The 72,089-nt window shown below is 37.8% G+C and overlaps 1 protein-coding gene across 1 annotated transcript; it reads right to left on the bottom strand.

The window, feature by feature from the left end:
* Nucleotides 1–14,798: 14,798 nt before the first annotated feature.
* Nucleotides 14,799–62,719, bottom strand: LURAP1L (leucine rich adaptor protein 1 like). The gene is made up of 2 exons (XM_002924663.4): nt 61,646–62,719; nt 14,799–16,446 (listed from the first exon to the last, which is right to left on the bottom strand). The coding sequence occupies exons 1-2, from the start codon at nt 61,946–61,948 to the stop codon at nt 16,072–16,074; spliced, it is 678 nt and encodes a 225-aa protein (XP_002924709.1). The 5' UTR covers nt 61,949–62,719; the 3' UTR covers nt 14,799–16,071.
* Between the last annotated feature and the right edge of the window lie 9,370 nt (nt 62,720–72,089).

Genomic DNA, 72,089 nt, shown 5'->3' with positions numbered 1-72,089 from the left:
GTTACATTATTTATTAGGCATTTCTCTGAACTAGGTAGTATTTCAAGCACTTTCCAAATATTCGTTAATTCTTTAACAGTTCTACAAGGCAGGTTTTGTTACACCCATTTTACAAATGAGAAAACTGAGGCACCAAGAAATAAAGTTACTGATTTCAAGTTTATGCATCTACTAATTGGCAGAACAGAAACACTCTGAAACCGGTGACTTTACAGTTTATACCACCCTTCAATTATAGGTTAATGACTATGACATTTCACTTCTCAATGTCTTTCTTTTTCTTTTTTATATTACATTATTTATATTTTAGATGGAATTCATCATTTTGTTTGTTTTGCAACAATAAACTTGAGCTATTCACTCAAGATACAAGTGTGCATCAGATCATTTTCTGAAACATAATTTAGAAAGACAACTTGGCTGCATTTTCTATCATATAGACAAGTTGCCCAAGAATGTCTCACTTTTTCTTATTTGCAGAGTGATGGATTGTTCTATGTGTACTTTAGCAGATCTTGAAAACTTAATACTATATAATCTCTGAATTCAGAAAATTTAGATCTTTTAGGGTCCAGCACAGGCCATTTTTTATGGTGGACAAAATTTTCCAATTGCTTAAAAGAGTCATTGCTAATAAATTTGCAAAGAATCTTCAATAAAAAATGCAAAGATAATGCTTTGAGGAGAAGGCAAAATGACAAGAAGCTGGAATGCATCAACACTAAAGGAATAAGAAATATTATGACTTTTCACATATATTCCTTTGCATGAAAGGGAAAAAATGCAGAGCTGATAACGAGACCTATATTTGATTTATAGGTGGATTTGGCTGATGTAAAAATAATTGCAGTAAGTTACTCTGAGAATAATCTAAAATCATCAAGAATGCAGCATTTATCAGTACATGATCCCTCATTAGTAAAGAATGAAATAATGCAGGCTCTGACAATTCTTCCTCCCACATGAGACAAACAAGCCCTGTGCATGATGTTAATGACTTGAAAGAATGCCAACTTTGGGCAATGTTTGGAATTTAACTAGCACTCATAAATACAGGTAGATGTGATGTGATCTCAGCGCTGGCTCTGGCTTGACTCAACCAGACCTTGGGTTAAGCATGCTATGCAACAATAATCTGGAATGATAGGTGAGAAGACTTGAAAGAGTGTTGTTTGTGCTTAAAGGGAATGCTCTCCTAAACATTTAGACAATGATTGTAGTGATTACAAAGAAATAGTGTAAGATCGATGCTCTAGTCAATAACATCCAAATAGAAACTGTATCTTGCTGTGCAGGGAGTTCAAACTCTGTGCAAAACCAATTCTATCTACTTCCTTCTCTCTCCTTCTACCATACCTCCACTGTATCTCCACACTGGACCACTAGAAAAGTATGTTGGCTATAAATATGACTACATGCTGACAATGTTTCTCTTGGTTCATCTCAGGCCAAGAAAAGACACTTTGAGTTGAGTATAATATTTTTGTGCTATAATCTGCATGCTGTAAGAAGTTTTGGAGTCTGCAAAGCTTCAGTTAGAATCTGAAATCTGACATTACTGTTTGAATAAACTTGAGTAATTTACTTTGAAATTTATTAGGATAGAAATAGCATGGGTTTGCTACTATAGCCGAGGTCATCAGACTCCTCTAGCAGAATAGTGTTCTCAATTCCATGTAATGCAGTTTCTAGTATTCAGAATCTGGTACTAATCAAGGAAATAGGTATTTTTATTCATTTTTGTCCTTATATTGGTTGTGGTCAATAAATCCATCCTTTGGAATAGGTAACAAATAAGTGCTATCTTACCAAGGAATCTATTAACAAACTCTAAGTCATCAATTTATTAGCATTATCTTAAATAGTTCTCTCAGAAAATTGTTCCTGATTAGAACAAAAATCAATGGTGGTAGGATTTATGCAGAGATAATTTTCTTAAAGTATATATCTTAATAATTAAATAATTAATAAAATAAACCCCCTTAAGATATGGTTTTAGTATTTCCCAAGGATAGAGTTTACTGATTGTTGGAAGGTGAGGAGGACAATAAAGTATCCCTCAAACTGAGAAGGCAAATTGAGACCAGAAAGCAGAGCAGAAGACTCCATACAATTTAGAGAGTTTTATTCAAGATAACTGGCTGATGGAGGGGGCAGATGTGGGTCAAGCGGGAGATGATCCATGGCTTCTGCACGATTATTCTCCTTGGAGTCCAGAGCTTAGTCCACAGACTTTATAGAGCAAGGGCACACACAGAAGGGTACTGTAGTGACCTCAAAGGGCTTACATGCACCTCAGAGGGATTGCATGCACCTGACTGACAGCTAACCTTTAAGCAGATCTTGTGGGGGCACTGCCTCTGGATGGGGAAGGAGAAAGACTATGTTATCTCTAATAGATCCATGGGAGGCCAACACAAGCTTCCCTTCATTCTAGCCGGCATCCCTTAGTGGGCATTTCTGAAGTATGAATATTAATCTCCAAGCAGCCCAGAAACACATAAGCCTAAGAGAGATCTTGAGGGAGCACAAACAAGATGGGGGGCCAGAGATGGAGTCAGTAGTGGTTGCACTTGCACGGTGATTTTGCCATAATTCAGTGATACCTTGTTCCACATTAGACCATGCTTCTTATTCAGCAGCTATTATAATTCTCTTCATTCTTCCTTAGATTATAAGCTCCATATGGGCAAGAAATATGTCTCTTCAAAATAAATGACTAAAAATATTTTAGAAAATTTTTTATTTTTATTTTTTGCCTGTGGTACAGGTGGTATTTAAAAAAGAGAGAAAAGGAAGCTGTGTTACTGGTTAAAAATGCATTTTGTTGAAACTAATAACTAAAAGTTTTTTTTTTTTTTTTTTTTTTTTTGCTAATTTGAGAGAGAGAGAGTGCACGTGCTGGGTGGAGCAGGGGGAGATCATGACCTGAGCCAAAATCAAGAGTCATACATTTAACTGACTGAACCACCCAGGTGCCCCAATAAGTACTTTTCTAATATCCATTTTGACAACACAGAAAGTGTATATGAAGCTCAAAGGCTCCTCAAACAAATGACCGTCAAATGGTAAACACGTCAGGATGATGGATAACTCTGAATGAGCCATAAGAATCATTGAAGAAATAAGCAGATAAAAATGATGATCTTGTGGAAATTAAAATACCTAGTTTTAAAAGATGGCTGATCTCCCACTTAACCAGTGTGCTGGGGAGGAGGTTATAGAGCATACAACTGATCAGTCCATATAATACGATTCAACCCACCCTCCTAAGTGTTAGTGTGCTTCTCAGGAAGATAGGACTTTCAGGGCTTCCTTGCAGAGTGGAGGCCACTAGCGATGTCACTTTAGTTGTTAGGAACTCAGACATAGTTATAGTATTCAACATGTTTATTCATGAAGTCAGAAGGAATAGGAGTTCAGTCCCACATGAATTGTCTTAAGACATGATTTGTGAAAATTGTGGGCTGTTGGTCAAATCTTAATGTTCCGCTTTCTTATAATTTAGCCCAGAACTCCTTGCACAGATATCTACTTTCTCCTTTAGTAGTAACAAAAACACTTTCACCAGAACAGAGAAAGATTTAGGTAGAGGTGGTGTATTAGTGAGGTAACATAAGGTAATATAGTCACAGGTTTTAAACACCAGGAGGTATCTTTGATTAGGATGACTATCTTTGGGGGGACCATTGCACTGCATATCAAAGTTGACTCTGGCCCCCCATAATGAATATCCATTTTATATGCAAACTATGTTCATCCTATCCAATATCCCGGATGTCTTAAGAGACATCAACTCTAAATCCAAAATCTCATTTAAATCTCATCACTTCCAAAGTTCCACATTTCTTCATCTAAATAATCTAAATTAGGCAAGGGTGAGGCTCTGGGTATAATCCATTCTGAGACACAGTTTCTCTCCATGTTGAAATCTGTGAAACTCAAGAAACAGGTTATCTGCTCCCGAAATACAATGGTGGAACAAGCATTAAAAAAAAGGAATAGACATCTCAGTTCAAAAAGAGAGAAAGGGGAAGGAAAAAGGGTCAGAAGCCCAGGAAATTTCAAAATGCAGTTGAGACACCCACGTTAGGTTTCAAAGCCTGGGAATAGTCCTCTATAGCTTTCAGCTCTGCCCTCTGGGCTTACAATTCATTCCTCTGAAGTTAACTCTCCACCCTTGGAGTAATACCCCACCCCTTCTTGTTATCTTGATAGCATGTATTTGCAGCTGAATAGTTTTACCAGCCTGTCTTTTCACTATGGAATTTTGGGGGCCCTACAACCTTTTTTTCATTTTGATCTCTTTATCCCTTTTAGTCCAAATTGGCAGTGTTTCTGCTGGCACTAAGTCACTACAAACTTTATGAGTCTCCTATGTATATCAAAAGGACTCACTCCATTAAGAAGAAGCCCCTTCATAGGCCTTCCTTAGATAACCTCATCTCTATTTTTGGCTTCCACCAAAATGGTTGAGGGGATCCATGAGTCACAGGCTTAATCTCTTCAGAGACCTCTCTTTGTGACTGAATATGTTGACCTTTTGCCCCTTCTGAGGCATTAGAAGATGGTTGTCCAGTCACACTCTTGGCTGTCTTTCCAGAACACTCTTGACAGTGAATCCTGTGGTTTTAGAGCCTTCTGCAATCTGGGCAGCTGAGCATTTCTCATTTCATCAAGTCCAGGTTCCTTTTTGATTAAGTTGTTCCCCCTTCCTTATCTCTTTCCCCTTCCATTTTATTTTAAGAAGCAAGAAGAAACCAAGCCACATATTTAACACTTTGAGAATTTCCCCAGAAAAGTCCAAGTTCATCACTTCAAATTCTGTGTTCCATATAACTGTAGGACACAGTTTCACTAAACTTTCTGCCACTATATAACAAGAATTATCTTTCTTCCAGTTTCCAATATGTTTTTCATTTCCTTTTGAGCCCTTACCAGCAGTGCATTTACTATCCTTTCTACCATTAGTCAGCTTAATGATGATTTAAGTATTCTCTAAAACAATATAGGTTTTTTCTACCGTGTTCCTTACTTCCTTCTCAGTCCTTATGAGCAGAGTCATTAAAATCCATCTTTTTACTAAGTCTGTTCAAAGGAGTCTAGGCTTTTCCTATCATGCTTCTCAGGATGCTCCAGTGTCTACTCTTTACTCAATTCCAAAGCCACCTTCACATTTTTAGGCATTTGTTACAGGAACATTCCACTTCCAGTTACCAAGCTTTGTATTAATTCCCTATTGTTACTTTAATAAACTACTGTAAATGTGGTGGCTTAAAACATTGTTATCTTACAATTCTGAAGAGTAGACATTCAATATAGGTCTTACTTGGCTAAGATGTCAATAGGCCTCTAGGGAATATCTATTCTTTTGCCTTTTCCAGCTTCGAGAAGTGAAAGACTTCTTTTCTCATGGCTTTTCTACTGTCATAGCCAGAAGTATAACATACGCATAACTTTTCCTCTGACACTTCTGCCTCACACTAAGGACTCTTATAATTACATTGGGTCCGCCCAGATAATCTAGGGTCATCTTTCCATCTCAAGATGCTTAACTTAATCACATCTACAAAGCCCCTTTTACCATGTAAGGCATTCACAGGTTCCAAGGATGAGGACATGGACATCTTTAGGAGGGTGGGGCATTACTTTTCCTACCAGAGAAAGAAACTATAAAAATGAGTTCCTTGAGAACAGAGATCATACCTTCCTCCTTTCGGCATCATTAGAACCTAGCACAGTCATTGCCTGGCACCTAGAAGGCACACAGCAAACGTTTAATAATTGCTTTGATCAAGAAAAAAATGTACTTGGTATTTGCAATGTGACAGACACTCTTCTAGGTGCTGGGAGAAATGGCAGAGAACAAAATGCAGTTCTAGTTTTTACAGACCTTACATTCTAGTGTGGGGAAGCAGAAAGTACACACCAAAAATATGTATTAGGTGATGCTATGAAGAAAAATAATCCAGGATAGAGAGAGAATGTTCTAGGTGTGCTATGTAAGAAGTCCACTCAGACAAGGTGTCATTTGACTAAAGAGTAAAAAGAACTGAAGAACCAGGATTTATGAATATTTGGGAGAATAACATTTTGTAAAGATTAAATGATATGTGCAAAGATTCTGAGTTAGGAACATGCTTGGATTTTGAGATTTTTAAGGAATAGTAAGGATGCAAATGAAGTTTACAATGAAAGAGGGAGAGAATGGTATAAGATAAGTCAGACAGGTAGACAGATGACAGAATACATAGGATTTTATAGTCTGTGGTAAAGATTTGGATTACATTCAGAGGGAGATGGAAGTACATGATGGGGTTGGAACAGAGGCTGGCAAATATCCAACTTATATCTTAAAAGACTAGTATGGTTGCTATGTTGAATACTAACTGTGGGAAGGTTAATGGAGAAAACAAGAAGACAAGACAGGGTTATTGGAAAAGTCCCAGGGAGAAGTGATGGTGACCTGGATTAATTTGGTAGCAGCGGTAGTGGTAAGAATTTTTAGCTCATTCTGGACACATTTTTTTAATGTTTTTTTTTATTATATTATGTTAGTCACCATACACTACATCCCTGATTTTTTATGTAAAGTTCAATGATTCATTAGTTGCGTATAACACCCAATGCACCATGCAATACGTGCCCTCCTTAATACCCACNGGTATTTTGATTGGGATGGCACTGAAAGTGTAGATTGCTCTGGGTAGCATAGACATTTTAACTATGTTTATTTCTGATCTNTGGACATTTTAACTATGTTAATTCTTCCAATCCATGAGCATGGAATATTTTTCCATCTTTTTATGTCTTCCTCAATATCTTTCAAAAGTGATCTATAGTTTCTAGGATATAGGTCCTTTACGTCTCTGGTTAAGTTAATTCCAAGGTAACGTATGGTTTTTGGTGTTATTGTAAATGGGATGGATTCCCTAATTTCTCTTTCTTCAGTCTCGTTATTCGTGTATAGAAATGCAACTGATTTCTGGGCATTGATTTTGTATCCCGCCACATTATTGAATTGCTCTATAACTTCTAATAGTTTGGGAGTGGATTCTTTTGGGTTTTCCATTTGGAGTATCATGTCATCTGCAAAGAGAGACAGTTTGACTTCTTCTTTGCCGATTTGGATACCTTTGATCCCTTTTTGTCTTCTGATTGCTGTTGCAAGGACTTCTAGTACTATGTTGAATAATAGTGGCGAGAGTGGGCATCCTTGTCGTGTTCCTGATCTTAAGGGAAAGGCTTCCAGCTTTTCCCCATTGAGAATAATGCTTGCAGTAGGCTTTTCATAGATGGCTTTTATGAGATTGAGAAATGTACCCTCTATTCCTACACTCTGAAGGGTTTTAATCAGGAAAGGATGCTGTATTTTGTCAAATGCTTTTTCTGCATCTATTTAGAGAATCATATGATATTTGGCTTTTTCCTTCTGGATAAAATCTAAGACATTGATTGATTTGCGAGTGTTGAACCATGCTTGCATCCCAGGTATGAATCCCACTTGGTCATGATGGATAATCCTTTTAATGTACTGTTGGATTCTATTAGCAAGGATCTTGTTGAGGATTTTGGCATCCATATTCATTAGAGAAATCGGTCTGTAATTCTCCTTTTTGAGGGGGTCTTTGCCTGGTTTGGGGATCAAGGTAATATTGGCCTCATAGAATGAGTTTGGTAGCTTTCCTTCTGTTTCTATTTTTTTAAATAGCTTTAGGAGAGTAGGTATTATTTCTTCTTTGAATGTTTGGTAGAATTCCCCAGTAAAACTGTCCGGTCCTGGAGTTTTGTTTTTTGGAATGTTGTNTGAAGGGTTTTAATCAGGAAAGGATGCTGTATTTTGTCAAATGCTTTTTCTGCATCTATTTAGAGAATCATATGATATTTGGCTTTTTCCTTCTGGATAAAATCTAAGACCCCGATCGATCTGTGAATGTTGAACCACCCTTGCATCCCAGGAATGAATCCCACTTGGTCATGATGGATAATCCTTTTAATGTACTGTTGGATTCTATTAGCAAGGAACTTGTTGAGGATTTTGGCATCCATATTCATTAGGGAAATTGGTCTGTAATTCTCCTTTTTGTTGGGGTCTTTGCCTGGTTTGGGGATCAAGGTAATATTGGCCTCATAGAATGAGTTTGGTAGCTTTCCTTCTGTTTCTATTTTTTTAAATAGCTTTAGGAGAGTAGGTATTATTTCTTCTTTGAATGTTTGGTAGAATTCCCCAGTAAAACTGTCCGGTCCTGGAGTTTTGTTTTTTGGAATGTTGTTTATCACTGTTTCAATCTCTTCATAATTAATTGGCCTGTTTAGAAAATCAATTTCTTCCTGTTTCAGTCTTCGTAGTTTACAGGTTTCCAGGAAGGCCTTCATCTCTTCCAGATTGCTTAATTTATTGGCATAAAGCTGGTGATAAAAGTTTCTAATAATACTTCCAGTTTCATTGACGTTGGTTGTGACCTCTCCCTTTACATTCATAAGTTTGTTAAATGGGTCCTTTCTCTATTATTTTGGATAAGTCTTGCCCGTGGTATGTCAATTTTATTAATTCTTTCAAAGAACCAGCTTCTAGTTCTATTGATCTGCTCTACTGTACTCCTGGTTTCTAATTCATTGATTTCTGCTCTAATCTTGGTTACTCCTGGTTTCTAATTCATTGATTTCTGGTCCCTCTGTTGCTGTTCCATCTTCTTGAGGTGAGAATATAAAAACTGCATTTTAGATTTTTCTATTCTTTTGAGGAATTTTCCCCCTTAGGACTGCCTTTGCAGTATCCTATAGGTTTTGGGCTGTTGTGTTTTCATTCTTGTTGGTCTCCATAAATTGTTTCAATTGATTTTTTTTTTTTAAGATTTTATTTTATTTATTTGACAGAGATAGAGACAGCCAGCGAGAGAGGGAACACAAGCAGGGGGAGTGAGAGAGGAAGAAGTTTTAGATTTTTCTATTCTTTTGAGGAATTTTCCCCCTTAGGACTGCCTTTGCAGTATCCTATAGGTTTTGGGCTGTTGTGTTTTCATTCTTGTTGGTCTCCATAAATTGTTTCAATTGATTTTCTGGTTTATCGAGTCATTCCTGAGCAGGATGGTTCTTAGTCTCCAAGTGTTTGAGTTTCTTCCAATTTTTTCCTTGTGGTTGAGTCCCTGTTTCACAGCTTTGTGGTCTGAGAATATGCAGGGAATAATTTCATTCTCTTGGTATCTGTTGAGACCTATTTTGTGACCCAGAACATGGTCTATTCTTAAGAATGTTCCGTGGGCATTAGAACAGAATAGAATTTGGTTCTGGGGCGTAGTGTTCTATATATATCTATGAGGTCCAACTCGTCGAGTATGGCATTCAAAGCTCTTGTTTCTATGTTGTTTTTCTGCTCTGGTGCTCTGTCTGTTGCTGATAGTGGAGTGTTGAGGTCCCCTACTATTAACTTATTTTTATCTATGTGTCTCTTTATTCTGGTTAAGAGTTGGCTTGTGTATCTAGCTGCTCCCCTGGTGGGGGCATATATATTTATAATTGTCATATCCACTTGTTGGATACATCCTTTAAGAATGATATAGTGCCCTTCTGTGTCTCTAACTATAGTCTTTAGTTTAAAATCCAATCTGTCTGATATGAGAATTGCTACCCCAGCTTTCTTTTGAGGTCCATTAGAGTGAAAGATGGTATTCCATCCCTTTACTTTCAGTCTGAATGTATCTTTAGGTTCAAAATGAGTCTCTTGTAGACAGCAAATGGATGGGTCATGTCTTTTTATCCAATCTGCAACCCTGTTGCATTTTATGGGAGCATTTAGGCCATTTACATTGAGACTGATTATTGAGAGATATGATTTTAATGATGCCATGTTGCCAGTAAAGTGTTTGTTTCTATCGATTGTGACTTTCTGTTCTGTATCAGTCTTGGGGCCTTTTTACTTTTATAGAACCCCCCTTAATATCTCATGTAGGGTTGGTTTCGTGCTTACAAAATTGGTCAATGACTGGCGATTCTGGAAGGTCTTTATTCTCCATCAATTCTGAATGACAGCCTTGCTGGATAAAGGATCCTTGGCTGCATGTTTTTCTCTGAAAGAGCTTTAACCCCCCCAACCCTTTCTCTCATTCCAGGTCTGTGTAGACAGGTCTGACGTAATTCTGATACCTTTGCCTAGGTACGTGAGAAATTTCTTTGCCCTGGCCGCTTTCAATACTGTATCCTTGGATCTAATATTTGTGAATTGCACTATGACGTGACGTGGCGTAGGTTTGTCGTGGTTGAGCTTGGGAGGGGTCCTCTCTGCCTGTTGGACATGTTGGACACGAATGTTTGTTTCCCTTGCTAGATTAGGGAAGTTTTCAGCTACAATTTGTTCAAAGATCTCTTCTAGACCTCTGTTTTTCTCCACCTCCTCGGGGATACCAATGATTTTGACATTGGAACATTTCATTGAGTCAGTAATTTCCCATAACCTACATTCTTGAGAATGATTTTTTTGAGGCCAGATTCTATTTTAGCTTTCTCTTGTACTAACCCATCCTCCAATTCGCTGATACGTTCTTCTGCCTCATTCAGCATGGCCGTCAGAGCCTCTAGTTTTGACTGCATTTGGCTCATAGAATTTTTAATTTCTGCCAGATTCGCTCTCATTTCCTCCCTTAAGGAATTCTATATTCTCATTAACATTTTCGTTAATACTTTTTTCGAGTCTACACATCATCTTGACCCTTGTTACTCTGAATTCCATTTCTGATAATTGGTTATATCCATATCCATTAGTTCTGTGGCAGAGGCCACAGACTCGTTGTCTTTTCTTTGCTGGGGGGGGATTTCTCCTTCTCGTCATTCTGATGAGGAGAGGTTGTGGGGTTGTCCAAAGCCCAAATTATTGACCAGAACCCAGACCGTGCGCCCTTGTTTTATAGGGATCATAGGGATGTGGGCTTCTTGATTTTTTAGCCAGCCTTCTGGGGGAGGGGCCTGCCACACCGATACTCAGGAAACCCTGTTTGGGTAGAGTCTCCATGTCCCCTGCGAGGGGGGTTGGGGATGGGCACACTATGAGCCGATATTTCCAGGCTTTTGCTCTCTGGTGGCTTTCCCTGGTGGTTTGCTGTGCCTGTTCTGAGAGTCAGAGCAGCAGTAGCCAAATCTCAGCCTCTGTCTCAGAACAGAGGGATCGCGGACCGTTCTCCACTGATGTTCTGGCCACTTTAACTCTGTTTCTGTTGGTGCTGCTCAACCCTGCAGCATCCCGGGATGTGCGCCCCACACCTGGCATTCCAGCCCTCACTTCCAGGGCCTGCGCGTCTCTGTCCTTTGTGTTTCTAACACCGCCAGCCACCAGCCACCCCCGTGCACTCCAGAGCTCCCGGTCTCAGTCTGGTTCCAATGGGTGCACCAGAGCTCCGTTTCAGTCTGGTCATGCACGTTCCCCGGCTCACGGTCTCATTCTGCTCTCTCACAGGTGCCGGTCCGTGAGTCTGCCCGCTCCCCAGTGCAGGTGGCTACCGCTTCCCAGCGCCCGAATGCGGCGGCTTCCTCCCCCTTCTGTTTATCTTCTGATATCTGTGCATGGTTTCACGGCTCCCTGCTTCGTACCTCAATACTCAGCACTGGAGATGTATTTGTAGAGATCCAGATGTATCTTCCTGTGTCTCAGGCTGATTCCGTGGATGTTCAGGATGGTCTGGTACCTATCCGGCTCTACTCAGGGGACTGGCTGAAAAAGGGGTCCCCTACTCCTCTGCCATCTTAACTCCTCCCTCTGGACACATTTTTAAGATGGGACCAAAGATACAGATATAGTGAAAAGAAGGGCACATGCACCTCAACGTTCGTAACAGCAATGTCCACAACAGCCAAACTGTGGAAGGAGCCGAGATGTCCTTCAATAGATGAATGGATAAGGAGTATGTGGTTCATATATACAATGGAATATTACTCAGCCATCAAAAAGGATGAATACCTACCATATACATCGATGTGGGTGGAACTGGAGGGGATTATGTTAAGTGAAATAAGTCAAGCAGAGAAAGACAATTATCATATGGTTTCACTCATATATGGAACATAAAGAATATCACAGAGGACAACAGAGGAAGAGAGGGAAATTGAATGGGAAGAAATCAGAGAGGGAGACAAACCATTAGAGATTCTGGACTCTGGGAAACAACCTGAAGGTTACAGAAGGGAGGGGGTTAAGGGATGGGGTAACCAGGTGATGGGTATTAAGGAGGGCATGTGTTGTGATGCCCTGGGTGTTACAGGCAACTAATGTATCATTGAACACTTCATCAAAAAGTACTGATGTACTATATGTTGGCTAACAACATAATAAAGAAAAAGTTGGGGCTTGTATGATTTGCATGATGGTTTGGCTATGGTGTGAGAGAAAGAAAGCAATTATCTTTCTTGGATGAGGCTGAGCATCTGATGAGTGGAGGCACCATTTATTGAACTGGAGAAGATTACAAGACAAGGACAAAATTTCAGTTTTGTGTATGTTTAAATTGATGTTCACCAGACATTAAGTCAAAATGCTGTGGAGGCAGATAGACATGGGGAGACTGGAGTTCAAGGTAGAAACTGGGGCAAGATATGCTTTTGGGAATCAGCATGTGGATACCATGTAAAGCTGTAGAACTGGATGAAATCCCCAGGGGAGGCATTTTAGAAAAGAGGTGGTACCAGAATTGAGCAAAGGGGTATTCTTGTGTTTGGAGGTCAGGAATGTGAAGAGATACCAGCAACAGAGTGTACTAACAAGCAGGCAAGTGGAGAGTGATAGGATCCAAGACAGAGTGATGTCCTGGAAGCCAAATGAAGACAAATTTTCAAGAAAGGAGTAATCAAATGTGTCAGCTGCTATGGAGATGTCAGTAAGATGAGGACTTCAGAATAGCCATTTTTTGACATAATGGAGGTGATTGTGTTTTGATGGAGTTGGGGATACAAATGCCCAGTTGAGGTTATTCGTGGAGCTTCAAGTGCCTTTATATTCACACAACAGCAGAGAATCCTTATTGTACTTCTAAACATTGACAAATACTTAAAACTTCATGTTATGTGATTTGGGGCTGAATGGTAGTACAATTATTGGAGTTCTTTTAAGTTTAATTAAGATTTCTAAGTTGGTCAGGATGCCTGGCTGGCTCAGCCTGTAGAGCATGTGACTTTTGATCGTGGGATCATGAGTTTGACCCCCATGTTGGGTATAGAGGTCACTTAAAAAATTTTTTTAAAGGTTTCTGAGTTGGTCATCCAGCGTATCTTTATTTGCAATACCCTTAAAATGTATTAGCTTTAAACTTTCTAAATTGCTTGACTTGAATTTATCTCCTTTCCATTATAAGACTGATAAGTCCATAAAATGGAGAGATTTATGTAACTAGAACAATTTCCATTTTTCTGGGAGAGCAACAACAGAGTGCAGGCAGAATAGTTTGAAAGGCACTTTTGCTTTAACTTTTTATCCCATTTCCTCGTGGTGCTGACAGAGATCAAATATCAAATGCTCCAGGTCAGAGATTAGTTATGGGGATTCTTTAGTTGAAAGTGCATTCATTCTTTTGAGACCAATAAATATGTTAGTAATTAGTGTTGTCTAGCTGCATATTCCCCTCCTCTTAGTAAAATCAACTATCAAAACATTGTTGGTTTATTTATGACTCTAATATCTAAATAACAGACTGTATATTTGGTATATTTTGCAAAAAAAAAAGGTAAATAGGAATAACTGTAAAGCACATAAAATATTCAAACTCATAGAGCCAAAAAATTTCTCAAGTATCCTGCTAATATTCATTACAGGTTCCTTAAAATACAATGCATAAATCAAAACTATTCCACAGGCTTCTCCCATATTATACTTTGTTGTTTTTTTTAATCTCCTTCTTACAGGTGGGACAGCTATATTTGGCAAGGGATTGACAAATAGCAGGGAAAGCTTATTGGGAAAGGGAGAATGTGAAAGAAATTTGCCACATGGAATTTACAACCTACAACTGTGATCTGAGGACAGAAATCATCATTCATGTACTTGGCTTGTTCTAGGCAAATGTAGGGTTTTGATGGGGTGAGAATTTGCCCTTGATAACCTCTTATACTCTTGCTGTCTGCCCACTTTCCTTTTACTGAGGATGTTCTTCTTGCAGTGCTGTAGACATACGGTTACATATTTCATTATCCTCTGCTTAAAATTCATCAGTCTTGGTTCTTCAGATGTTTTCTCTGGTTGGTCATAATGCATACTCTTAGATTTTAATGTGGTAAACAATCTGTGCTAAAAATTGCTTGGCTTAATGCTAGATTAAAAGTGAACAAAATAGCCAACCAATCAGCCTTTACTAACTTGAAAGTAAAAGTAAGCAGAAAGGGGGAAATATATATTAGTGACTGTTGGCAAGTGGCCAATTCCCCAATTCATCTATAGGGACAAAACTGACTCTGGACATGTGAATTCAAGAAATGGCTTGGAAAGCTCAGTATTGGGAAATGTGGATTCTCACTCACTGGAAGGAAAATACTGGTCATTTGGGGGGGGGGATAATGGGCTTAAATTTCCTTTTTTACCTATAGTTTATTATTTAACTTCAATATGTACCAATGGGAATATTGAGTGTTATTATGGATAAGACCCAAATTTAAATCCCAGTTTTGACACTTACTGGGAGATTTGACGCACCTACATTCCGTGTGCCTCTCTTTCCTCAAACACAGAAGGGAGACAATACTCACATCATGAAATTGTTGTGATGAGGATTATAGCAAGCAATTCATGAAAAAAGACTAGTGTAAAATATAGACCCTGTATATTTTAATTGGAAATTGAATAACATATGTTCTGGAAACAAACAATACATTTGACAAGAGTATAACAGGTATATATTAACATAGGAAATATTGGGGAAACCATTTCTTGAGTGTGGACATTTTTGTTATAAATACGAAGACTTTTTGATTCATATTGTAAAGTGTTTAGTGCAGAAACATATATCAATTTCAAAGAACAGTTTGAAATCTCAATAGATTCACTCATTAGGAATCATCAAGGTAAAAGATATGTGGAGGATTAATAACATCACATCAAAATGAAATGTTTACTTATTATGAGTTATATTGTCAGACATAATTTCAGAAAACTAAGAGATTATTTATCTACCCCAGGATGAAAGGATATCATGTTAGACTTCATAAATGAATAGTGATTCTACTTTCCATTCCATCCATCCATCCATCCATCCATCCATCCATCCATCCATCCATCATCCATCCATTTGCCCATCCATTCATCCATCTGTATATATGCATTTATATGTTTATATGTCATATCAGAATTGTAAACATCTACAAATAAATATCAACAAAATCTCAAATTACAATTTAGGAGACCTTAACCTCTAATCACCTGTATATACTTAATCTCAATTATTCTTTAAAATTTTGGAGAATCATATATATTACCACACAACTAAGCCTATATAATTTGAGTTAGAATCACTAAAGACAACAGTACGATCTAAAGTATGACCTCAAAGTTGAAGTGAGCAGGATTGCATATAGTTGTGGCTCCCAAATAACTGTCGTGTAGAAGTGTGTGACTAACAGTATTGTTGACTTTACGCCCGGAAGTTTTTGCCTACTATACAAACCATAATAAACCTTAGTATCTTCTGGAAAGTGAAACTTTGAATCATTTAAGAATACAAACAACAAAATTAGCTATTATCAGACTTTGGTTTATTGTAAAATTTAGCAAAAAAATTTTTTGTAATCCCTGACCCCTTGCTCTGAAAACAAAAGCAAAAACATAATTATTGCTTATTCTTTTTCCCCCTACTTTATTTGTGCCACTGTAAAAGAAGGGAGAAAAATCATTGTAATAAATAAAAGTAGAGATGTAAGAGAGAAAGATAAATCAGTCCAGATGAGAAATATTGGGAGCAACAGAATTGCCATCAAGCAGTTTCAAAATAAGCTTCTTTTAAAAAGGTTGTCATATAAAAAAGAAAAATCACACCAAAAATATAGCAGCGGAGAAGGACAAATACAAGTTAATTGCACACCAATCCCATGCAAAAAACTGGGTCATTAGCCAAAGCAGTAGTATTCAGAATCCAATTTGGGGTGCTTGTACAGGGCTTGTGAATCCTCTGTTATGGAGCTGTCACTGAATTGGTCCAAGTCTGATGGGGTCTGATGGCCTGGGACATCATCTGCCAAAGTGTCCAGAAAGCTCCCCACGGAGATGCCATCCAGCCCATCGCTGCCATCATGTAAGCTGCTGTAGCTGCCATGTAAGGATGTGCTCTGACTCTCCAATAAACTGCACAGGCTGCCACTGAGACTGCTGCCTCGGCTGGTAATGGTGGCTTTCTCTTCAATCATCCACTTGATGGACTCAATGCTCTCATTGATAACAAGCAACTGGCGCATGAGCCTGACGTCTGTGGCTCTGAGGTTAACCTGTGGGGAAGGCAGAGAGAGCAAAGACATGACAGTTATTCTACATTTTTGAAAGACTCAAAATTCATTTGGGTTCTGTCTTCTGCAGGCCCTAACTTTGAATGCACAGAGTAAAATATAAATTCACTTGATCTCAGGATCTTTTGAAAACTGCTGGCCAATGGCAAAAGTCATAATCAAATGACTCATTTCCTGCCCAATGCATGAGGCTCCAAAGGAGACCATGAAACTCCCACTGCATCCCTGACCCTAACTCAGCAGCCTGGAAATACCATACTGAATGTCAAGTTCTCTGCTAAGAAGTGCATTCTCTCTTTGGCCAGATTAATAGTTTATTCGTATTTATTGGGAATATGTACGTAGATGCTATGAGGTGGGGAAAAGAGAAATGTGTAATAATTAAGGAATTATCATCATCACCACCATTGTAGCAGCTCCTAGTTTTGAGTGAGGATGTACCAGACATCATTATGCAAATTCCAGCCTTCATTATACAGTAGCAACCTTGGACCATGGGTATTATTTTATCCCCATTATACAGGTAAAGACAGCGAAATCTACAGAAAAGAGTCTAGAAGTGGTCTGCACTCTCTATGACTATATGGAAATACATCCAGTTTTAAATAATGCTTTTATTTTTAAGAACCAAATTGCTTTAAAATTCCTTGAATGCAAAAGGGTGCCATCACACTAGTCTGTTCCACTTTTCAAGATGAAGCATTCAGATGCCTTCTATGGATCTGATTATTTGCCTCAGATATGTCAGGGGAAGCCCCAATCGAATTTGGTATATAAAACTCTGAGAAAGTTCCAGAATTCCCTTAGATGGCTTCTAAGTGTGTAGTCCTTCTGATAGTTCTTAATTACTTCAAAGAAATCTGTCCTCACAGCACAAAGCAGAATTTCTCTGTAGGTCCTACAGTTAAGTGGTTGTGGTGGTTCTGTGGAAGGTGGAGAGAGGTAGGCTGTAATAACTCTCATGATTGCTCATGTTCTTGTTGTAAGTGAAGAGATGTGGCTCCTAAAAAGATTCTAGCACCTGGACTGGGAGTCAGGGATACATTTGGCCACCAGATATCACATTCATTATGGTTTGAAATGGATTTCCATTTTTTTTTTTTTAAGTTGGGGTCTTTAACCCAAAAGGCTGGGCCTTGCTAATTGTTTCTTTAAGATCCAAGGCTAATTCAGATTTGTGAGTTTCTAGAATTATTAAAGGCATTCAGTCATGAGTGACTCAAGCCTTAAGGGAGAAAGCAGTCTATTGTCTTCAAATGTATGCATTCATATTATAAAAATATTTCCTGGTTAGGAGTTAATCCATAACCAAAGGTGAACTTTGGGTTGAGTGAATGTGATGAACAAACATTAGGAGAAGATGGAATTTCTACCAATGACTTCAGAGATGTAAGATTACAGATCACATATGTATACATATTAAAAAAGCATAAGGTACGATTTTAAAACTCTTAATTTTGCTAGGCTATCACATAAAGTAACTTGAGTCACCTCCTTATCTTCTCTGAGAAAAGCACCAAAAACAAACTGTATACAAGGTAATTGTGAAAAATCATTTGTCTCTGAGGTGCCCGTGAACAGAAAAATGTTAACTTACTAAGCTTGGAGACGTTTTTCTGTTACACAGTGTCTCCGTGACACTGTTGTATCAATGACCTCACATGCAGTGATGTTGCACTGAGAAAGGAGGCTTTCTGGCAGTCTTTAGGTTCAAATTCACCCCCACACCCCATGAGCCATCAACATACTGTTCAGGTTACAAGTAATACAACAAATATTTATAAATCAACAATTTGTCTAGGTCCACTGAGGAGCCTAGAAAATCAATATGAGCCAAAGTCTTCCAAAATTCTTCTGTGAGGCATCTGTAGCTGATAAAACATGCTGTGCCCATTGTCGGCATGGTGCAATAGAAATGGGATCATTTCCCATCAGCCCCAAATGAACCACAGCTGCATTTGTTCACATCCCCACCCTGTTGCATGAAAATGTTCTGGTCCATGCCCAGCTGTGGGTGTGTTTGTTCACTTAGTCTCCTCACTTGAAATGCTTCCTTTCTCTTCAAATCCTCCCCATTCCTGAAGTCGTCTTCTTCTATCAAGCACTACTTGCTGATTCCAGCCTCCTCCGATGGCCCATGTAAGAAATGTCTTACAATTTTTTCATATCTTAAGGCCTGACCTAAGCATCGGGTTTTTTTTTTTTTGAAACTGGCATAATTTTAGATCTGTGAAAGTTCAGCTCTTAAGGCAGCAATAATGCACATTCCCAATAACGGTGTCACTCTGGGGTTAAAACATACTCAGGACAAGTTTTTTCCAGCAATTTTCATCTGAGTTACACAGTGGCTGCATCAAACACAAATTTTTTCAATCTTATTGAGCAATGCAAATCAGAGGAATAGACTATGGAGTAACAAAAGCTTCTTTTGACCATGAAATGATTTATTTAGAAAAAATCTTTTTCTTCTGAAGGCAAACATTCACAGGCCATTGAACCACTGCTGGGGGAAAAAATGACGAAAGCGAGTCAGTTAGAACGCGTCGATCCGGCTGATAATGATTACAGACTTGACTTCTCTGTCCTCCTCGGGAGAGAGTAAACAGCTGCCCACTGTGGGAGAGCGGGGCCAGCCCGTTCACACGGCTGCCTGTCCATTACCTGGCGCTCCAGGCTGCCTCACACCACTCTCTCCTGGAACTAAGGTGTGGTTACGCTGCTGCCAACGAACCTTGAAAGTCTGAGCAATCCGCCACAGAAGAAAATCACAATGTTGCTTCTGTCTCTGGGAGCTGCCCCACCTTTCCTCACTGTTATTCACGTCAGTGTTTATGAAGTAGGGCCATCTATTAAGGAGACAGTCGCCTACCCTGTTGGTAGGAAACTGGTTCTTCCACCTGAGGTCTTATAAGGTCCTGTGACTTTAAAGATATGGAGAGTTGGGAGGCCCTTGTCATGGTCTGAGTTTAAGTTTCCCTTCTTGGAGAACCCCTGCCTGAACGATCATGGTATCCAGTCTCCATGCCTAGTTTAATACTACATTTGTTTTTTTGTTCCCTTCACAGTATAATCTAATCTAATCATCCTGCTTATTGTTCATGTGTGTATTTCTTGTGTTCTGCAGGGGATTTGGTCCATTCTGTTCAGCACTCTGTGCCCAAGACGTGCAAGAGTGCTTGGCACATAGTAGATGCTCGATTTGTATTTCTTCAAGGGCTGAACAATTGTTTCGGATTACACATTGGCAAGAGCACCCCTCCCTTGGGTTTTGCTGTGGGTCAGCAATATGTGACTGGAGAGGAAGGAGAGAGGCGGCTCTGGAAAGAGCATTTCAGCAAGAAAGCATTGCCAGCATGCAACCCCATTCTGATTCATTCACAGGATTCAAACACAATATTCCTAGCTTAAATGTACAGATCATCGAGATAGTATCTCTGAAAGGAAATGGGCTTCGAGGTGTGAATCATACTCCAAACATTGTTCTGTTTGTTCCGAGGTGATAATTGGTCCTGGTCCTAGCACAGGCACAGGGTTCTGTAAACACTTGATGAAATGAGTTAAACAAAGGGAACAAACAAACAGGACATTTACAAAAAAGAAAAGGAAAGAGAAGGGAAGGAAAGAAAAGGGAAGGAAGGAAGAAAGAAAGGAAGAGAGGAAGAAAGAAAGGAAGAAACAGAGGAAGAAAAAAGGAAGAAAGAGAGAAAGGAAGGGAGGAAGGAAGAAAACATTTGCATCGATTAATCCAAAGAAATGTGAATGCCCTTCCCTCTTTCCCCCCACCACCCCCATCCCCCACTCTGGTCCTTGCAGTATTGCAATGTGGTTCACCTTCATATTTAACTGAGGTCTCTCATGCTTTAGGATTGTAACACAACAGGTGTCCAGACTGGGTGAATGCTGAAATTTCCTATCATTTTTGGACAAGTAGTGAACTGGGTCTGTGGCAGAACTTGAAACGAGGGATCCTGAAAGAGCAAGTATTCTTAATAATAAATTTTCCCAGATCTGTATTTTCTTCCTGGCTATCATTTTAATGATGAAAGAAGACAAACATTATAAATTAGCATAATGGAATCCAAGAAGGAGAGAAGGTGGTCAAATTTTCAATTCATCAGGGAGTTGCTGCACAAGTCAACTTCTTTCATGGTGCTCTCCGAGGAACATGGTACAGGGCTCTAGCCTGCCACTGTCACTGTCTACCTGTGTGACCTTTGGGCAAAGTGGCTTGGCACACAGGATCTCAGCCTCTGTATCCTTGAAAACAAATGATGAGGTTTTCTTCTCAGCTCCAGTGAGCCAAAGGTCTCAGTGGAGGTGGTAAAACTGTGAACAAAGGCTCATTTCTACCAGTATTGAAGATTTAATTCAACTGAGGAACCCCCTATCACTTGTCTGTTTTTCATATCGAGGACTTCCTTAAGATGTTATTTGATACAAAGAATCTGCCCATCAGATTGGCTCAGCATTTCCCTCCATTTTGACATAGTCTCGATTCTTTTGATGACTAAATTGTCTCTGCTCCGAGAAAACCCTGTGGGCTATGCAGGAGACAGACCAATCAACTTTGCTACACAACAGCTCCAGCCAAAGCTTCAGCTAGTAAAAACTCATGGCCAAAGCCAGCAGCTGGAGTTCTTTGTGAATTTTAATCTCCTTATCAGAAATTGTGTGGTAATGGTAATTTTTAATTTTGGCTCTTGCTCTTTGAGTTTAAATAAAAATCTTATTTGTGCTCTGCTCCAGGATAAATATACATATCTTTCATATGCCTATTTATTAACTGAAACGTGTACGTGAGCTCTGAAATGTATCTTCCAAATAGGGCAGTGTTCACTCTCTCTTGGCATACGGGAGCCATGTACTCCTGTCTCTCATAAACCTCTCCTTCACTATTTTTATCCTTTTGTTTAAGAGAACTGACTAGTCAGATAAAAGCAGCCCATCTCCTAGGCATTATGTACTTCTTATGTAAAATCCAGAATATCCATGACCTAAATCTCAAATGTCCAGCAAGCTGTAATATGAATTAGAAGGGAAAAAGACCACTTTATAAATTCATAATCATGTACATGAAGAAAGGAAAACAGATTAGATTTGCCTTTTATTTTTTTACTCATTTTTTTAAAGATTTTATTTATTTATTTGACAGAGAGAGAGAGCACAAGCAGGGGGAGCAGCAGGCAGAGGCAGAAGCAGGCTCCCTGCTGAGCAAGGAGCCCAATGCGGGACTCGATCCCAGGATCCTAGGATCATGACCTAAGCGGAAGGCAGACGCTTAACCAACTGAGCCCCCCAGGTGTCCCTAGATTTGCCTTTTAATGTGAAGCTCTAATCGTCATGTCTAATTCAGAGGAACAAATTTTTCAGATTTATAATTGATGGAAGGCCATTTTTTCTAGCCATATTTATTTCCAAATTTACAAAAAAATTATCAGGATCGTTATATACCTTATTAAAAGGCTGCTATAACAATGCTTGGAATATTGTTTTTCTGCAGTTCATCCCAGTTTATTTGTGTATTCCCTTGGCATAACCTAATCGTGTCCAAATCGGCTCCCTCTCTAAATACACCACATCCTCAATCTGATGATCACAGATTTTTCTGCCTACCCGTCCTTAAAATTTTGAGCAGTTTTATTAAGAACTGTATTTATAAAGCACTTCTCTAACTATATTCTCAGAGGATCCATAAGACTATTATTGTGTCTTTGCAGTCCGAGAAGACATCGTTCAACACATCCCCCCCTGCTCTTGGTTTCATGTGCTTCAGGAGAAAAGCCCACGTACCCTTCACAAGTGCTGTTCTGCCCAAGCTTGTCTCTGCTGCTTTCTCAGACGGTTCAAAATTTACAACAAAATTTCTTTCTAATTGGGCAACAGAGGATTCCATTTTTCTATCAGTCAGCTTTTGTCTTCCTACATTTGTGTTGTTTATATGTGGAACTGAACAATAACTAAAATAGTTCTCTCTTTTCTCAAAACTTTATAGATAGAAGAGTAATTTCCCCCAGGACCAAGCAAGCTCCATACATAAAAACACTGTCATCAGCACAGCTAACTGATGTTTTGATAAATTAGAAAGCTGCATCTGGTTTATTGGAAAGCAGCACAGGCAACTCCCCTGAATCTTAGCCATGAATTCCTGCCACCAGGCCTGCTCCTGAGTTCTGCACAGTTTCTGCTGCTGAATCCTCTGATCCCCGAAGTAAGACCAGGGAGCTTTTCAATCCCATCCCATCCGGTGCTAGTCCAGTCAGTACTCAGAGGCTGCTGATGTCCATTTCTTGTCCACACTCTAATATAGTGAAAATTGTTTCCCTGAGTGCTCTTGATATGTATATGTAAAGTGTCATTGGCTAATGAAAGATACTATAAATGACCTCAGTAGAAATTCATTTGGGAAGACTGAACAAAAACATGGACTTCAGACATTTGTAGCAAAGCAGCTCATGTGAATAGAACAAAGACCTGACAAGAAGAGTTTCCACTAAGTTATAATGAATATTCCTCCTGCATGTACATTTTTTCCAATTTAGAGATTAAAGTGGGATTTTTACATGGAAGATGAGGATATGATGATGGGCTCCTCTGTGATATGTAGTGGCTGTGCTTACACTGGGAAGGAAGGAGGATGTGGGGTGGCATTTTGATAAATTTTTAACAACTGGTTCCCTGGGAAAACTATACATACACACACACACACACACACACACACACACACACACACAATAGGAATCATGCTGATAGAACAGACGTGTAGCATACACTTTACAAATAATACTAAAGTATGTTGGGGCACCTGGGTGGCTCAGTCATTAAGCATCTGCCTTCGGCTCAGGGTGTGATCCCTGCGTTCTGGGATGGAGCCCCACATTGGGCTCCTCTGCTGGGAGCCTGCTTCTTTCTCTCCCACTCCCCCTGACTGTGTTCCCTCTCTTGCTGTCTCTCTCTCTGTCAAATAAATAAATAAAATCTTTAAAAAAAAAAAAAGTATGTTGCCTTTTATTATAAATTTTATATAACTCATTGATTCTCAGAGAATGCTTTTTGTTCATCTTTGCTGAATTCTTTTTTTTTAATAGATTTATTTATTTATTTGAGAGAGAGAGAGCACACACAGGGGGAAGGGGCAGAGGGAGAGAGAATCTCCCTCAACTTGGGGACTTATTCCCACCACCCTGAGATCACGACCTGAGCCAAAATCGAGAGTCAGACTCTTAACCGACTGAGTCACCCAGGGGCCCCATGACACATTTTAATTTATTTTTTATTTATTTATTTTTTAAAGATTTTATTTATTTATTTGACAGAAAGAGAGAGAGAGACAGCCAGTGAGAGAGGTAACACAAGCAGGGGGAGTGGGAGAGGAAGAAGCAGGCTCACAGCGGAGGAGCCTGATGTGGGGCTCGTTCCCATAACGCGGGGATCACGCCCTGAGTCGAAGGCAGACACTTAACCGCTGTGCCACCCAGGCGCCCCCCCATGACACATTTTTAAATTTAATCTGCAATATTAACATTTTCTCCATCAATATCTTAAGACAGTCAACAAAATAAAAATCAAGCTCTGATGTATAGTGTCTTCTAATTTCTGTGCTGTAAATACTGCTGTAATTACCATGAGTAATTTCAAGCTGCCAGTGGGATGCCATTAAACCTGAGGTTGAGAAGAAATGCTTAGGAGCACAGCGTGATGTAATGTTGTCACCCTAGAGATACGGTAAGTATTTTAAATAACCTCAAAAAAAATATTAATAGTAAAATAGAGTAAAATTATTAAAAAGTGATGAGTTTTGAACATTTATAACCTTCGTTTTTTTACATAACTTCTTCATTTGTAGGTTTCTATGCACAATTTAAGGTTTTCTTGAGATATGATTGACATATAACATTGTGTTAGTTTTAGGTATTCAACTTGATGATTGATCTGTACATATTGTAAAGTAACAATAAGTTTAGTTCTCATTCATCACCTTGCAGGTTACAGGGTTTTTTTTCTTGTGATGAGCACTTTTTTTTTTTTTAAGATTTTATTGTTAAACCCAACATGGGGCTAGAACTCACAACCCTGAGATCAAGAGTCACCTGCTCTACTGACTGGGCCAGCCAGGCACCCCGTGATGAGAACTTTTAAGGCCTATTCTCTTGGCAAATATACACTACAGCATTGTTAATTGTTAACTTCAGTCACCATGCTGTACGTGACATCCCCAGAACGTATTTATCTTGTAAATGGAAGTTTGTATCTTTTGGCCAGTTTCACCCATTGCACCTATCCCCCACCGTTCACCTCTGGCAACCACAAAATTGCTCTCCATATCTGTGATTTCACGTTTTTGTAGATTCCACATACCAGTGAGCTCATACATTATTTGTCTTTCTCTGTTTCACTTAGCATTATGCCCTCAAGGTTCATCCATGTTGTCGCAAATGGCAGAATTTCCTTCTTTTTATGGCTGAATAATATTCCATTGTGTATATATACAACACATCTTCTTCATCCATTCATCCAGCGATGGACACTTAGATTGTTTCCATGCCTTGGCTATTGTTAATAATGCTACAGTGAACATAGGAGTGTAGATATCTTTTAGACTTAGTGATTTTTTTTTCCTTCAGATATATACCCAGAAGTGAGAGTGCTGGATCGTATGGTAGTTTAATTTTTAATTTTTTAAGGAACCTTCATATTGTTTTCCAGAGTGGCTGCACCAGTTTGCATGCCCATCAGGAGTGCACAAGGGTTCCCTTTTCTCTATATCCTTGCCAACACTTATTTACTTTCTTTTTGATAATAGCCATCCTACCAGGTGTGAGGTGATATCTCATTATGGTTTTGATTTGCATTTCTCTTATGATTAGTGATATTGAGCATCTTTTCATATACTTCTGGACCATCTGTATATTTTCTTTGGAAAAATGGCTATTCCTCTGCCCATTTTAAAAATCAGATTGTTGGGGCGCCTGGGTGGCACAGCAGTTGGGCATCCGCCTTCGGCTCAGAGCATGATCCTGGCGTTATGTGATCGAGCCCCACATCAGGCTCCTCCGCTATGAGCCTGCTTCTTCCTCTCCCACTCCCCCTGCTTGTGTTCCCTCTCTCGCTGGCTGTCTCGCTCTCTGTCAAATAAATAAATAAAATCTTTTTAAAAAAATCAGATTGTTTTTTGTTACTGAATTGAAGGTACAGGAAGAGTAAGGGCTTTACATAACCTACTGCATTTTATAATAAGTAAATTAGAGAGTCACAGTCCCTATGCCCCATTTCTTCCTCAGGCTCCCGACTCTCTTTCCAATCTGTCTACGACACAGTAGTATTGCAGTAAACCTCACTTTTTCCCTCTTCCTGGGGAGGGGAGAACTGAGTTGTGAGGAAAACTGATCTTTGCACTCCTTGGGAAGAAGCAAGAGCGGGTAAGGAACTTTAAGTGAGGAAGCAGCCTCTGTGGCAGAAGAAAGCACGTGCCTTGCTCTCGAGCATAGTGCTTCTCAACCTTCACATATGTACAGATCACCTCTGAGTCTTGTTAAAATTCAGATTCTGTTCACTCATTCCATGATCCTGCATTTTGAATATGTCCCCCGCAGATGTCAGGGGAACCTGGCAGCCTCTCCGATACCTCCCAGGACCCCCTTCCTGGTGTCTACATCCCTATGTAGTTTCTGGCCCTTGAGTGTGCACTGGTTTCTATTCACTTGTTCTAAGGAACGGAATAGAGCAAACACAATGGGCTGTCTCTTCTGAGAAAAGGTTACAAAAAGGCTGTGGTTTCTATCTTGGGTGTACTCTCCTGCTCGCTCTGAGGAGGGCCACCTGCTAGGCTGTGAACTGTCCTAAAGTAAGACTGATGTGATAAGGAACTGATATCACTGGACATAAGCTAGCAAGGCCGAGGCCTGTCACCTGCTACTAGCTATACGAGTGGGGTTGGAAGCAGATTATCCCTGAATTGAGCTTCGAGATGATCGCATCCCCAGCCAACATTTGGTTGCAGACTTGTGAGGAAAGCCTGATCCAGAGACACTCAGTTAATCCGTGCCCAGGCTTCTGATTCACAGAAGCTGTGACATAAAACATGTCTGTTGTTTGCATTGCTAAGTTTTGGGGTATTTGTTATTCAGCATGAACAACTAATACACCAGTGCTGTTGGTATATGGACACTTTGAGTGCCAAGGGCCTACAAATCTTTCTACTTGTGGATGATTTTGGGTGATGCACGCCAGACCACAGTGTCCATGGAATGCTAACTCTACTGACTCATGGTTTTATAGTTTGAAAAAAATTTTAAAAAGCAGAGTAGTTAAATATTTATTGATGGAGACAGAAATGTTCAAGGAAGTTAAGGTCTTCAAGAGAGGGCCATCTGCATCTCCCACAGGACAATCTTTTTTCCCAAAAGAAAAGGTGGTTTATTACTTTGAAGGAGAAACAACATTTCATACTTCTGGTATCTGACACATGATGCTTTCAATGGAGGTCCCTTATAAATATATTCCCTATATCTTGAGGGTCATAAAAAGTAGGGTATACAAAGATAATCAACTAAACTTAGATAATAGCATTCAGATAGAATTGTAAGAGTTTAGAATACAGTAAGAGATTAACGAAGCTGACATCTCTGAATTTTCAGTACTGATTAATCTACCAAATTGTAATCTTACTTTTCATAATTCTCCATTTAAATTGAAGAATTTCCATTAATTTGGTCTCCCCAAGGGAAAGCAGGGAAGAGATTACGGTAGGGATTATAGTCACATTTATTCAGTGACTCCTATGAGCCAGATTTTTTTTTTTCCCCAAAAGTTAACCTTTTTTCTTTAGAAAGGGTCTTCTGGGGGCATCTGGGTGGCTCAGTCGGTTAAGGACCTGCCTTTGGCTCAGGTCATGATCTCAGGGTCCTGCGGTTGAGTCCTGTGTTGGGATCCCTGCTCAGTGGGGAGCCTGCTTCTCCCTTTCTTCCCCCCCCCCCATGCTCTCTTTTTCTTTCAAATAAATAAAATCTTTTTTAAAAAAAGGGTCTTCTGTAGAAAGGTCCTCTTGCATAGCAAACATAACTGAGGCACTGGCATTTTGCTGCAATCATTCAGTTTTACCTAATGTTGGTAATTTGGTAATGTTTGAAATGCTTCACTTCATGATGCTGAAGATCATTTTGTTTTGTATATGATGCCTAAACAATGACTATTTTCATTTGCGAAACTTTGGGTGGGGCTTTCCAGATGACACTAGTTAGAGCAGTGATCTCACATCCTGAAGAGTGGCCAGTGAGAAACACCTGTCACATTTCAACATTTGCTGATAATACATTGACTGTCTTATCTAGTGATTTATTTTGTCTCATTTGGTTCATTAGTTTTAAGAATTAGATACATCTGCCATTTACTGAATGCTTTCTATATGCCATGGCCTTACACCTTAATTTGTCTGATAAATTTAATGTCATTGTTATAACAAATACGTGATGAGGCTGATTATTATTTTCATTATGGTTCCAGTCTGACCTGTAAAGTGCTTAGAAATGATCACTCCTATTTTCACAATAAGGAAAAAGCTGAACAAACTGAAAATCAACAACTCTTCTTAGATTCTTCAGACAACTGAGGTTATGGGGCAAACTGCTGTCCCTGGGAGATATATACAGGTAGATAGAGCGACTCATGGCTTACTAAGATTGTAAGTCCAGAATCAGAAGGCTCCCAGTGGAGCTGATATCAGTAGAAACACTTTCATCCCTAACTGATGAATTGCTGGAGGTTCAGTGTAGTTAAAAACTCCAAAAGGCCCAGTTTCAGGGGGTCCCCTACGTGTTCATGAGTATCACCTCCAGGAGCCCCATCATGTTCTCACTGTTCCCTATGCTTCTGACAGGGAGAAGGGACAAGGTACCATTCTGAAATATGCCCAGAGCTTTCTGTTCCCCTTAACAAGGCCTGTCCTCAAGGGAAACTATTTTGCCAGGGCTTAATGTACTGGGGTTTAACCAGAGCCTAACCAACATGGGAGAAGGGAAACACCCAACTCAAGCTCATTAATTCTGGGACATAATCATGGACTATAGAAAGCTTCTTCTTCCCCACAACTTACCTCCATGTCATAGGCCTCCTGGGTACTAACAGGGGATTTTAGCTAAAAGTATCACAGGCCTCAGACTCTAGGAGTTTCTAGGAAAACCCAAAGATAACAGAATAGACAAAAACAAAAACACTAGAGGAAACTTTAGTCTCTGACACCTACTGCTACAGCAAACAATAAACAGTCTAACTCCTAGTCAAATAAATATAACACCTCACACTAAAGGCCTACCTATACCAGTTCCTTTACATTATATTCAGCTTTCAACAAGGCATGCTAAAAAGCAAAAACAAAATCTGAAGAGACAAAGAGAGTGTCAGAACCAGACTCAGATATGATACAGGTTTTGGAGTTATTAGACTGGGAATTTAAAATAACTATGATTAATATGTTAAGGGGTCTACTGGAAAAAGTGGACATCATGCAAGAACAGGTGGTTAATGTAAGCAGAGAAATGAAAACTTGAAGAATCAAAGGGAAATGCTGTAAATCAAAGACACTGCAATATAAGTAAAGAATGCCTTTGATCAATTTGTCAATAGACTGGACATAGCTAAGGAAAAAGTCGGTAAAGTTGAAGATATATAAAAACAGTTTGAATGGCTCTTCAAAGATATGCTGAATCATAGCCAAAGCATTATTTAATTATCTATGGGGATATACCTTGTGTGACCTGCCATTTACTACTACTTTGGCCCAGACTCATAAAGTTATTAGCTGACTTGCAGATTTGTGTCTAGAAGACATGAAAATGACTTCTTTCCACTTGAAAAAAAATTCAAAGGTTATGGTTTTATTGTCCTACTGGACATGAAACAATTTGTCTCTAACTTAACAAAATTATTTCATAAGCCTTTTCTGAGAAAATTGATGAACTATTCCCACAATTCTTTTGAGCCAGTATTATCATCTTGCTGGTTCTCATTAAATGAGCTAAGTAAATCTTCAACATGTGCTCCTTGTATGTTTATCTGAGAGTCATGTTTAAAATTCCTTGAAAAATTATACTTCAATAGATTTGGAGGCTGAGTGGCTTACCTGCTAGAACTAGTTAAATGAAGTTGCCCAGTTGATTCTAGGCTTCTGGAGTCAGTCACAAATGGCAACAGAACTTTACCTTTTCTGACTGTGTTTTCCTCTGATTTGGTACTTCCTGTTCTGGTTTGTTTGCTTTGTTGTTGCTGTTGTTTCAGATTCTTAGCCAATACTTACGTGTTTTGTTTAACTCACTGTTTAAGTCATGTCCATTTCTGCAACTGGATACTGAATCCTCATGTATAAAATGTGTGCAAACAGTCAATACAGGGACTGGTGGGTACTGAACCACTAGGTCAGTCAAGGTCACATAATCTCTAAGTTATTTCACATTTGGGGTGGCAATGGGCAATCTGATTTCATGATAGGATCACTGGGGGATCTCTATTAGGATGAGGTGAATCTATTCTCTGTCGGATGAGAGGCAGCACAGAACACGGTTAGTTGATTTACATTGTTTGTCTGTTAGTGTGCTCAAATCCACGTAGAAGATATTCCAAATTCCCCTGCATAGAAAGATAACCTTTGAGAACATGTGTTCTGTGTTTTCTAAAAAGTGCTCTGTGCCTGAGGTGGTAGAATTGAAGTTTCAATTCCTGTGGGAGGCTGTGCATTTAACTGAGAAAAAAACATTTTACTGATCATTGATAAGAAAATAATATATATTCCTATTTCTAGAGTATATGGATAATTTTAAAGTCCCTTAAGAAAAAGGAGAATTTTCTAAATGTAGAGGCTAATAAATCCTTGCAAAAACTTAATATTCCCAGAATTTCAGGGAAATAAAGAAATTGAACTCTGATACACTGAATGTACTGACCTTTCTAAGGGAGAAAAACAAACAAGAACATTTATCATAGATAATGCTAACTCAGATAATGCTAACTCAGAAGAAGGTTTATAGCAGAATCCAAGTGAATCTTTCGACATTAATTGGTTTGGTAATTTTAGGTTATAAATAGCTAAATGTCTTTTCCTTGCTTTTGTCAGTATGGAGAATAAACATATATAGTTTATCCCTGAACAATGCGGAGGTTTTGGGGTATAGACTCCTGCACAGTTGGAAATTCATGTATACATTTTGACTCCCCCCAAAAATAACTATGCATAGCCTACTATTGAGCAGAGGCCTTATCAATAACACAATTAACACAGATATTCTATATGTATTATACACTGTATTCTAACAATAAAGTCAGCTAGAGAAAAGAAAATGTCAATTAGGGAAGTCACAAGGAAGACAAAATACATTTACAGTACTATACTGTAAGAAATCTGCATATTAAATGGACCTCTGCAGTACAAACCTGTGTTAACGGTCAACTATAATTTTATTTTTTAAGATTTGAATTATTTGTAGTGAAAAAGAGTAAGTTAATATTAACTTCCTAAATCTGGTTTACTGGTTTATTGATGAGATAAGCTAATGTTTCTTCCATATTATTGTTTAAGATTTTAAAAAAATACTGTATATTTTCTATATTGAATTAGAACTCTTAATTTTTTTGAGAGAGAGAGAAAGAGAGTGAACACAATGGGGGAGGGAAGGGGCAGTGAAAGAGGGAGGCAGAGAATTAAGCAGGCTCCATGCCCAGCGTGGAATCAATGCAGAGATCATGACCTGAGCCAAAATCAAGGGTCGGCCATTTAACTGACTGAGCCACCCAGGCACTCCTAGAATTCTTAATATTTTTTAATTCAACTATAATTATGTTCCTTCTGTATCAGCTCGAACATAATTTGCAAGATATTTACTAATTTAAGAACTTAGACTAATGTTAAATTAAATTAATAAAAAATATTAATATCTATATATTTTGCAAGGAAGACAGAATATTGAAAGATGGGTCACCAATTGTTATGAATAGCACTTTTTATTTTAACAATAATAAAATGCCTATATTTTGGGGTCATTTTAATGAACATATTATTTTGCAATCTTACAAAGGTGTGAAAGGTTATATTTTTTGCTGGGGAGATTTTATAATGTAGTTGTGTAAGCTTTGCTGGTCTGCTACAATGCTTGTATATGGAAGGTAGTGATCACTCTCTTTCCAGTTTTTCTCTGAAAAATTAGTAAAATTTGACAAAAATTACAGCTTATAGGGATGGTTGAGACTACACTAGGAATAATTATGGCAAAGAGCTATAGCTAGAATGTGATTTTGTTTATCAAAGAGGGGAATATTTTTGTTGTCAAAACTGTTCCAGAATGTGAAAAAAGACTGTGAAGGATAGAACTTACCTTGATATAGAAAACTGATGTAAAATATAAAATAATAATAATAATAACCTCTTTATTTGCCCTGAATTATATCATGCAAAGAATGATTCTGAAAAGCAGTAAAAGGTGTAAAAATGTTGGAAACCTTGGCTGAGTTTTTAATGGATTTATTAGAAGATAAACTTTTGAAAGAGCTTGTGAATAAATTACTGCTAAACATATTAATGCAAAGCTAGGAATAATTTTGGGAGTTTTTTTCTCCTCTGTTAGAATGAAAAATTACTATGAAATAATTAGTTTGCTCTTACCAAGAAATAGTAGAAGGCTATTCTATGTAATCTGCCCAGACAGTAGAGATTCTTTATCTAACCTGAAAAATGTTTGTGCTTTGACTTTGGCACATCCTTGATCCAAAAAACAAGGGAGTTACTTAGAATTGTGTTGTATTCTTATTCCAAACTATAACCATTTATTGTTTCTAGGCACATATGATAGTGTTTTAATCAAATAACAATCTATTTTAATAAAACTTGAACCCTTTTAATTTTGCCTTCCCAAAAGAGGAACCTACATTCAAAGAGAAAAATTTGAGATGTCTTTTACACTCAAGCTATTCTTGGGGGTCTCTGCAGGGGCCTCCGGGCAATTGCCTTAGATGAAGCCTGCTGGACAGAGGGTTCCAAAGTTTTACAAAAACAGGCAAGCTGAATTTAGGGAGCAGGTGGTCAGGGTGCCAGTCTTACAGGTATTGAAAAAAAAAAAAAAGGACAATTCCTGGTAAATTTAACTCAGCATATCTTTCCTAATGGACTATTTGCCTTCTGCTCCTCTGTTTTTTTCTTTATCCACCTTTTCCATCTTGATGGTTCTCATCATTAAAGAGTTAAATAAATCTTTTCCATATGTTTGTTTTGAATTTGTGGAGTCTTTTTCTTCTTTCTTGTCTTTCTTTCTTTCTTTCTTTCTTTCTTTCTTTCTTTCTTTCTTTCTTTTTCTTTCTTTCTTGTCTTTCTTTCTTTCTTGTCTTTCTTTCTTTTTCTTTCTTTCTTGTCTTTCTTTCTTTTCCTTCCTTCCTTCCTTTTCTTTCTTTCTTTCTTTCTTTCTTTCTTTCTTTTTCTTTCTTTCTTGTCTTTCTTTCTTGTCTTTCTTTCTTTCTTTTTCTTTCTTTCTTGTCTGTCTTTCTTTTCCTTCCTTCCTTCCTTTTCTTTCTCTTTCTTTCTTTCTTTCTTTCTTTCTTTCTTTCTTTCTCTCTTTCTTTCTTTCTTGTCTTTCTTTCTTTTCCCTTCCTTCCTTCCTTCCTTCCTTCCTTCCTTCCTTCCTTCCTTCCTTCCTTCCTTTTCTTTCTTTCTTTTTTTCCTAAAAAATGTACTTGGAAAGAATCAAATAACAGGGCCACAGAGAGAAATCTTGTTAGAACTAACATCCATGCAGATGGGCCCAAAACCGTATAATGCAGATAAATGCAAAGGAACTTAAAAATGTGACACTGCTGGGGCGCCTGGGTGGCACAGCAGTTAAGCGTCTGCCTTCGGCTCAGGGCGTGATCCCGGCATTATGGGTTCGAGCCCCACATCAGGCTCCTCTGCTATGAGCCTGGTTCTTCCTCTCCCACTCCCCCTGCTTGTGTTCCCTCTCTTGCTGGCTGTCTCTATCTCTGTCAAATAAATAAATAAAATCTTTAAAAAAAAATGTGACACTGCTGTGAGAAAGTTTCTGTTAAATATCCATCCCTAGGTTTTCAACTCCTCTTTACTTTTATTTAATCACTTATCTCCTATTTATTGGGGAAAAAATTACCCTTATTGCATAAGACAACACTCATACCCTGAATTTAATACTTCAAATTAGACTAAATAATCTTTGTCTTTTCAGTGTGAACCAAGGTGAATTTCATGAGGAAGGAATGGATTTGCTCTTTATTTCCAATAGATTTATCTCTCTTTGATTCAGATTATCTTTGATTCAGCATATACCAAGTATTGTGATGATTTAATGCTCATAATCTTACTGACCTGCTTACATTTTGTTTTCTACAATTAGTTTAATGATATCTCTGGCACAGCAGATTACCAGTAACTAAATTTATGTATTTCTAACTGTAGTCTTTCAGAAATTATAGGATTTAAACTGTCCCTTTGCATGATACCACTCCGAAAAATTGTTTCATTTATTTTAAATGAGATTAGTTACAGTCATTGAAATAATGTTGTCTAAAATGTCGTGTTCATTTTTCCAGTACAGTTTCTCCTACAATTTTACTCTAATTAGTGTGGATGATTTTACCTGGATATGTGATATTATTTGTCATGTTTATATCTACACTGATCCATTTCCAGCAAAAATAATATATAAAAAAATTTAAAAGAGAGGTGATGGCTGATTTTTTTTTTTTATTCACACCTATGATGCCCTCTGACCCAACTTCCCATTGACAGCATGTGTTAGTGAGAATGGCAAGGATGCCTAAAACTTCTGTTCAAGTCTTGGTCGCCTTATTAACCTGTGGTTTGTAACAAGTCATCTAACCTTCCCATGTCTTCATTTTCCTGTCTGTTAGATGAGAATATTGGAGACTATCTTTAAAATTCCCTCAGGACCCTGAGACCAACACCTGAGCTGAAATCAAGAGTGTTAACCAGCTGAGCCACCCAGATGCCCCTCATAGTGTATGATGAGTATACAGTTTGAAGGAAAGGTGAAGGCTCCTCCATGTGCCCAATGGAGAACTGTTGGGATGATCTCAGAGTTTGACTCTGGGAGATGGCTGCATTGATAGAGTTTACACATCAACAAGTAGATTTCTCAAGATAGAGAATTTTTCAAAGTATGGGAGAAACAAACACATCCGTGACAACAGAACACAAAGAGAAATGACAAAGAAGTGGTAAGCATGAACTCCTCCAGCACAGTGGGTCTACCTTGCCCATTAATCCTAATTTCTAACTGCTTATCAGTATATGGCAAATCAATACACACGTTGAACGGGAAAATTTATGAAAGGGAAAAAACAGGGACATGTATATGATAATGTAGCAGAGAATAAGTATGGATTAATTTGCTTTTGGGAAGACACGCCAGTTAAATAACAAAAAAAAGAAGGCAGTTTGGATATGGAGAGATGGGTATGGGTGGACTATACCAAGAAGGATGGTACAATCTGAGCCTGCGATGGGAAAAAATAAGGAAAGATCTGGAGACGTAGAAGTTCATTTCATGCTGAAGAAGTGCAAACCAACCAGAAGGGCTGAGGATTTACAACGTGGTGGGAGGTGAAGGTGGAGAGGTAATTTGGAGGCATAGCGTGTCTGGAATGTTGAGCAAGGATAAGTCTGAGAAATGCTGTGACAGTCCATTCCATAGACAATCTCACTGCATTGTATTAAACAGAAGCTCGTTGAGACTGTTGCCTCACTGCTTTGCTGTGGGTACTGACTTTGAGCTGCCCTCCAAAGAGCTTTAAGGGGTTTCATTAGCATCTTGGGCCTGTTCTTTAGTGTGGACAAAATTATACTAATTGCAACAGCAAAGAGTATTAAAGAAAAAATAATTTGGCTGTACAGTGAATTTAGATAAGGACTGCAGGTTCTTGACCGCAGACCAAATTCATGTACAGCTCTTTCTGGAATGGATTAATTTGGCTAAAGTACTAACTCATTCTCCTGAATCCAAAGTGATAGATTCAGTTTTAGGGGGAATCAGGCTGAGAATTCAGAGTTCATCTGTACATGTGAAGCAAGGCTGCTTTGCATTTTTTTTTTTTCAATAAGAAGCAAGAATGGGGTAAAGTGCTTTTCAAGGATATGCTTTTTAAGTACATGACATAGAAAGCCCCAGAGGTCTTGACTCAAAATTCTGCTTCTGATCTCTCATTTCCACCCATAAACTCAGTCTTATTGTTTTTAAAATTCTCATGACAAATATGTTTTTCCTCTCTAGTTTTGACTTGTTCTCCCTATCCGGTGACATACTTAAGTTTTTCTCAAGTGTGTGTTTATTCTGCTTTTTTTAATTGGACACAAAGGAAATTTGTTACATCCCTTTCCAGTGCAATAACATTAAATGTTCCTAACTTAATTACTGAACACACTTTGTTTTAAGTGAGTCCATTTAAACATGTTCTTAAAGCAGGATTTCCTTTTTAAATTATACCCTTATAGCAGTTTAATGAAGTTAATGTAGTAAAAATTTCTTAAAATGATAATTTGAGAATCTCATGTTTCCTTTTAGAGAAAAAAAAAAGTAGCCTGCTGTTCCATTCTAAGGAACAAGAATACAGATTTCTAAGAAATACTTCCAATAGCTCCTAATTCACTTCACCAGGAGCATTTGGCTAGCAGCATTAGCAAAAAGTAATATACTAAACCACCTTTAAAGTAACATCCTGATGCTACTTCAGAGAGATGTAGCTAAACTCAATTAGTTATAGACTGCGGAGTGATTAGATGTTCTTGGATCAAAGATATTCTTGGATGAAAGGTGCTATGTGGGACTACCGTGTGATTATTATAATTAGGACATCACATCCCAGCTTATGCAACTCCTAGGGAGAATATTTTGTACCAAGAATAAGAATGTGATTCTTATTATGTAAAAGTCCCAAATATTTTCAGTTCCTTTCACCCCTTAAGTATCTCAATTAATTTTATGCCTAATCTAAATGAAAATTAGTGGTACCAGTTTCTGTTTTAGCTTGTGAAGAGAGACACTATTTCTTTTCCATTGTAAAAATTACAAAGAACTAGCCATTCAGATGATTTTAACAGCTTGTTGGTCACATGTTGATGATACCACTTTATAGAAAGATTTTACCTACATGCTTTCTCTAAAATCAATGAAGGGACAATAGATTTTGTTTTATTTTGTATATTTTGTATATATTTTTTTCCTTTGGACATGTTTGGGAATTTATTTGCTATATCCTTATGAAGTTCCAAATGACACTGTAGGAAATGGTCTTCCAGACAGATTGGTAGCTTAGAAAGAACATGGGTTTGATCTTGAAAGACAAGGGATAAAATATAGTTCTTCCCTTAATTAACTATTGTATTTTGATCAGTTGGACATATAACTTAATATTTTCTCTACATCAATTTTTGAATCCATAAAATAGTGTTTATTACCTACTCAATTAGTAGGGTAGTATGATTGGAAGAACTATATGAGGTAAAGTATATACATGTAGCATAAAGCCTGGTTCAATAAAGCCCAATAAAATTCAGTTTACCCCTAAAGTTTATAAGCTGTCAAAATACCCACATCAGAAAAGGAAAAAGGATTTCAAATCAAAAACCTAATTTTATACCTCAAGGAACTAGAAAAAGAAAAATCAAAAGTTAGCAGAAAAGAAGGCATTTGAAAAAAGATTAGAACAGAAATATATGAAATAGAGAATAGAAAATAAAATCAATGAAACTAATAGTCGGTTTTCTGAAAAGATCAAAAAAAGATAACAAACCCCTTTATAAAGAAAAAAAAGAAAAAAATAACAAAAATCAGAAATTAAAGAGGAGACATTACAACTTGTGCCACAGAAATATAAAGGATTATAAGAGATACTGTGAATAATTACATGCCAACAAAGTGGTTAATCTACATGGAAAGGGTAAATTTCTACAAACACAAAACCCACCAAGGCTGGATCATAAAGAAATAAAAAATGTGAACAGACCTATGATGGCATTTAGGACAGGCTACCCCCCAACCTTGGTATATTGAGTATGTTAAGCTGAAGGAGTTAGTTTGAGGAAATAGCAGAAGCAGGAAGGTCACTGTTCACCTTCCTTCATTCTTCTCCTCAAACAGGTCATAAACTTTCATGTGAGAGGTGCCCTCCCTGTCTCTAGAGGAAAACACTCTTATCTCCAAAAACAAGGGAACGTTGAGAAGAATCTGAGCAAACAGGCCTCATTAAATTTCCCCAGTTTATTACACTTAGGTCACACCCTTTGACCTGTCATATTTCTCCGTGACTGTCCACTCTTCATCAAACCTAACATAAAAATACTCAGATTTAGCCATTTGTTTAGCTCTTCCCATTTTTTTATGTAGGTTCCCATGTCATGCAAAGCTTATCCTAAATAAATTTGTATGCTTTACTCCCGGAAATATGTTTTTGTCTATATAATTTTCAGACACAGCTGGGGATCCTAAGAGTGTGGAGGAAAACTTTTTCTTTCCCTATACCTAGAACTATTAGAAAAATTCAATCAGCAATCAGAAACCTCCCCAAAACAAGAAAGTCCAGAATTAAATGGCTTCACTGAAGAATTATCCCAAACGTTTAAAAAAGAATTAACACCAATCCAATAAAAAACAGAAAGACTAAATGAAACTAAAAACCTGCACAGCAAAAGAAGACATCAACAAAGACAATCTATGGAGTGGGAAAAAATATTTGCAAACTATGTATCTGATAAGGGGTTAGTATACAAAACATATAAAGAACTCATACAACTCATTAGCAAATAAAAAAAAAAAACCCAATTAAAAAAATGGACAAAGGATCTGAATAGACATTTCTCCAAAAAAGAAATATGAAAGTGCAACAAACACATGAAAAGATGCTAAACATCACTAGTCATTATGGAAAGGCAAATTAAAATTACAATGAGATATCATTTCACATCTGGCCATCTAGAAAGGCCATTATCAAAAAGACGAGAGATAACAAATGCTGGTGTGGATGTAGAGGAAAAGGACACTTGTGCACTATTGGTGGGAATGCAAATTAGTACAGCCACTATGGAAAACAGTATGGAGGATCCTTGAAGAATTAAAAATAGAACTATCATATGATCCAGCAATTCCACCTTTGGAAATATAATGAATACACTAACTCAAAAGATATTTGACCCCCATGTTCACAGCAGTATTACTTACAACAGTCAAGACTTGGAAACAACGTAAGTATCCATTGATGGATGAGTGGGTAAAGAAGTTGTGGTGTGTGTATATATATATATATCATCAATATACACTATAATATATTATATATATATCTATTATGTATAGATATATCTCTATATAATAGAATATCATTCAGCGATAAAAAAACAAGAAAATCTTGCTATTTGCAACAACGTGGATGGACCTTGAAGGAATTTGCTAAGTGAAATAAATCAGAGAAAGATAAATATTGTATGATTTTACTTTGTTGTGGAATCTTAAACAAACAAACAAACAAAACCCCCAAACTCACAGAAAAAGAGATCAGAGTTATGGTTACCAGAGTTGGAGGGTGGTGGGAGGGGTAACTGGAGGAAGGTGGCCAAAAGGTGGTACAAACTTCCAGTCATAAGATAAATAAATACTAGGGATACAATGTATAAGCTGATGACAATAGTGAATGCTGCTGTATAATATACAAGAAGTTATTAGAGTAAATCCTAAGAGTTATGATCACAAGGAGAAAATGTTTTTCCTTTTTTCCTTCCTCCTTTCTTTTCTTTTTTATTGTATCTATATGAGAAGATGGTTATTAGCTGAACCCATGGCAGTAATCGTTTCGTAATATATTATGTGAATCAAACAAGCAGGCTGTATGCCTTATACTGTGATGTATGTCAATTATTTCTCAATAATAACAAAATACAAAGTAAAAATAAATAAATAAATAAAAACTTAAATTAAAAAAAGAAAAAACAAAAAACGCCTGCCACATTAGATGGTTCTGAAATTCAATGTAATTAAGCAGGCCAATGAAACTGACTGAATTGGTTTCTAATAAGTCTGGTTGTTCCCTTGTTCAAAAAGATTATTTATATGTTGATTCCACTTAGAAAACCTGCACAATACACATTAAGTCATTTTTATTTTCATCTTTTCTTTCTTTCATTTTTTTTTTTAAGAGAGAGCATGAGTGGTGGTGGAGGGTGGTTGCTGGGGAGAGACAGAGGGAAAGGGAGAAAGAATCCTAAGCAGGCTCTGTGCTGGGTATGGCTCGATCTCATGACTCTGAGATCGTGATCTGAACCAAAATCAAGAGTTGGATGCTTAACTAACTGAGCCACCCAGCCGACTCATTTGTTTTCATCTTTTAAAGACAATGCTATTTTAATCCAAATATCTAATATCATTGACATCCTATCTACTGCATTCAGAATTAAATGTATACATGAAAAACTAGATTGAGGAATTCATTTTTGATTAATTCCATTAAAAAAAAAATATATGCCCTAAAGACGGGCATAAAAGTCTCATATTGTTAGTGCTAAAAGATACCATAGTTAATAATTGAGTCAGGTGACCATTCTATGAGACATGCAGACTCAGGATTGATGACTTGCCCCAAATTTATCCCTAGTTAGTGGAAGAAAGAGGACTGACACCTTGATTGTCTGATTCCAATTCACTGATATTTCCACAAAACTAAAGAATTGAGAAATATTACGTTATTATTTGATCAGTGTGGTATCAGCCTTTAATATTACATCACCACTTTCTGATGATAGTTTAGGACTGGATAAAAATAAATCACCTTTAAAACAGAAGAAAAAGAATTCAACAACTTGGATTAAACAGGCACTGACATGAATAAGCATCCATGAACAATTCTAACCTGTGATATCTGATGTCATATTTTCTCTGATGTAAATTCAATACATATTTTATAACCAAGGATCACTCCTCACATTTTTATTAAAGAAATGGAGCTCTAGAGATATTACAATTACCTTAAAGTTATACACCTATTCAAAAAGGTAGCTGGGAATAAATATACATTGCTGATTCCTATTTTTATCTTCTTGTATTCACTTACATGTGAAAAGCACTGCTGCCCGATTAAATAGTTTGCAAATAAGCTGCTCTCTTGTAGTAAAAATTAGCATAAATTCAAAGTTAATTCATTACTTCGAGCACTGAAGGACCACAAATGAGGGTGATAAAAGCAGATGCCTAGCATATGGCAACAGATGGGTCACAACATTTAAAAAGAGCTACTGGGAATAGGATGGTTCACTTTTCTCAATTCTTACAACATAAGATAAAAAGGATGGAGAAGGAAATAATCAAAACAATATAGACTTAATTAGGTCCCAATTTTCCTATGGTTTTTAAGTGTCCTGTTAAAATACAGGACTTGCAGTTTGCTAGTAAGTTTCATGTCATAGTATTGTCTATAATAACCACATAGAAAAATCCATAACAGAAAGAGTCAAGCAAATATAGTAGGGACTTACAATACCCACTGGCAAAATATGGCTGCTAGTGGCAAGAATTATTGGAGCAGATGGTACATGATGAATTCATCAGGATATGTCCTGACACTTAGTTTCAAAATCATACCAGGTTTTTTTTTTTTACTATTTTTTGCTCACATGACACTTTATCCTAACATTACACTAAAAATTTCACCTGTGAAGAATTTACAATTTCATAATTATGCATGCTTTTCATTATAAATTAGAAATAAGAATGATGCTTATGATAAAACTTTGATATTCCTTTATCCTTTTGGAGTTGGTTTCATAAATACAATTCTTGAACTCCAATGATAAAAATGAAAAAAAGTATATTCGTGCAGGTTATACCAAATAATAGATGGATTTTAATGGATGTAGCTGTTTGCCATATAAGTAGCAAAGATGATGCCAAGTCATATTTTCCCTTGAGTGTGAATTTTCCAAATAAGGCTATGTTTGTATTGGGTTTGAAATCTATTAAAGAAATATATATAGTTCTCATTCAAATAAAATCCCTAAGGAATTTTCTGAAATTAATATAAAACTCAAGATCTCATCCTAAATTGTTATACAGAAAAAAAGACAAGGTTACTACAATAAAAACGTAAGCTTTCACTCAAACTATCATAAGAGTTTGAGATTATTTTCTACTAATTAAAATCCTCATGGATGGAGCTTAAAGATATAATCTATGTTGTACCTAGGCTCCTCTAAAAGTTGTGAGAAAAAGGGCTGTTCTTCTTCCCCACTGTCTATCTCCTCATTCAGAAACGTAATTTTTGCAGTCAACTAAAACTTGGCATGGGTCCCTCCTAACACTCTGTAGGTGCTGCTTTTATAAATTATCAGAGTGTGATTCCCATTGCCACTCTTCGGTAGCTATAGCATGTTTTTAGGCTAGTTTTGCAATTACCAGAATTCACTGCTCAGGAAGTAGGATAAAGAGTAGGTGGAGGTGGTATGTTGAATTCTGGGAAATAAGCATAATGCCCCTAAGTAAAGCCCTCTGGTTGAAGGCAGAAATAGGAAGAGTCTTGGGAGCAAATGTAGTTTCATGGTAGTGTAGGTTTTTGTTGTTGATAACGCATTTGCTGTTTTGAATATTTTCTTATTATTTTTGTAATTCCACATAGAGATTTAAACCCGTTAACTTGTTAACTTCCATAGTGACAGCAAAGAATACCAACAATAATGATAACACAAATGATAAAAGCTAGCCTTTAATAAAGCATCTCACAATTAGAAAGTGATGGAGCTGGAACTCAGATTTAGATCTCTCTGGCTCTGAAGCCCACGTGCTTACCTGCTTCCTTTTCCCTATGCAAGGGCTCAAAAACCCAGCATTCATTCACCTATTTAAAAAAATCAAACTACTAAATATTCAGTGTGACAAAGGAAAAAGAAATCAAGAGTTGGAAAATCAAAAGGGAAGACATTTATTCCCCCTATTATTAAGGAAATAACCTTAAATACTATAACATCCAAAAAAAGAGAAACAAGTTATCCAATATTAAGGAAATGTGCATAAAAGGGAATATTTCTCATGCAGTGCAAATTAGGTTTAGAAAAATCATATAGGAAAAGATTTATGATACAATGTCAAGCAAAAAGATACTATGAAAAGATACAAGGTATATATTATAACTTCAACAATGCAAAGGAAAAATTACAGAAAAAAATACTAGAATAAAATAAGACAAAAATGTTAATAATAGCCTCAAAGTAATGTAATCATGTCTTTTGTCCCCCCCTTTTCTTATATTTTATATACTTTTTAAAATATAATTCAGGAGTGTATATTACATTTTAATTAGAAAAAACATTGATTATAAAATAAATCAGACAGTTATAAACAGAATTATATAAATAGCCAATCATGGATAATGTCATTTGGATGATTAAAACATTTCATTTTTTTTATTTAGAAAATGTCATCATACTAATAAAGGCAACTTAAATTTATTGAAGGCATATTTTGTAATCAATTATATCTGTGTAATTATGGAATTATATCTGATAGGAACAAACATTTTTGAAATATATTTTGTACAAGTATAATCTCTCATTCCTTGTTCCAAAAATATTTTTATAATTTTTATTTTATTGCAAATTTTCATTCCTTGTCAATCAGTGAGCTTTCAGTGAGCTTTCTTGTTTATAAGTATTTTAAAAGTACAACATTCTTCAAGGATCCCATAATATAAAACACATGGAAACTGTTTAGTTCTCAAGAACTGTAAGGGGAAAAAAATATTTTAAGTGTACAAAAATATAACAGCTTTCATTAACTTCCCTAAAATAATAACTACAATTGGTCTTATTGCCTATCAAACCATACTCAAATTTCTTAGCTTAGTATTCTGATTAATTGGGATTATTTTACCTTTTCAATCTTATTTTCATTAACTCCAACATAACCCTCCATCTACTTCAATCATTCTCATTATGGTTTCCTAGGCAGTAAGTGCCTATAGTACCCCCAAATTTGCTCAACCTATTATCTCTACCTACTGTTCCCGCCCCCATCACTTCTTTGAAGGTCATTTCCTAGATAGCTTTATTAATTTATTCCTCCAATACTGAGCTCTTACACTCTGCTAAATTCTAGAGAGGATATATGTTGGACATGATTCTATCTAGGGGAGAACATTATAGCCTAGTGAGGGAGGGGGGTAAGCAGAAGGGGGAATGAAGCACAAGAGACTATGGACTCTGGGAAACAAACTGAGGGCTTCAAAGGGGAGGGGGTGGGGGAATGGGATAGGCTGGTGGTGGGTAGTAAGGAGGGCACGTATTGCATGGAGCACTGGGTGTTATACACAAACAATGAATCGTGGAACATTACATCAAAAACTAATGATGTACTGTATGGTGACTATCATAACATAATAAAAAAATTTTTTAAAAGAATAAACAATAAAAAATGAAAATAAAATATTGTGTTATCAAGGGATGACTTGAAGGCTATCAAGGTAGAGCTAACTGATGAGATACGAAGCATGGGAGTGGAAGGAAGAAAGATACAGGCAAAAGGAGTAGCATGTATAAATGCTGAGAGTCAATAACATATACAAGACACATCGGAAGTGGGGCTGGGTTTCTACATCAAGATATAGATGACCAGTTCCTAGGCACAGTATTAAATGCTTATGATATAATGTGTTTCTTACACAAATTACATTTTATTAAGTCTGTGGACCTTTGGGATTAAACTACAATTTTCAGTACCATGGATGTTAAATATTACTGTTTTAGGAGTAACCTCATGCCTTACTCACCTGATGGATTTGACAATAACCTGAAATCCATGTCTTTATTTGTATTTCTTCTGGAGCTTATACAGGAATGGGATATAGATAATTCTTAAAATTATGTGTTGCATTTATTCGATTCCTTTGAAAGAAGTATTTCTTTCTTTCACAGGAAAAAGGAAAGACAGTGTTTTGGGGGCTCTGTCCAGGGTGGATATTTACACAGTCAAACACTGTGCAGCTGAGAGTTTCCATCTGTCTGTAAGGCCCAACAAGGAGGGAGGATTTGGAAATGCTTATATTTATTCATCATCAGTGTTTAATTCAAGCAACCAAGATTTTTGACAGGGCAAATTTAATTTCAGGTGTAAGGTCAAGAGATGGCAAATAGATTCGTGTTAGACTCATTTTCAAGTGTGTGAATCAAAGTGACATTCTTAATGTATACTTATTTTATTTGTTCTCAGAAGAGTTAGAACATTTGAGAAGCACTGAATTATGCTTACAAAAAGGCATTGGGTTATTTCCATGTAGAGGATAAGTTTTTTAAGTTATTGATCCTATTGCACGAAATCAACTCAATGATGTTAAAAAAAAAAAAAAGAAGAAAAGTAAAAGTGTTTTTCTCCTTAAAGAATTTTGGGTGAAATCCAAATAGAATCAATTTGTCTTAAGACTAAAAGCAAACAAAAATAACCTAACACTTAATGTTATGAAATCGGTGAGCATTCTCAGTAATGATGTCTGGACTTCTAAAGTTTGGAATTAAAGTTTAACTGGAAATGCATTTCTCCTTTTTATAGTGGCCGCTCCATGGTATCCTGAACAACCAGTATGGAAAGTAGGAAATCTGGCCTTGGCTTGATCTACTGTAAATCACTCAATCTCTGTATCTGCATTTCCAACTCAGTGCTGTGAGCATTTGATAGTGCTCCTAGGAGACCTAATTAATGGTTAGAGTTTTGAATAAAACAGTATACAGACTTCAGCAATAATTGCTTCAACCCAATTTCTTACTAATGCCGATAAGGTAAGATGGTTATGCTAGGATTACTTAAAAGGCTCCAACATAGAAAGAGGTATCCATTTATGAGTTCAGCCTTGTTATTTATTTACCGATGGCTAAGAACCATCTTCTGAACTTATTTTATTTATTAATTAAGTCAAAATGTTTGGGCAGTCTTGTGCTGGTGCTGCCTTTCAAAGCATGTTGATTTTCCATGTCTGGTGACAAGTAAAGATATGGTTCACTAAAAAAGATGGCTTTGTATCATGACTGGAAGGAACACTGCTTGAAGAATCTTTTTCCTCATGTCTTTTATACTGCCCTTTAAAGTTTATTGTATATATCAATAGACTACATGACAACCATTAAGATCTCAAAATTCTTGATCTTATCATATATGAATCCATTTAAGATTTCAATTTCAACAGAGTGGAAGTAGTCAGTTGCTTCAGCTCCCCATCTTCTATAAAATTAATCTCTAAATCCCACTTCTAAATGTTAATAATAACACGGTTGGAAAAGGAGGGAAATTAAAAAGTACTGTCATTGAGTAACCAAACAAGTTCAAAAAGACAGGATATTCATCAGTCTAACTCCCCTCCCAAGTAAGGACCAAGGTCATAGACAGCAAATACGTATGCTGATAAAAATCAACTTGATTGACAACCCAAAGAAATGATACCAAAACGGACATCTAAGAAAGTAGTTTCATTTTGTATTAAGCATACTGTGTGGAGAATCCAGATTTTATTTCCCCATAGTACCAGACTAACCTTCTAGCAGGATGCATGTTGGACACACAGTGGTAATTTATATTATTTCCTAGGCTACTGGGGATGGTGATAGGAGGAAGGGGAACTAAAGTGGGGTAAATTTCAAGATCCATTTCTAAGTCCTTAACTCTGTTCCTTATTAAAATAACATGTAATCTGGATTCATCATCATGGGTCCAATGTATACCAAAATAATCCTTGTCACATTCTAGTTCGTTTTCCCCCTCTAACAAAAACACACATATAGAGAAGACCATAAATCTCTTAGTTATCCTGACTTTCTTTTGCCATATTTATTCTGGCATTTACAAACTAATTTTTGAAACTTCCAAATAAGGAATAATTGAAACAAGTATTACATTACAAAGAAAACACAAAAATGAATTTTTAAAATGAAGTAAATAAACTCAAAGTTAAGAGGCAGAATAGGAAAGTTAAAATTCTATTTCATTTCATCAGGGTTATCCGGGCCATAGTTCCTGGCAAATTCTGAACATGGCCAGACTAAAGGAAAAGAAGTGATATATTTCAAGAGTGAATTCAACATATGGATTTTACTATTAAATATAATCCCCAAAAGGAGTTTGTCTGAGTTTTTTAAACTAAATTTAATATAGCTCATGGTAATAGTATAGCTTGATTCATTACTTCTTTGACCGAGTAACTATAATATAGGCAAGAGGCTATTATTAATAGTCACATTTATTGGGCAAATTCTATATTCTAGCAAATATTACTATAAACACTGTATTGAAACATATATAGCCAATGCTATATTCATGTGTTATCACTGTAACCCCATGACCCCAGGACTGAGGATAGCATATATGCAAATGCTTTGTAAACGATGGTGTACAGTACAAGATAATGACTCACAGGAGAAATATCTTCTTAGACAAAAATGCCCAAATATTATTTCCTTCTCCTGTGTCCTTATCTCTCTTTCTCCTTACTTAAAAAAAAAAAAAAAAAAGCTGGCTCTCAAATCCTTACTTGCATACAGTTTAAATAGGAGGCAATAGTGTTGTAACTGTATCCAATGCTTAAAATATATTTACTGAATACCACCTATAGTCCCAAATCTTCCACTTATTATTTCATATTTTCATATGGATCTGGAGCTCTGGCTGAAAGACAATATTGTGACAATAGAATTTCTAGCATTGAGTCAACAGGAAAGTGAGAAATTGAGGGCATGTTTTTCTAATTGCTCCTACTATGATTCAGGGAGAGCTACTTCTATGATCTAACTGAGTGCTAGCCTCAGGCAGGTTTCTGACTGATGCGGAGTGGCCATTTACAGTGCTCTGCTGAAAAATATTCTTAGGACAGGTCTGAACTCAGCCGTGATGTAAGTTATTATGACTGCACTGCATACAGGAGGGAGCCAGCCCCACAACTATTCGTGATTTTGAGACATGGTCACTGAAGTATTTAGAAGTAAAGTAATATCATTTCTGCAACTTTTAAATTAAGAATGTTTAAGAATATGTGTGTGGAGAGAGAGCAGGGAGGGGAGGGGAAGGAGGAGGAGGTGGGAGGAAAAGAGTGAATGAAAAGACATGTAAAATATTAACATGTGGGAGAATCTGAGTGAGGGGTATATAGTGATTTTTGTAGCTTTTATGCAACATCTATATTTAAAATAAAAAGGTTTTAAGAAATGCCACATATTTGGAACTCCTGCTGTGGATGATATAAATAAGAAAGACCAAGCTTAAAAGCAGCGAAAGCCCATATAGTGTAGCTTCTTGGAAGGTAGTAAAATGAATACCTTTGGGGAGAGTATTTTTTTTAATTTTTTTAAAGATTTTACTTATTTGAGAGAGAAAGTGAGTGAGAGAGAGAGAGCCCAAGCCAGGCATAGAGGTAGAGGAAGAGGGAGAAGGGAGCCCGCCTGGGGCTGGATCCCAGGACCCTGAGATCATGGCCTGAGGGGAAGGCATGTGCTTAACCAACTGAACCAAGGGGAGAGTATTTTTAAAAGTTCTTGTAAAGATGCAAAGATCCTGAAGGAAACCCATTCAGTTGCTGATTTAGTAGTAATGCCAGAACATTTGGTGACCATTTCTTATCTTTTGATTCTAGTTCCAATTTAAAAACAGAAAAATGGGTTGGTTCGTTAAAATTCCTTTCAATTCTAGAATCTTAGAAGGATACTCAGGAAACCTAGCCTTCTTCATTCTGTCCATCCAGTTTACCCATCTGGACAGTACCAATCTGAACAACTATCTTAAACACCTCAGATACAAGTCACATTGTACTCATAAGTTTTCAAGTCTATACCAAGGGCTGTGCCAAGGATAGACAGTTAATGCCCTCGTGATTAATGCTACCCATGTACTAAGTTAGGCTGTCAAATTCAAAGATTATTATTTTCAACCAAAACCACATAGGACCATACCATATATCAATACAGTATGCATACAACACTATACTAAAATGTTACAATAATGTTTTTCTTTTTTAAGTTCTTTCTTTTCACTCTGAAACTTCAAAATCTCACTCCAGAGCAGGAAAAGAGGATGACAAAACCTAAAATGTGTACATTCTTCATTAACTTATCAGAGAAGAAAAACAACTCTTTTTAGTTTTATGTTCTGCCAGCACTCCTGGGAACAATGTTTCCTGAGACTATGTCTAAGGATAGAGCAGGTCATGCAACCAAGAAGAAATTTTGCTGTCCCACCACTAAGCAGGCAGAAAGTTCATTCTTTTTCTTTCTCTTTCTTTCTTTCTTTCTTTCTTTCTTTCTTTCTTTCTTTCTTTCTTTCTTTCTTTCTTTCCTTTCTTCCTTTTCTTTCTTCCTTTCTTTCCTTTCTTTCTTTTTTTTTGTCAAGTATCACAGTAACAGATTGGAGAAAAGTACTTTAGTCTTTTTTTAACCAAGAACCTACATTCCATGTGACTGGGTTTCGTTGGTGGGATGCAGAGGAGGGATTGAGGTTCTATGTTCCAGTCCAAAAAGGAAATGTTGCTAGTGCATTCCAAACACAAAAATCAGAAGCAGGATTAAAGTGTACTTTAATTCACACATTTAACGAGTAGGGGTCCCTAAATAATTGGATGGGCATTAGGGAAATACAAGCATTGATTAGTCATAGCCTCTGTTCACATGGTGATTATAGTGGGGTGGGGGGAAAGACAGTGAACAATAGTATTAACTGAGTTGAAATACACAGCCTAAAGTTTAGGAAAGTGACAAATGAAGTCATATGTATAGAATTTTGTCAAGACTTTCACCCTTGGAAATCTTTAGCCCCAGAGACTTACAAATACATTTTATTTTTTATAAATCTATTTTAAATAATAGTGTGCTTTCACTACAGAAAGGTTTTTGTCAGGGGCGCCTGGGTGGCTCAGTTGTTAAGCGTCTGCCTTTGGCTCAGGTCATGATCCCAGGGTCCCAGGACTGAGCCCTGCATCAGGCTTCTGCTCCCTCTTCCACTCCTCCTGCTTGTGTTCTCTCTCTCTCACTATATCTCTCTCTGTCAAATAAATAAAAAAAAAAGAAAAAAGAAAAAAAAGAAAGGTTTTTGTCAATGCACAATATTTAGTCTACCATTAAATCATTCAATTTCATAGTGTGCCTAGCCTAAAGTCCCTGAAATAAGTGATTAAGTTATACTTGGTGGCTCCTTGTGTATTATTTCCTTACAATTTTATCATCAGATTTTTAAATGGTAGAAGACTAGAGTACGGTTTCAGGTTCTTGCCTGTGGCTCCTGTGAAATCCAAAAAAGCTCTTTGTCTGTAATCAATTATCTCTCATCCTTTTCTGCATCCCGGGCAAGGACTAATTTGCTCTTGGAAAACCTATGTGAACATTTCTCTGATTGCTAATATATTCTACCTACCTATTTCTGGCAAGAAGCATAAAGTTCCTGTAAGCTCATATGAAGAGACTGTGGAATGCTTTGCAAATATCTCTGAAAGGAGCTGTCAGTTCCAGTACCTTCTTAATGTGGACTCGTCCATGATTACCATCAGCTACTAGGACTAAAATCCTGAGGAGCCAGTTGGTTACTAATTCACCTTACTCTGCAGCAAGGATGTTCCAGAGTTTGAAGTGGCCAGTTCTTACGTGGGCGCTAATCATTCTGGGTATTATTTCTGTGCAGGGATGACTAATGCCAAATTTAGCAACTCAGATGTAGTACGTGCAAGATAAGAAGCTATTTTACATATTGCCATGTTCCTTCTTCTCTGAAATAGAATAAAAGGAAGAAAATGAAAGATGAACAATAGGAAAAAATCTAGTCTCATCCTTTCCTAAAAGTGTCAAAGAGTTAAGTCATTAATCAAATGGAAGAACAAAAAGAATCCATGTTTAATAAGTGCCTACAATTAAGCAGGCAGAATCCCAGCCAGTTTACATATATTAAACTCAGTATGTGCTTAAAGACACATAGCTGGTTAAAGGAAGATCTGTGATCCCTTGAATTCAGCTCTACCTTATTCTAAAGCCTATATCCTGACTTTTAGTTTTTAAAAAGTTCTATCTACATATAATTTTTTTCTTATCAAAATACAGTATATACTTTGTGCAGAGAAATAGGGTAAAGAAAAGATCTCAACAGAGAAACAGAAAAAGCCGCCATAACCCTACTACCATCATACAATACCACTGTTAACACTGTAAGGTCTTTTATTTCAGCCTTTTGTTGTCTATGTGACTATATCCATAACCATTTTGTCTCTTCCATAAATATTTTTGCAACATAATTTTAATAGCTACATCAAGTTCTATCACTTGCACATAAAAAACCTGCCATTATTTGTCATCAGATTATTCCATTTTTTCAGTCATACATAATATCAAATGTATAAACTTAAATTATATTTTTATACAAATTCATTATTGTTTCCTTGGGGTAGATTTCTATATTTATCCTAAGTATTCTCGGCATCAGAACTGCTATGTCAAGAAGAATCTTTTTTCTTCTTCTTCTTTTAATATGGCATCAAGTTTACCTCTAAAGGTTCCTTCAACATCCCCTTCCAGCTGCAGTGCAGGAGAATGCCCATTCCTCTCCAGCCTCACCAATGCTCTGCTTTGCTGTTCTTTTTTCATTTTGCAAGAAAGGCATGAAAGCCTTTTATGTTAGCCACATAAGTACAAACCTATGAGAAATCCATTGACCTTTTGTTGTACTGCAGACCTGATGGAGTTTTCATCTTAAATTATAAACGCATGGCTCATAGGCACACATGCTGGAGCATTTCTCTCCACAGTGAATGATTACAGAGTGTGTCTTTTGATGAACAACTGGAATTAACAGATATAAATGAATAGATGTGTCTGAAAACAGAATGGTCTGCCTTGGGATCCAGTGAAGGATGTACCACTGAAGAAATTTCAGCAAAGGAGGCGTGATCAACTAGCTAGGAAGACACTTGGAATTGGTCTAGATGACCTCTGAATTTTCTTCCCACCCTAGGATTCTATGATGCTCTTGTCTATCTCTAGAGCCTATTGACTTTGTCTCTACCTCATCAACAGCCATATTTTTATACAAATAGAGTGAATCTAACTTCTGTCTTCGCCAGTAATCTGTCCAAAGTGGCAGCACTGTGAATTGTGCTTTGAAGCAGTGTGCGTGTGCATGTGTGTGTGTGTGTGTATCAACGCTGTATCTAGAAAACTAGCTGCAACATGAGATCCTAAGAGTCTCAATTTTAAGATTATACAAACATATACCTTTCCAAATATATGTGTATAATTATAGCTAAAGGTAGAAAAGAAACTATAGGTATGGTTGCACATGTTCAGAAAAATTTTAGGATACATAAAATTTAGGGAGTGAAAATTGGCAAGAGGGGGTAGATCTCTGAATTTAGCAGCCTTGAAAGTTGAACTTCATCACCATGAGGAGAGAAATTTCCTTCCCAACTTTGATCTCAAGCTTTGTTTAGTTAACACTAACACAACAATGGTGTAGACAAGTTCTGCAACAGGAAAAAATCAGGGGACCTGTTAGAAGAACAGCCTGTGCCAGAAATCAGAGTTGTAACAGGCATAGCCCACTGTTTGGGATGCTGGTATTACAACATTTTGTGAATTTACTGGTGGTGAGTATTAACACAGCAACAATTTTATTCTGCTCATCAAATAGAAAGTCAAAAACTTAATTCTAGCTCACTTCAGGTGCCCTAATTTAAAATACAAAGGAAGAAAAGAGCGTTCCATAATTTTAATTACAAGTAGATAATGCTAATAATTTTTTAGTTCACAAATAAGCAAGCCATATTATCTACAAAAATTTTTTAATTAAAAATTATTCTAGAAAAGCCATGCTATGCTGACGGTAGAGGGGTGGGGACATGCCTGTGACTGTGACATGCCACCTAGAACTTAGAAATGAGGGAAATGATTATCCTCTGAAAATCTGAAGTCAACGATAAGATATCAGAGGTCCAGCTGAGAACTTATTCCAATATGACTATCTCTTGATAGGAATAACATTTTGAATAAAATGTATCAGAATATAGGCTGAATTGCGATGGTCATGCTGGCTGACCCAACCAAGGCAGTTAAGAGATGGTGCTGTCCCCAAGCTGCTAAATGAAGTGCTGGGTCCCTCTGAGCCAGGACACAATCAAATTCCCATGTCACTCCTGCCCTGATTCCTTGCTTCCCCAATCTTCTAGCTTTCCACTGCCAAGGGCCTGCAGGGAGAGGGCTTATTAGTCAGTGATATAGTATAGTTCTAGTTTATACATCACTTTCTTGTAAGAGTTGATATGAAAGATACTGATTATTTCTTTAATTGAAAGCTCAGACGTTCTGATTATGTCTCATCTCTAGGAAAAGAAGCTGTTTTGTTATCATGAGCTTTCCATAATCTGAGAAAAAAAAAAAAAAAACTAAGATGTTTTTGAGCCATGAAGACTGAAGGCACACTAAATCCTCGGGATGCCATTCTGCCTTCTCCACGTGGCATAGATCACCTTGCACCATGTTAGCCTTTTGGTCCAACTTTCAGTTTTTATTTATATTGTTACCAGAAAAAAACTCAATAAGAAGATTATGTTAAAGTGGTACGTGATTGGGGAGAAGCATACTCCAATTTGAAGATTTAGTTATTTCTTGAATTAAAGAATGGTCTGATTAAGTCTGATATCTATGAAAAGAATTTACTTTCTAAAAGAACAGTTAAAAGTTGGACAATCTCGGGGCGCCTGGGTGGCACAGCGGTTGAGCGTCTGCCTTCGGCTCAGGGCGTGATCCCGGCGTTATGGGATCGAGCCCCCACATCAGGCTCCTCTGCTATGAGCCTGCTTCTTCCTCTCCCACTCCCCCTGCTTGTGATCCCTCTCTCGCTGGCTGTCTCTATCTCTGTCGAATAAAGAAATAAAATCTTTAAAAAAAAAAAAAGTTGGACAATCTCTTATTATTAAAAGTGAAGTAATTACTTTTTCTTTTTAATTAGTAACTCATTAGGCTGCATATAGGTGAAGTGACGGAATAAGATAAAAATTGACTAGTAAACATTTCTGAAGATACATCAGGAATCTGTTTATATGACCCAATATCCCATAGTGCCTATGTCATAAGTGAGCGGAGAGGGAGAAAGAAATAATACATGAAAGACCTGACAGGATTCACAACAAACTGTCAGCAAATGATTCCTTTGGGGTAGGGAGTAATATGGAGCAGATGTGGTGTCAGGGGCAGGTGAAGCAGGACTTTTGTTTTTCTTTTTATAATGTGTCTACATTTCTGGAAGTTATATAATGAGAAAGCATATGTTTAACTTCTAAAAAGAAAACAATAATGTTTTTAAAGGAATACCAAAAGGTCCATTGGTAGGTATAATGAAATTACTGCAAAAATGTCCATTCGTAATAACTGGGCATGCTCCATGGTATGTCCATATAGTACAGTTTAGGAGTAAATTGGATCCAGCATATAGCCAGGCTCACAGAAGTCGTTGTTTGAATGAATGGTTGAGAAACAACCTACAGTGACTTAGTCAAATTAGGTAACCCCTATAAGCCATAGTTTTCTTATCCATAAAATGAACACAATAATAGCTATGTATAAAAATCTAGCTCAATGTTTAATCCCTTTAAAAAATGAATTATTCGGATTATATTTTTAATGCTTAGACTGAGATGTTTGAAATGTATGTCTGAAAATTTAACCTTTCTTTGTGAATTCTATAAGTACAATTTACATTGGGCTCAATTTGGATCAATGTGTTTCAAGCACGCAATTTGGGAAGTCCCCGGACAGTGCTGTGCAACTGGTATCACTACTAAAAAATAGGGTAATAGAGTTCCTGTTAGAAGAACAGACTTGAAGGTGCTGTTCAAATGGACACAAGATGGTGTCAGATTCCCAGTGTTCTAGTTCTATGAGTTATCCAAGATCCAAGCTTATCCCGAACAGAATTTCTCAGGGAATAAAATGCTACCAGTTGCAAGCTTGTAAAACTCTGGATCATGAACACTACTGAGCTCCACTACTGAGGTCTGAGCCTTGAGCTGGTCTGGGAGAGAATCCGTCACCAGCAGCTTTTGTGGAGTGGGAAGAAGTATTTATGAAGATCTTGAAGACAGTAGCAAAAAAAAAAGGGTAGACTTTTGGGTATGTTCATCCACATCTTGAGTGTTCCTAAGACAGAGATTTTCTTTAGATCCTTTTCCTCCTGGAGGGCTTGTAGGAAATAAACATACAGTGTACCATGTTTAACGTTCTGACAATCTGGAGGAGCAGATATGTACGTTTAATCTTGGGGGTCGAGATGTACATCAAGATATTCTAAAGCATGAGAAGTAATCATACAGTCATAGTTTAAAGCTCAGATTCTGACTTCAGCCTCGCTCCCCCTCACTGTGGAGGTAGTCTTGGGCATTCACAATAATCTGCAATGCTTTATCTATAAAGGAGATACTAAAATTATATTTACTTAAGATTATTATAAGGTTTCAGTAGGATAATGCATATCAAATGTTTAACTAACATAGTGCTTTTCCCATAGAAAGCTTTCATTGTAAAAAAAACTAAATACTAGTCTCAGTTTGCAGACTTCCTAGGCTAAACCAAAAATTTGGTTCCACAGTTCTTTAATCTAGGCTACTATACGCTGCAGAGTGCTTGGCTCACAGTATCTGCTTCATAAATGCAAAGTCTGAAATCAAAATCAAGATTTCTAGTTGTACTGAAGCTAGGCAAAGCCCACGAATTTTTTTTTTTTTTTTTTTTGCGCTTTTGTATAGAAACATAGTCTCCCATGTGATGACACAGGAGGTTTTATGACAGTCAAGTAGAGGAAATGCTTAAATTTGCATCAGTCCCAAAACCACATTGCCCATCTGTGGCTACTTGTGTAAGATCAACAGAACAGCCGTGCCATGGACATAATACCACTTATTGTCATTGTCCTTACACTTTCTGAATGCCTCTGTAGTAGTTGATTTTCTTATATTATTTCACTGAATTTTTACAATGCCTTAATAGAGATACTTTCATCCCTATGTTAACAAGAAAGCTGAGTCCTAGAGTGGTCACATAACTTGCTCAATGCCAAACACCAAGGAGTGAAAGAGCCAAGTTTGGAAAGAGGGCCACTGAGAGCCAGGCAGGCTCTGGTCAGGGAAGGGGGGCTAAGAGTCTCCATAGGGAGGGGGTCCAGGGCCCTGGCAGCCTGCTGGGCCCTGCTGGTTTGTATCTTGACTTGCTCTAGACTTGACCGGAATCTCAGCTTGTCTAGCTCCAAACCCATGAAGGGTCCACCAAACCAGAAGCCCAACCCCTTAAGTAGTGAAGAATAACCATTAAAGAAGAACAAAAGGAACATCCTTCAAAGAAAAACCACAAAAACTAACAAGTTATCAGGGACCCCAGAGACTCTAGCCATAAATGCTGGTTTCAGAAGTAGTATTTGAAAACAAACAAACTCTAAAGTCTTAACATATGACAAATTCTTGTTTAATTGTGATTTATTAATTACAAAATGGAAGGTTAAAGATATGGTTTTTTTTGTGCTGCCATGGAAATGAACATAATCAGTCTAAAAAAAACCTCACAATATTTGTGGTCTCTCAAGATCAAGCCAGCATGGTTGTGCAACTTGACTGGAATGGAAAGGAATTCTTTTTGGTCAGGAAGTGTTCTTTAAGTATGTACCAATAATTCAACAGACATTCCTAGGTACAGGGCAGGGCTCCTCAGATTTGGAAATGTCACTGTTTTCAAATTAGGTGTAAATTCTCTAAATCGTGTCTCTGTGTTTCTAGCAAAATGACATTACTACCTTTGTGTGCACTGCTGTCAGTTCTTGAGCCACGGTGTAAGGAAACCTGTTTCAACAAGTTTTTTGTCAGATTTAAGTAAGCATAGTTAACGCTCCATGTGCGTAATAACAGAAGAAGCCATTATTAGGGATCAGTTTCCTCATCTCCTTGATGTCTTTATCCCTAATATTAAGCCCTTCCTTTGCATCATTATCAGCACTTTTGAGTCCTTGTCCAGGGCACTGTCAAAAATTTCCTCAGCTTTACCTGTGCATCTCAACACTGATGTCTGATCTCTGCTATGGCATTGTGCACCTGCTGACATGTTAGTTTGCAATCTTTCTCTGGCCAAATTATATTCCCATTTTATCTTTTCCACTATCCTGTGAACTCATCAAGAAAGTTACTTTCCACTTTACAGCTTCTCAATTATATACCTAAGGGTTTTCTTAGATTTTTATCCAACTTAAAAAAAATTCATTAAATGATAAAATAGTAAAAACATTATTGAAACTAACTAGCTATGAAAAATGACTGAATGATAGAACAAGGGATAGAAACCTCCTAGCCTACTCAGAAACATATCCAAAGCAATTGTGAAGTTAATTTAATGAAAATATTTTTTGAGGGAATATAAAAAAACTTTCTTTTTTTTTTAAGATTTTTTTATTTATTCATTTGACAGAGAGAGACAGCCATTGAGAGAGGGAACACAAGCAGGGGGAGTGGGAGAGGAAGAAGCAGGCTCTCAACAGAGGAGCCTGATGCGGGGCTCGATCCCAGAATGCCAGGATCACACCCTGAGCCAAAGGCAGACACTTAACGACTGAGCCACCCAGGCGCCCCCAAAAAACTTTCATTTTTATTACAAAGTCAGCAAGCCATTTAACATGGGGGCAAAATATAGAAGAGATCAATAAGAGAAAGTACCAAAAACCAAGTATAAATCTACCACTCATAAAAACTGTGACATTTTGATTTATGTTCTGCTAGTATCATATGCTAGTATTTGTCTGAGGGTATGTGTGTTTGGGAATTGCCTAGAACAATTTATTAAAGCAAGAGTGGAGGAACTGGGTGGGATATTTGAATGCTTTAATAGTAAGAAAGGATAAGTAACTAGCTTGAGATTGTTTATTCTATTAGATATGCTACATAGCTGCTGTGCAAACAATTGCCAAAAATATGGAAATCAGAACATAGTGCTTCCATAGTAGTTTTCATAATGGCGTTGTATTACTAAAGATTAGTAATCATCCCGACATAATACAGAACTGATTGGAACCAGAATGTGGCATCAACAGGTAGTATATACTTCATGCCAAACTACTCTTTGATTCTCTGAACAGTAATTATCTGGGAAGGCAAACTAGGAAGGGTACATTAGACCCCTGCCAATTCCAGATTTTGATTCTTTAGTGATTGCCTTTTTCTTAGGCAAATTTGAAATTTCCTTCAGAGAAAAACTAATGAAAATAATTTTCACAGATATATTGATATAACAGTAAAACTCTTTGAACATCTTACAAAAGTGTAATGTAAAATTATTACTAAATGATAAAACCCAGGTTTTGACAGAGGTTATTTATATTTATCAGAAAAATATTTTGGATATCATGAGATCCTAGAAAACTTAGAGTAGTATTTCATAAGTAATGCTGAAAGTCCCATTCTTAAGAACATTTGTAAAAGGTTTCTTTGCATGGATGAAAACAATTGGGAATGTGGAATAAAAAAATCGACTTTTTAAAGCAGCCATTTTGTTGTATATTACCAAGATCTGGAGACAGATTAGGCACATAGTAGGCACTCAATAAATCATTGATTATTGAATGAACCTGTATCTGGAGCAACCCCTCCCGTGCATCCTGAGAACTCCTCTTCTTCACCCCTTAGTGGGTTCCTAACACCCTCTAGGGGTTGCTGAGCTATCACAGACCTACATGCAGATTGGATGAGGGGGAAAGCACAGTACACAGAGTCAGGTAAGAGTTCGGGTTGTGATTCTATTCACTAATTAGCTGTGTGACCTTGGCCTGTTAAGCCACAATGATCTCACTTGCAAAATGTGGATGAAAATGCTTCCTCTTTCCCTGTACAACTTTAGACTCAAATGATGACAAATATTAAAACGCTCTGAAAGGAAAAGTAATGAACATATATTGGGCAGACGTTACACAAGAAGCCTGACATCTCTTTCCAATTTCATTAAAAGTTTCCTATGTATATCTCTGCATTTGTTTATTGTGTTATCAAATGTCCTTATCTCTAAATTCAAAATAAAAATGCTTACATACTAGAAAATCTGCTTCCTCCCCCAAACATCCTGATCATTACCTTAAATTGGCCTCCTGTGCCAAATGCAAACCTGCAGATTTTCTTTTCTAATATTTTCCCTCCCGCAAGCTTTATTATGTATGGCGCTATTTATGTTGTCAATAAGAGTTTCGCCATTAAGAAGTCTGGCAACAGAGTTTCTTCCCCCTCTTCAATCTCCTCCAAGTTGCCTTTATTACAACTGCATCTCTCAGACCTCTAAGAGCATTGACTATAACATCACAAATAAGAGTGAAGGGAATTCTCCATGAAGCCATTAAGGAGATGAGAGACAATGATGAAATCATGTGTATGTAAAGAAGTTTGTGTTAAGACTGCCTCCCTGCAAGTCTATGCAATATTGTGTCAATAGTATACATATCCGGGGCGCCTAGGTGGCTCAGTCTTTAAGCGTCTGCCTTTGGCTCAGGCCATGATCCCAGAGTCCTGGGATCGAGCCCCACATCAGGCTCCTCCACTGGGAGCCTGCTTCTTCCTCTCATACTCCCCCTGCTTGTGTTTCCTCTCTCACTGGCTGGCTGTTTCTCTGTCAAGTAAATAAATAAAATCTTAAAAAAAAAAAAATAGTATACACATCCAACTAATAAGAAAAGAAGGGAGGCTTAATTCCTGGAAGTCTCCAGAAAGGTTTGTGCCTGGCTCAGGTGTTTCTTAAGAAGGAGTTCCGAGGGCAGGCCCCAAAACTGGTAATTCCAGACAATCCAGAAAAACAATGTGTGGACAACTAAAAGTAATAAACGTGAAATGTGGGCTCATGCATAATACAGAGCAGCTTAACTCAGTGCCCATAGCACAGGGCGGAAAGGAACAGAAAGATCACAATGCAGAGGTCATATTCCACTCTGGTTCCCTAACTTCTCTACATGGGGATCCGAGGAGGAGACAGGAAGAACTGCAAAACTGCATCTGTTCAGTGTTTATAACAAAACTGCCACGTCTACATACAAACAAATCTGTTGCTTCCCAGTCATGCTGAAGCTGGGGTTTCTAGCACCCAAAGGAGTTGTGTAAAATGGGGTAAATGAGTCTCACTAGCAGGGGAATATACCTGTCTCGATCTTCTCTCTAAAGTCTCATGGCTAATGTTTTTATTTTCTTCCTGGAGACCTTCAGTGGAGCACAAAGTTTAACACAAAACATCTGTTCTGGCATAAATTCTCCTGCAGCTACTGATGCTTCACCTAGACGATATAACAAACAGTCAGTTTAACAATTTGCTGCTGCTGTTGTTGGGGTTTCTGTTTGCTTTTTAAAAATGTATTTATTAATATAGCCTCATCACACACGGCAAGATCTGGCTGGGAGAGACAGACTTTTACTACGTCTATGATATTTTCATTAAGAAAAACAGGTAAGTCTAGAAAGTGTCCTTAGTTGAAAATAACCAAATTCCCCCTCCCCTTGGAGTTCTTCAACACTCTTGATTTAATTTACTACAAATAATAAATGGCAAATGAGTGCAAGAGATTTGAGAGCCCTAAACAGACAAGCTCCTTGACTTTTTCATTTTGTATTTTCAGCACCCATAGTAAATGCTTAGTTGGTACTTTTTGAACAACTGAGATATAGCACCTGTGTGTATTTAGACAGTGAAACATGAATACAATAAACTAGTTTGCATTATACACGCTGAATGCATACACACAGATGCCCATGTGCACACATATGTATAGACCTATACATGTAGAGGTGTATGTGTGTATAATTTGCTTTCAACATCTGGACGTTCCAAGTAGGAAGAAAATAGATCCTTGAGATATAAAACCAAAGTCCTTAGGTATACCAACTTTAAAGATCTAGGTTTTTTTAGAATGATATCCTGGGACCTTTATGTAAATAACACAGTGAAAATTCTGAACACAGGACATGATTTCTGAAGACTGGCTTTTTACACTTATCTATTTGCCAAGATTACTTTATGCTGTGGAATTTATTACCTCCTGAGTGTTCCAAATGCAGAAAGAGAGGAACGAGGGAAACACCGCTGGTTACTCCTTTATAATGCAAAGCCCTAGTAGACAGGATCTTTTATGTAGAAAATCCTCACCATCCCCTGGGCTGACTGAGACCACTGTTGCAACTTTCCTCCACTCTAGGCCAGAAGAAAATGCTGTTGCTTTGTGGTTAGTTTCTTCAAAGGATTTAGGAAGGAATTATTTCCTCCCACCAGTTTATTTTACAAATAAACTGGGGTTCACAGAGGCCAAGTGACTCGCCCCAGAACTTATGGCCAGTAAATAAGTTTTTTTCCGTTTAAGTATATCCGGAATAACAAGGATTCTCAGACCCTGTACTAGTCTCATTGTCCTAATCTTAAAGTAATGTTTACTAGCGACACAGAAAACAATTGCAGATTGAGGACTGAGGGGGGAAGGATAGGAAGTGGTCATTAGCAAATCCGTGGGCCTGGAGATCACCTGCTTACTAGGATCAAAACAGTGAAACAAGCTATTCCTAAGGCCATCAAGGACGAATGGGCCATTGTTTTCAGAGCCAGCTGTGGAGAATCAGTTTAACAGTGGCCGTGGAACAGCTGCGGCTGCTGCACCAAGGGGAGGGGGGGCGGGGTAGAGGTGGAAGAGTGAGCTAGGAAGGATCGCTGGCAGGGACCCTGCCTCGCCACCTCTCGGCAAACCAGGAAGTATTTTTGCTTAAGTGCAAAGGACTGAGCCACCTTTTGAACCGAAAGTGTGAACAGCACACAGCAGGCCCCAGATGGGCTTAGCGACTGCAAACCCCGGCGGGCAGGGTACCCGGGAGGCTGCGGATTGGCAGCTAAATGGTCAGAGTCTGAAGCACCGAGTCGGCGCTATCACAAAGTACACGGAGCAAAACAGGCTCTCCGAAGACAAAAAACAGGAAAACCCTGACCCAGCAAAGTCCGGGGTAAACAAGCCTCCAGACGCGCGCCCCCTGCGCGCTTCCCTACCCCGCATTCCCACGCGCCTTGCACTCAGCTCTGCAGCCTCAGCCGCCCTCTCTCTGCGGGCCCATCTTCCGACCGCCCCACCTTTCGGCCGGGCCCTCATTGCCACAGCTGGTGCACCGCACTCACCATCTCTTGCCTGAGGAAGTGCAGCTTGGTTTCCAGCCTCTCCAGGGCGCTGCAGTGGCTACGACGTGGGGAGCCAGAGGTTGGAGAGGACGAAGAAGAGGACGACAAGGAGGGAGGGAAACTGCAGCTGCTGCTGCTGCTACTGCAGCCGCCGCCACCGCCGCCGCTCCCCCCGCAGGGGTCCCTGTCCCTTTCCTGGGGAACCGGCTCCTCCCCACGGAGCGAGCGCACTAGGCTCTCGGGTACTTTGCGCCCCAGCTTCAGCTCGATGTCTCTGAGGTCTGGCAACGGGCCGTCTTCCATGACTTTTCCAGACGAGGATAATGGTAATGAAACGCGGCTGATGAGAGGCAGCAGCGGCCTCCAAGGCTGAGGCGAAATGAGCGGACCCCTCCCGGCGTCTGGGTCTCTACCCTCGGAGGATGGAGTGCACCGTCCGCTCCATAACCGCTTGCGCGTTCTCAACCCTGAAATCCGCACAGGACCAGGCGGGTCGCAGCCGCAGTTTCCTGGGTGCTGTGGCTCCTCAGACACTTACTAAGATTTTAGGGATCGCTTCATCCTCTTCCTTTTTTGGCTACCCCACTGCCAAACTGATTTAATTGATATTGCAGAAAGGAGAAAATCCAAGTATTATAAACCAAAAGAAAAGAGAGGGAAATGAAGTCTGTTTTGGCTTTATGGGGGGAAAATTCACATTATAAAACTGTCCGTTCACATCTCTGCATCATTCACTGATTGCCCATCTGGTACCACGCGACACAGAGTAATGATGTGGCCACACTCCAGGGTCGTTTCATTTTCCAGCCATATGTCTCCAAGCTTTCGGAATATCCTGGATTGTCAGAAATAATCCCTGGTCAGTGATAGAGGAGGTCGGTCGTGTGCATGGACGCATAAAAGAGATGGTTAGCTTAGCAGGAGTTTAACGGCTTCCTTGTTGTAGCAGGAATGCCCTTCTTCTCATTTAGGCAGTGTGATCCAAGTCATTGTGTTCCTCCGAGCCTTGGAAACTTTAAACTCCGCTGGCAGGTGGACCAAACCAGGGCCAACCCTTGTACCGTATATCACAGGAAAGAAGAGCAACGGAAATTTTCCCACCCTGTTGTTAGCAGCAGTTTCCATGAACTGCTTTTAGTTGGAAGTACCTAATATGGGTGTTAGAGTTTCCGTTTCCCGGACGAAATTGCCGGATAGCCACAACCTTTAAACAGTTAATAGAAGTTGCAGGAAGAATATTGACTTTAAATGTAGTGTCATTCCCCACCCCCTATCTTCCTATTCAGCAAAAGTTTAGCTTTAGAAGCCTTTCCTACTTTTACACTAGTAAAAAAATGAAACTATCTCACAAAAATTTCAGTAGGAACGTACAGCCAGAAAGAATTATCTTACCAAATGTTACAGTATTTCACTGCAAGAAGTGAAGAATTATATACCCAGAATATTTATATGACTACTGAGGTAGGAGTGGATTTTAAAGGAGGGAAGTTGCTGAGCTACTTTTAATTACGAAGAGAAAATATTGAACAGAGCTAGTGAAAAAGTTCTCTTTGATATTTTTCCATATATATATATATATTAATCATTTAGAAGAGACTCAAAGGATACAATCTATTTACGAGATACTTCTACCAAGTAAGTTACTATGAGCTACACAGATTATAGGTTTGACTCAATGTTGAGTTTGTGTTAATAATCTTCAAGTAGAAGATACTGTTTTCAATTCAGTAAACTCTAATTTTGGGGTTCCATTGGAATGTTCGAAAATATGGGCTCCTCTATTTTTGGACAAATAAATATTTGTGTTCTTGTTCCTTCATGAGCTCCATTCCCAAAAGTCACTCAGGTTTCATACTCAGCACGTGGGCAGATACATCTCAGAGTCTGTTCTTAGTATGGCATCATCTAGGAATTATAAAGATAGGGAACACAGGCCTTCAGAATGAAATATTTCATGTCAGGGAGAAAATTGCTAAAGTTCTTTTATCAACATGTCAGAAATTTGTGTGTTATTTCTTACTCTTAGAAATCAATGAAGAAAATAATTATAAATTAAGTGGCCCATTTTAAAGTTGGAAGAACCATTTGTAGAATTAAAGGAGAACAATGCTTAATCTCAACTCACTGATAAAACATGCTTTGTCCTAAATTTGGAAAACCACAAACTCATTGGATAAGAATTGCACTGTGACATATAATCATGGAAGGCTTGCATTTCACTCAAGAGCAGGTTGTGTGTGTGTGTGTGTGTGTGTGTGTGTGTGTGTTTTAAACCCTTACAAAGTTCAGCATAAGGCTGGCTGAGAGCAGGAGCTCACAAACACACTAGCTAACTTGCACTTGGTCAATAGAAAAAGTGTATTGTCAAATTATCAGTGTGACTGTCCAAAAAGGGAAATACCTCTTTTGCTATGAGTTACAGACAGTAAAATTAGTACTTGATACTGAAGTTCATAACTCGAAAATATAAAAGTTGTTTTTTAGTTTTGTTTTTTTTTTTCATTTTGAATGTCTGCAAAGAAAACTCCTTGGAAAATGAAAATAAGGCCCGAAAGCTTCCAGCGTCTGCTTACAAGGCTTCTTTAGATTCAAGATAAGCTAGAATGCCCTTAAGGATCTAGGTGGTCAGCTTTTTGTTCTCAGTAGCTCTGAGGAGGGTGGGAGAAAAATTGAAAACATTAATTTGGAGAGTTAGAGCCCGATACTGGAGGAACATGACGAATTGAAACTTTGGTAAAAGGATGGACAAAATCTGAAAGGCAACAGGATCCAGTTTACAGATAGATAAAAACCCTCAAAGACAGAGAACAGGACCAGAATCTCATAAATCACAAAGGTGTGCTGGAGTTTTCTTGTAATTTATGAAACATAAATATTCCCTATATTTTATGAAACATGAAATTTCTCTCCATAGTTAGTCACCCTTGTTTTTGATTCTTGTTTACAAAATAAATCTGGTCTCCTTAAGAAAAAGGCCTGTATGTAAAGTAACACTTTGTGTCAGTGCAATATAAAATAAATGCAAAAATTTTAAGAAAAGCTGTTGTGTTGAGCCTTTCAAAATGTCTCAGTTTAATGGTTTATGTCATTTTAAAGTAGAGACATTTGTGGGTGCCTGGGTGGCTTAGCAGTTAAGCGTCTGCCTTTGGCTCAGGTCATGATCTCAGGGTCCTGGGATTGAGTCCGGCATTAGGCTCCTTGCTCAGCCTTTTATTTATAAATAAATAAATAAAATCTTTAAAAAAAATAGAGACGTTTTGAAAGCCAAAATGTTAATTTTCAAAACACAGAATCACAGAACTGTTATTAGGTTTCTTATAGATTGTGTTGATTCTGTCATCAATGTTTTATATGGTCTGGTCTCAGGACATTCCTTACCCAAAATGTTAAAAAATAAGGGTCTTTTTTGTCTTTGCTTTTGTTTTTAACTTTGAGTCTTGAGAATATTTCTCCTATTATTTAAAAAAACAGTGTGAGAGGTTTAACCACTTGCTAACCTTGTATGTTAGCTACATCTGTTAATTACACATCTTGATTTGGGGAATTAGCTGTCAGGAACTTGCAGTAGTGGGTCTAAGATGGGGGTCTGGGGTGAGAGTGAGCATGGAGAAATAGGGAAAAACTCTTCTGGATGACCTTTTCCTATTTCCCCAACTCTCACTCTTAATAGCATTCCCTCCCTGCTCCTACCCTTCTTGTCCATCTCCAAACACCTCCTGTTTCCCCAAGACTAATCTATTGAAAAGTAAAATTATAAAAATAGTTCTTATATTATTTGCTTGTGCTATAACTTTTTAGATCCAGACTACTTAATTATATGCTTCCTCTTCTGCCTGCCTCCACTGTGAACTGGATTTGCCCTTTATTTTTCTATTTAGAATGCCTAAGAAATCTACGAATGAATGTTAAACTATAGAGAATAAGAGACTGATTTTCCTTCCCAGTTGGATTGTGTTCACAGAAAAGGAAAGAGAGCTTCTTACTTATTCATCACAAACAAAACAAAACAAAACAAAACAAAACAAAACAAAAAAGAAACATAGTGGCTAATTAAATAGGAACATTGTTGGACTCAGATGACAGGTTTGAAAAGAATGCCTCAGTAGCAGAAACAGCAATGTGATGCACACTTCACACATTCCACCCTTAGAACACTTCCTGGTATGAGACACAGTCCTTTCAGCAAAAGTAGACTCCGCAAGACTCTGTATGGTGTGAGAAATGCCACTCCTTAATCTGCTGCTGACATTGTGGTTAAAAGAAGAAAGGCCTTCTACCTTCTCTCTGGCACGGATTGAAGGTTTGCAGCATTCCCAACTCTGGCTGACAGAGAGTTCAAGCACGAGGGCAGAGTCTCTAACCTGAGACTCCACTTCCCACAGTGCACAGAGCTCACAGCCTCAAATTATGCTTAAGAATTTTAGGAAGCAACTATGTTACGGGTATCAGATTCTTTGAATTTGTGCTTTAAATATGGAGAGCTGCTGTTCCTATAAATGTTTTTGTTCAGCTGATGAACTGCTTGACAAGGAAGATGTCATTGCAAAACTAAAGAGTGTTGATCCCATCCACCCAGAGTGGAATTACAGATCTGCTAAAGCTATGAAGACTTGACCCTGCCTGTTTATAGTCATTTAATTCACCTGTAATTTTGTAGCTGGGTTGGGTCTGTTTTACTAAGTAAAATCATCTAGTTTGTTACCAACTTGAGCAACTTCTATATGTATGTGCCATGTATACTGCCCTTTCTTTCCATCTATCATCTATCTATCTAGCCATCTATCTATCTGAAATGCTCTCCCTAAGGAGCACACATCCTTTAAATAGTACTCTGATTGGAATCTAATTAATATTTATAATCACAGCTCAACACTTCCCTGGGAGATTTAGTAGACAATACTAAAAGTAGGTCACCAGCATCTAAGTCTGCCTTATCCTCTCTTCACAATCCCTGTCAAATCTCTCTGTCTTCATTATTTGTAATAGAGTCCTTTATTTGCTTTTACTTGCTTTCCTTGCTTTTCTGAATTCCTACTGAAACGTGCAGAATAGGGCCCAGAAAAGCGATCTCTTTGGTGAAGCTAACCTTGGTCTGTTTCTCTGGAGCCATTCCAGTTTGGCTTATAAAATGGACTTACAGTTTATTTCAATGGTGTGCTGGTAAATGATTGCAACTAGCTCTCTGAAAACATAAAAATAACTGATTTGTAGCTTTTCACAGTTTTCATGGTGTAAATATTCCCACTATGGCTGATTTCAAGCTTCCAATATGAGTTGGGAAAGGATGGAGACAAACACAGCATTATAATAGTATTTCTCCCCCATATAGATACATTAGACATAAGTAGCCTCAAGAACATAGATTATAGTAAAATGTAGTCAAATAATTAGGAAGTGATGCATTTTGATTATTTATTGCCTTTGTTTTACCATAAGTTACCGAATTTAAAGCTTATACAGTGTAATTTTTGAAATAAAGGTTGTGTCTAGCAATCAACTTGCAAAATTCCTAAAAATTTAACAATCTGCTCCTGCAAACTTATGTCACAAGATGGTATGGGATGCTTCCATGCGTGTCTGGTTCAAAAGTATTGGAAGATGATCATTAATTATAGTTAAGAAAGGAAACAAAAAATTTGGAGTTAGAAAAAAACAGTGCAGTTTAAAGTCTAAATGTTAGGCAAAGTGATGCTTGGGGAAATGAGTTCCAAAGTCAGAAGCAGGAAGATAAGGGAAGTCATGAAAATGTGTGTGGTCATTTCCTGGGGGCCGCCATAACAAAATACCACAAACTGAGTGACTTAAAACAATAGAAATGCAGTTCTGGAGATGGGAAGTCCAAACTCAAGATGTTGACAGAGCCACGTGCTCTCTAAAGCCTTAGGGAAGGATCCTGCCTTACCCATTCCAGCCTTTGTTGCCCAAGTATTCCTTGGTCTGTGGCAGCATAGTTCCAACCTCTGCCTGTATCCTAGCAAGGCTGTCTTCCCTCTGTGTCTGAGTCCAGATTTTTCTCTTCTCCTAAGGACAGTAGTCATAATAGATTAAGGCCTCCTCTACTCCAATATATTTTAACTTAGCAAATTAAAGCAACAAGAACTCCATTCCCAAACGAAGTCGCATTCTGAGGGAGCATAGAGTTAGGATTTCAACATATCTTTCTGCCAGGGGCAATTCAACTCATAACACTGTGGTCTTGGGAGTTCACCTCAGACATGAGGATATGAATAAAAGAAGAGGACTGGCATCTTCATTTTGGTTGTTATTCTTTTTATATTTGACAGTGAGCTATAGATGCAGCCTTGAAGGCTTAAAGTCACAGGGAAGAACTAGACAACAGACTGTCTCAATCAGGCAACATGTATTAAAAATGACAGTCTAGTTTACCCCTTTATAAATAATCACCTGTGAGTTAGATAATAATAGCTGTTAGCTTTTTTTTAAAGCATGTTTTCATAGGCTAGAAAACTTTGATCACAGAAACACCCTTATCCTGCAATCCAGTGGCACAGTCATGGACATAATTCATATAATCAACCTTTGATATCTTTCACCAAATATCCCGATGATTTCTAAAATTGAATTTGTGGTGGGCTCGAACAATAGATAGTAGAAACATTAAGACAAACATGAGAAGCCCAAAGAAATATGCTATTTCTATGTCTTGGTTTAGAGATAATCTGACAAATTTGCTTTGAAGAAGACTTGACAGATCTTGTTTGAATTCTTGGTTTTTAAACAGAGTGGAAGCCAAGCACATTGAACTAGACCCCCAGTGAGGGAAGGAGAAAGCAACATTGAAGACTCACAGAGAAGATGGTACCTAAGAAGGATAGAGAGAACTATGATTTTCCACAAGGGTTTTGATCTGCAGATGTAGTATATACTGTAAGATTCCCACCTGAATATCATGGCTTCGCCATCAATGCCCATTTCTGGCAATGTCTTATGAATAGCTCTTTTCCTGTCCTTATTTTTGGCTTCCAGCTTCTCCTTATTCTTGGTGTTACAGGTGTAGAAGGAAAGGTCAGACTGCCTTCAAGAAGTCTTGGGAGGCAGAGAATGAGGAATGAAAGTTTTTATATGTTTTAATTTTAAAAAGATCACAAAGATTCTATGTAAAGGCACACATGAATTAGTTAGCATTATTTGGGCATTAAAACTCAAGAACTGCCCATATTAGAATTGCACATCTTAGTCTTATGACTTAAGAGCATTACTGTACAGTTGAAAGTTAGCCTTCTTAAGCTATTAACTAGCGTTGCTGCATTGAAGAGAAAGAATGAAAGAGAGAGAGATTGAGAATGTGATTTTCTTTCAGAAGTAGGTATGATTCCATGAGAATATTTTTGTGACCATACTGAGACATATTGAGTATGTGCACCTTATATAAAAGATAAGTACTATAATGATGTCCTCAAAATATTAAGGCAGATAGTTACTGGTTATTATACCCATTTGATGAATCACAAAGAACCCTTCCGAAACAGAAAAACACATTTATATCAGAACAGCACAAATCGGGGCGCCTGAGTGGCTCAGTCCTTAAGCGTCTGCCTTCAGCTCAGGGCGTGATCCCCGGCGTTCTGGGGATTGAGCCTCACATCAGGCTCCTCCGCTGGGAGCCTGCTTCCTCCTCTCCCACTCCCCCTGCTTGGGTTCCTTCTCTCGCTGTTTCTCTCTCTGTCAAATAAATAAATAAAATCTTAAAAAAAAAAAAAAAGGACAGCACAAATCACAGTGATAAAATAAAGTGAGGGAACCTCTGAAAACACTGGCTACAAGGGGAGTTGTTATGTATTAAACATTATTTTATGATGGACTCTTCACATGTTTTATATCATTGAATCCTCATAACAGCCCAGAGAAACAAATGTTCCCGGACCTGCTCTTGTAAGATTAATTTGAAGCTCCAAGAAGTGAAGCTGCTTGCCTAATGTTCCACTGGCATCAAGTAGGGAGGCTGGGGTTTGCCATTTATATGTATAGATATAGTCATATAATTATATTGTTATATATATAGTTATATAGTTATATGGTTATATATTATGTATATATAGAGAGAGTTATATTTTGCTCCCAAAGTCCTGTTGTTTTCATACCTACAGATGGGCTGTTAAGTGTTTTCACTACAGAACTTATATTTTTGATAAGCCAACACTGAGTTACTGCTTCTGATGTTTTTGGGAAATTCAATTGCAAGTGAGGTAGTGGTAAAAAATAAAATAGAGTTGTCGGGTTTTTTTTTCTTTAAAGAAGATAAATGCATTCATGGAGGATTCACTTCCAATAAATCATTAAGGGACATTAAGATGTTCTAGAAGGCTGGTCCCATTGTGAATTATCACTCCCTTCCATCATGGGGCCAGTATTTGAGACCGAGTCTGGCCCTTGGTGGAGCCCAGATCTGAAAAGAAGCAGCAATTAATTCTTTGGTTCACAAGGTGACAGTCCTAAAAAACATAGTGGAAATGGGGGAGCAAAGCAATCACGAAAGGGTGCTGTACGAAAGCTTGTGCAATAATCAGGGCTGGGCAGAAAGGTTTATGACCTTTTGGCCAGCGAGACTGCTCCTTGCCAGTGCCAAGGGCATGGCAAATCCCCAGGGTAAAAAAGCCCAATGCGCCGTGCCACTCCAGAAGATAAAAACCAGCTGAGCTGAGAGTGCAATTGCTCAACCTCTTCTTTTTGTGATTGTCCTGTACGCAAGCATGTGTGACAGCCGATTTTGTGGTAGCTGACCCACAGGTCTGTAATAACCTTTGGTTGTGGTAGTTCAAACACTTCAATGTGTGTTTTAAGAACATTGCTAATTCTATTTAAATTTCATCACATTCTATGAGAAACCCCTCATGTTTGTTTTGAGTCTGTGAGTCGATGCCGGCTCTGAGGGTCAGTTGAAGAGACTTGATGGTAAATATCTGAGATGCAATCGCATACCCAAGCAGGTGTGGTCGCTCTACCACAACAGCAAGCAATTTCACTTGACAGCTGTGTAGAAATTTGGAGCAGGAACACCTCTTATTCTCACTCTCATTTTCTCGGTCCATTTTGGTTTTATGCTAGTGATGATTTATGGGAATAGAGGGATCCTGAAAAGATGAATTTTGATCATTTGTATGTAGGTTGTTACAACCCCTTTGCAAGAAGAACAGTAAGAGAAGTATTCGTTTACTAACTTATCTCAAATTGCAGAACACCTGATGTGACTATCTCTAGGGTGAATTCAATATGCTGTTGGTGTACCCGTGAATTGGTAACATTTTATAGGGCCAGCGATGACGTTTTAAGATTAGGCATACATTAGAATCAGCAATTCATTTTCTAGGAATTTATCTCTAAAAAGGTAATCAGCAATATGTGGGGAGATTTATTTATAATTATGTTCAATACAAAATCCAGAGAGAAAACAAACAAGCAAGCAAAAGATGCGATAAAAGTCTGGCAATTAGGGGTGCCTGGGTGGCACAGCGGTTAAGCTTCTGCCTTCGGCTCAGGGTGTGATCCCGGTGTTATGGGATCGAGCCCCACATCAGGCTCCTCTGCTATGAGCCTGCCTCTTCCTCTCCCACTCCCCCTGCTTGTGTTCCCTCTCTCGCTGGCTGTCTCTATCTCTGTCGAATAAATAAATAAAATCTTAAAAAAAAAAAAAAAAGTCTGGCAATTAGGAATTAGCTAAATAAATTATGTATAGCCATGCGTAGACAACTCCACATCCAATAAAAGAGAGGTGATAGAAGAATACTTAATGGAGAGGGTGATATTGCCAACATATTGTTAACTGAAAAATCATAAGCTAAAGAAATTCAGGTTTCAGCAACATGTGTATCTGTATATATACATATATGTATATACATATGCATACATACACATGTATAGAGATATATACACTAGTTATAAAATATATATGTACATGTATCAAATGATGAAGCTATACTGTGGAATGAGATTGTGAGGGGTTTTAATGCCTATACATTTCTATTAACCTTAATTAATTACAAAAATAGCTCAGAATATTGCTTTTAAAATTTTTTTCGTGCTTTCCATTTTATTCTTAATTGTTTATGCAACTTTTATAACAAGTAGGTTTTTTTTTTTTAAGGCTAAAGAAAGAAATTAAGAATATATATTTTTTAAAGATTTTATTTATTTATTTGACAGAGAGACAGCCAGCCAGAGAGGGAGCACAAGCAGGGGGAGTGGGAGAGGAAGAAGCAGGCTCCTAGCGGAGGAGCCTGATATGGGGCTTGATCCCATAACACCAGGATAACACCCTGAGCCAAAGGCAGACGCTTAATGACTGTGCCACCCAGGAGCCCCAGAAATTAAGAATATTTTTGAAGGGGAATCCTGGGTGTTTTAAGAAGTAAAACTGTCATTTATTGAATATGTCTATATCTTCATTATAGGGAATTTTCTAAGGAGCCTTTGTGAACACTAAATA

Source organism: Ailuropoda melanoleuca, chromosome 7 (assembly GCF_002007445.2).
Source record: "Ailuropoda melanoleuca isolate Jingjing chromosome 7, ASM200744v2, whole genome shotgun sequence".
NCBI classification, from domain to species: Eukaryota; Metazoa; Chordata; class Mammalia; order Carnivora; family Ursidae; genus Ailuropoda; species Ailuropoda melanoleuca.
Note: the sequence above shows the minus strand (reverse complement) of the source record. Positions and strands in the feature narration are given on the sequence as shown.

Bases quoted from the DNA above. Each gene is read 5' to 3' on its own strand.
- LURAP1L (XM_002924663.4), bottom strand. From the start codon at position 61,948: ATGGAAGACGGCCCGTTGCCAGACCTCAGAGACATCGAGCTGAAGCTG. The intron at 16,447-61,645 runs GTGAGTGCGGTG...CCTTCCCCACAG, and splicing joins ACTTCCTCAGGCAAGAGATG to GTTAACCTCAGAGCCACAGA.